Here is a 72,089-nt window from a genome sequence, read left to right on the forward strand (position 1 = left end):
AATGATTTGAAAGTGCTAATGTGCAAATTTCATTAAATAACACAATGTATAAAAATATGCTAAAAATCATTTCCACAGGACTGTCAAGTAATTACAATTTAAAACCACGTTGTTTCAAATCAACAAATTATTTGTGCAAGTATGTAATTGATTTTTCATTACGTGCACGAAAGACTGAAAGCAATAAAGTTTTGTGTAACAAACTCTAATACCTATGCATTCCTGCAAATGTTCAGCAAGCATCTATTGTAAACTATTGGGAAAAGGACCCAAGTGGGTATACTCCAACTGTTTACAATTAAGGTGCCCCCGGCAGTTTAAAACATTGGTCCATCAGCCAGGGTAAATTACACTATTACTTCTGCCTGTCTCACAAACGCAGTGCCACATATAATTAAAAATCCAATGTTCAGAAGCCATAGTTCCCTTGATAATCCATGCTTAAACCCAAATTTTTGACAAGTGCCAAAATATGTCTAGATGCTGAAAAAAATATATAATACTCCGTGTATATCTAAAAATGTGTCATCTATACTGTGTTTAAAACCTACAATGGGTAGAGGAGGTGTGACCTGCACGCATAGCAGCCTAACACATAGGGGATGGAAATTGATGTAACCAAATTCACAGACAAGTGAAGAAATCTTCACTGGCATTGAGACCCTGCGGTGACTTTGTGTCTAACTCAAGGATGTATCTCGTTTCTAAGGCACGGAGTAATGCTTCTCTGTTTCCACCACGTCTTAATGGGAGCACTGCATCAATAACAAAGAACTTTAATAGTTCACTTTTGTTATTGTGTTGTTCTTTAAAGTGGCGTGCCACCGGGTAAGACGCATCACTGCCACTGATTGCCCGCAGATGCTGGAGTATCCGTTTGTGGACCTGCAACTTGGTGCTACCCACATATTGCAGGCCACAAGGACACTCCAGCACGTAAACCGCGTACTCAGTTTTGCATGTGAGTGGTTTTGTGATGAAACGAGGCATGTCGCAGAACGGAATTGTGTACTGCGTCTTATTGACTCCCTGTCTACACGCTTTGCAGTTCGGGCATCTTTTGAAACCTTTGCAAAACTGCATCCAGGTTGTGTTAGAAGTTACTTCAGGACTGGATTTAACTAAAGCATCGCTCATAGAGCGAGCTTTCCTGAAAGTAATATTTGGACTGGCTGCCATTAGGTCCCCAATGACAGGGTCATTACAAACCAAGCTCCAGTTTTTCCTCAGAATTTTTCTGAGTGCTTGGTGTTGACGATTGTATGTCCAAATCAGTCTAACTGGTTCCCTGGTACAAGGTGGTGTGACAGTTGATCCCTTGTTGATTAGAGTCTCCTCTCTAGTTAAACAATTAGCTTTACGAATGGCATTATCAATCGTTGAAGCAGAGTAGCCCCTAGCTAGGAAACGAACTTTGCTTGAATTCTGTGCCGTCAGGCATTCAGACTCCGTGCTGCAAATGCGTCTGATGCGCAGCATCTCCCCGTAGGGAATGCTGCGAATGAGATGCACAGGGTGGTGACTGGCAGCATGGAGAACCGTATTGCCGGCGGTCGGTTTCCTAAAGAGGCGAGTGTGAAGTTTGCCAAAATCGATAAAGACTTCAACATCCAAAAAGAACACCCTGTCTTGGCTAATGTCTGAGGTGAAACTGAGATTGAGGGAGTTTGAATTAATTACCTCGATAAAATCAAGGATCTGCTGTTTGGTGCCTCGCCAAACCATAAAGATATCATCTATAAAACGATACCAATGGATTACATGATCTGACAAAATATCCCGATGTTGGCCATAGAGGACCAGCTTCTCCCAGTAGCCCATATGGAGACAGGCATAGCTGGGAGAAAAACTGGCCCCCATGGCCACACCTCTGACTTGCTGATAGAATTGATTGCCAAACATGAAGAAATTATTGTGCAGGCAATAGGAAAGCATAGCTAGCAACATCTTGTTGTGGTTGACCATATGAAGAGGTCGGCTTCCCAAATAATGCTGGACTGCTCTTACACCGTCAGAATGGTAAATGCTGGTGTAGAGGGAGGTTACGTCTAATGTAACCAACCAGAAAGATGGATCCCAATCAATCCCTGCTATTTTCCTTAAGAAATCACTTGTGTCCTGCACATAGGATGGCAACATCTTAACATGATCCTGCAAGAAGGCATCAATATATACAGAGGTATTTTCACATAGTCCACCTCGCGCCGAGATGATTGGCCTGCCTGGAGGCTTCTCAGAGTTCTTATGTATCTTCGGAATAAAATACATAACAGGAGTTACTGGAAAGTCATTTTTCAAATATTTCAGCTCGTCTTGACTAAGTAATCCTGTGCTCCGCCAGGCAACAAGGTGGGAGTAAAATTCAGTTCTAGCAGCCTTCACTGAAATTGCATCACAGCGTTTATAACAAAGTGGGTCATTGAGTTGACTGTGGGCTTCCTCCAAATATAGTTCTTTAGGCCAGAGCACCACATTGCCCCCCTTGTCAGATTGACGAACAATGATATTGTTGTCAGCTTGTAGTTTGCTGACCAGTTGGAAATAGCAATTGTTGCGTGCTGTGTATTTGAATTTTTCACGAAGGGTAGATGAGTAGAGTTTTTTAATCCCTGCAATTGATAGTTCATGAAAAATATCGATGTTATCATGCAACATCAAAGGCGTGTAGGTAGATTTGGGTTTGAATTTTGTGTGACCCGGCACATTCAAGCTTAAATGTTCTTCCATTATATCCGCATTGGAACCCTCATGTCTCAGTTCCTGGAGGTCTTGCATTAAGGCCAGGTCGTTAGCCTCCAATCCTTGTTGAGAGTCTGATATAGGTGTAAGGCTCGGTCTCCGTGTGTTGGGATTGAGACGAAAATGCTTTTGCAGCTTCAGCTTGCGGATAAATTTATACAAATCGATCCTGGTCTTAGAGTAGTTGAAGTTACTTCCTGGGCTGAAAGAGAGACCAAGATGTAAAGTATTGATCTCAGCCGGACTTAATTGCATGCTAGTAAGGTTAACAACAGATGGAGAATCTATAGACTCAGTAATTTGATGTGGCGCTAAGATCACTTGTTCCACCTCTTGTTGTATTTCCTTTTTGGCTTGGTGTTTGCGGTGGGCTTGTCGTCGCCATCTGCGCTTTTGGTTGCGCCTTTGGCGCTGTTGGGATTTTGCCTTCTGGGTCTCAAAGTTTCGCGGCGATCTTGTCGCAAACAGTCCACCTCTTGTGCCAAGGAGAACCGGGTAAACCCCAATTGTGCCGCATTCCTGCTGCGCTCGGTGTCGGAATCGCTGTCAGGTATTGAACTGAGGTCAGATACTGACGATGCCAGTTGGGAGATAGGCATGGCAGCCTGGGCTTGACCAGAGGAGGGTTGTAGAATTGGCACTTGAGACGCTTTAATGGCATCAAATTTTCTCACAAAAGTAAAAATGCGACCTTGCTGATAGTCAATTTTGTCGCGCTGAAACTTGAATGCCTTGCGCTTTTTTATTACCTCTTCCTCCTTACGAAGACGCAGAGTCATTTCCTCTCTTAGTTTGGTACAGTCTATCGTACAGGTTAATGCCTGAATTTCCTTATTGACATCATCGATTCTGACTTGAAGCGCAGCGCGATCACTTTCGGCATATTTAACCAAAATAGTAACTAGCTTGCGTGACGAATCCAAATTGCATTCAGCCCACTCTCTGAGCATGTTGGGATCTGGTTGCTCATAACTTGGGGCAAGCATTATCCTGAGCCCACGTGGAATACGACCCACCTCCAGATAACGACTTAAGGAGCGATGCTCCCACCATTTGGATTGTTCTGCTTTCATAAGCTTCTCCAAAGATTTGAAAAGCTCACGATGGTTAGGTGCCCCTGTAGCTGTGATAGCTGCTTGCGTGGTCGACACGGATTCACCGGCCGGTGAATCGTCGAACAGGTCAATAGCCGCCTCCTCCCTACTCCTCATGGCGTCAGCAGACATGGCGCTGTTAATGTTGGAACCACTAATGTGGACTCACTGAATTGAAGGGCAAGTTTCGTTCAGATCCACGAAACAGAGGTAAGACTATTTAATTCATACAATGCATCTTTGTAGACAAGCGCCATCTTAGAATGGTTCATGAACTAAGAATCAATAGCATTTGTAATTATTTGTTTAACGATTTCACAACACTCAAACTTATTAAGTAATTTGATGATTCATAAACACAATACCATTACTATCATTACTCCATAACGGTAGATTCCATTAATGTCATGAATGATGTAATATGTGACGTCATCAGCAGTGCATTGCGGGGGTGCGAGTTATAGTTAGCTGAACTAATTATAACGCCGGAATTTCTATGGTTTTGTACGAGTGAAATGTCCAACTAATTATAACGTTCCTGAAACCTATGGTTTTTTCAGTTAATTTCTATGGTTTTTAAATGCTAATTTCTAACTATAACGTGCCTGAAACCTATGTTTTTTTCAGTGATTTTCTATGGTTTTTTAAATGCTAATTTCCAACTACAACGTGCCTGAAACCTATGGTTTTTCCAGTGAATTTCAAAGGTTTTTTAAATGAAAATGTGTAAGTCTAATGTACCTCAATCCTATGTTTATATATTTTATATATATATTATATATATATATATATATATATATATATATATATATATTCGACTCTTCCTTTCCTCGGTACAGCCGCCGCTCACCAAACCAACGGGTGCGTCGTCTCAGGGGACCACCAAGGTAAGGTCCGTAGTATTGCCTTTTTTCTCCTTCTCGAACCGACAAAGATTGACGACGCGATGTTCTGACCAAAAAGTTTATTTGAACAACTTAGGAGGACGCGTTTCGCCTGCCAAGCAGGCTTGTTCACCAATAGTTCAACCATTTTGGAATCAGACAATTTAAATCACAATGCATGAGTCACTAGTCACATGATTAAACTACAGATTGAGTGTATTGGAAGACAGACTGGTAGTTCATAGAAATTAACAATTACTGTTTTTTGCCGCTAAATTCATATTTCGGCACGCAAAAACCTGTCATTCTATTATTAAAATAACGCTGATTTTGCAAATAAGTTGATTTAAGCCTTGAGCAGATATACGATTGCATCAAACATTTTCATCAACGATTTCAATAAAACTTTATCCAAATTGTTGTTTGGCATTTTGTTCATAAAGTTAATGTGGGATTGTCTTAAAATAAGTACGCCCCAGACATGGAAATACTTGATCTTATGAGTTAAATGTCTTTGTATGAAGTTTAATGGTAATAAACTTAATACGGCTAAATTTAGCCTGACGGGTTGTGTTCCCGTTAGTAAATATAATTACATGTATGAATATGCGCTGTATTCGCTTGATTACGGTGCAACCCAAGTGGGTGAAAAATTACTCATTAGGTCAAGTATAATGCTGAGTTTGGTTTGTGCCCAAGTGGGCAAACATTCATTTTCGACAATCCTTAGAATAATGCTCCTAATACAAGTGACAGAGTTGTTACATTGCATGGACAGTCACATTAAACTGCTTAATTGTATAAACACCCCTAGTGTGTGAATTTTTCAAGATTGTCTCCCACTCTATAGCCATTCATGTGCTAAAAGAATACTCCCTAAAGATAAAGACAAAGAAATAAAAAGAAACAAAAGAAAAATGGTTAAAACTTGAAATTGAGAGAGGTGTAACAGGCATGACTTGCATCTTTGTTTTCATCTTAAAGTAATACTAAGCTTTACAGATGTGTTAGTAAATCCTCTTCCATATTAAGACCCATAGGTGTTTTAGTATTTAACTCGATAATGTAGCGCGATTCTAGTCTTCTAAGCTTTTTCTCTCGATTGCCGCCTCTAATACTGGGAGGCACGCAGTCGATGACGAAATAGCTTAGTTCCTGCGTATTCTTATCGTGATATGTGTCAAAGTGTCGTGCAACGGGGTACGCTTTGTCCCCATTCTTTATGGCTCTCAGATGTTGAAGGATTCTTACATGCACTGGATGAATAGTGCTGCCCACGTATCGCAGGCCACAAGGGCACTGCAAAACGTAGACTGCAAATTCTGTTTTACATGATAGAAAACCTTTAATCTTTTTTTCTCTTTTGGAAAGTCCTGATTTATAGGATAAAGTATTCTTCCCATGATTGCAGGCTTTACATTTTGTGCACTTTAAAAACCCCTCTTTCCTTTTTAGCCATGTTGATGACTTAGTTGCTTGCTGGTTAGAGATCATGTTGCTGACTAGCATTTGTTTAAAAGATCTGGCTTTCCTGAATGTAATTGCAGGCCTTTTTTGTACTAGCTTCCCCAGGATTGCATCGTTTTTAATAAGGTGCCAGCGTTTGTTTAGAATACTCCTCACCTGGCCATGCTGTCGATTGAAGGATGTGATCATCCTAACTTGGTTATTCTCTGTACTCAATCGTTTAGTTTTGCTCTTACTTTCAAGAAATAAAATGTCTTCTCGTGTTCTTTTTTTGGCTCGTTTAATCGATGCCTGAATATGTTCTTGTTTGTAACCCCGAGATTTGAATCGTTGTTCCATTTGTGCTAATTCAGAATCCAAAACCTGTTGTTCGCTACAGTTTCGGATGGTTCTAAGACTCTCCCCATAGGGGATGCTTCTGATTAAATTCTGCGGGTGAAAGCTCGTTGCGTGCAGTAGCGTGTTCCCTGCTGTGGGTTTGCGGTACAATTTTGTGTGGACTTTGGAATTTTGTATATAGACAGTTAAGTCAAGGAAGTTGACTGAGCTGTTACTAATACTGCTGGTGAATTTTAAGTTTAAAGAGTTGTCCTGGATTTTTTCAATAAAACTCTTTATGGATTTCTCCGTCCCTTTCCAAATAATAAATAGATCGTCGATAAATCGACTCCAGTGTAGAATATTATTCTCCCATTCTTGACTGAACTGGACTCTGACCACCTGCTCCTCCCACCAGCCCATATGCAAATTCGCATAGCTGGGGGCGAAGCAGGTGCCCATCGCCGTGCCGCAGATCTGATGATATAAATCATTCTTGAAAAGAAAGAAATTATTTTTCAAACAGAACCAAGTCATTTTGATTAGCATTTGAGTGTGGGCCCAAAGATTTATTGGGCGTGCACTCAAAAAATGTTTGATGGCCCTCAGTCCATCTTCATGTCTAATGCTGGTGTACAGCGTGGTCACATCAATAGTGACCAATAACATGTCATCTTCCCAGGGTATATCATAAATTCTTTTTAAGAAGTCGCCTGTATCTTGGATATAAGAAGGCAAAGACTTTGTTAACGGACAGAGAAAAGAATCTACGTATTTCGAGGTGTTTTCTAATGCTCCCCCAATTGCGGATATAATTGGTCGCCCTGGGGGATTGTCTGCATTCTTGTGGACTTTTGGTATCAGATAAAATACCGGTGTAGTTGGGTTAGAAACCTTCAAGAATTGTTTCTCTTCTCTAGATATTAAACATTTGGTGTACCATTCATCAAGTTGTGAATTAAACATGTCAAAGCTATTTTGCATTTCTGCCTGAGTTATTTTCACATAATTGGTACAGTTGTTAAGGTGAGTATATGCTTCATTCATGTATTTAGTTTTATCCCAGAGGACAACGTTCCCGCCTTTATCTGCATTTCTCACAATGCAATTATCTTTACGCTTTAACTTTGAAATTAATGCAGAGTAATCTTTTTCATGCTTGGTGAATTTTTTATACTTCACACTAGTACATTTTTCAAGATTTTTTAAGTCATTAATGACTAACTCGTTAAATACGTCAATTGCATCTTTTGCAGAGGTGGGGATAAATTTTGAGCTCGGCCGGAAACAGGTGGATACAGTTCCCTCAATGTTAAGATCTTGGTCTTTTGCCAATTGTATTGCTTGACTGTTAGATAGCAGGCCAGCATGTTCAAAGTCCATATTCATTGTGTCCTCCGGTGTTACTCTAGTTGTCACTGATTCATTATCCATAGTTTCTAGTTCATACATGAGTTCCATGTCTGCTACTAGAAGATTACTCGCTTGTTCAGACGTGTTTGGTTGTGTCTTTAGATGTTTTCTATTTTGGCTTTGTGCGAAGAATTTTTTTAATTTCAGTGCTCTCACAAACTTGAAAGTATCAACCCTAGTTGCCACATAATTGAAATCTTCTGGAGGGCAGTATGACAGTCCCAATTGCAGAATGCCTTCTTCTTTAGGTGTTAAGTTGACATCTGTTAAGTTGATGATGGTACTCTTATTGATGGATGCGGTACTGCTGACTACTTGTTCCCTTTGTTCTTGGGCAAAATGGCGTTGTTTGGCCGCTTTGCGCCTCTGCTGCCTCTGCCTCTTCCTCTTGGTCTGTTTTCGTGTGGAAGATTGGGTCTCGGTCGTAGATTGAATTTTCTTTCTTGCTCTAAAAAACTGAACTCTTCGATAACGGAAGGTGCAGATTGTACTGTCTGGCGACTCGATCCTTCATCAAGATCTGTGTCCACTTCAGAGCTCTGAATACTACTTAACTCTGATTGCGCTTCCACTCTGACTTGTGACGTGGGATTCATTCGCTGTTTTCTTAGAGTATCAAATTTTCTTGCAAAAGTATATATTTGCCCTCGATCGTAATCATTTTTGTCTCTGATGAACTTGGTCGCCTTTCTTTCCTTGATTGTTGTTTCTAACTTCTTAAGACGCTCAGACATTTCTTTCGTGAATTTAGCGATTGGTTCTTGATCTGCTTCTTTGGACAGCATGTCCAGGATTTGAGAAATTTCTTCCAGAATTTTTTGTCGATCAATGTCAGCATATTTGATCAAAATTGCCAGCATTTTACGCGAAGCTTCTTGGTTGTTCTCTGCCCACTCTAACAGCATATTGGGGTTTGGGTCTTCGTATGTCGGTGCGACCAAAATACGCAGCCCTCGTGGGATTCGTTTTACTTCCAAATACCGTTGGAGGGATTTGGCTTCCCACCATTTTGAAAGTTCGCTGCGCTTGAGCTTTTCTAGGCGATTCAGTCGCGTGAAGGTGTCGGATACTACTTCAGTAGTTTTGTGGCTACCTGCTTGCTTGTTGGACACACTCGCGTCGTCAAAGATAGCAAGTGCCGCCTCCTCTCTCTCTTTCAATTCCGCCGCTGACATTATTGATACAATCTTAGGCAATGTTGCCTATGGTCAGAAACCGCCAGTCTCCAAAGAGCTAATTGCTAGTATAGAGCCGCAAATGCTTCTGGCTTCCCCGTTTCCTGCTCTGTGCTTTTCGGCTCGCTCCTACCTGGTACTGCCGTCTCGTCCCGTACTGGTCCTCCGACTCGTGCGTGGACGCTGCGGGTTCTCAGGAGTTCGTGCGCCGTTTCGCTGGATGCCGCTCAGCAGCTTCTCCTTACATCCACAGTGCAGCACAAACCAAACTCAGCATTATACTTGACCTAATGAGTAATTTTTCACCCACTTGGGTTGCACCGTAATCAAGCGAATACAGCGCATATTCATACATGTAATTATATTTACTAACGGGAACACAACCCGTCAGGCTAAATTTAGCCGTATTAAGTTTATTACCATTAAACTTCATACAAAGACATTTAACTCATAAGATCAAGTATTTCCATGTCTGGGGCGTACTTATTTTAAGACAATCCCACATTAACTTTATGAACAAAATGCCAAACAACAATTTGGATAAAGTTTTATTGAAATCGTTGATGAAAATGTTTGATGCAATCGTATATCTGCTCAAGGCTTAAATCAACTTATTTGCAAAATCAGCGTTATTTTAATAATAGAATGACAGGTTTTTGCGTGCCGAAATATGAATTTAGCGGCAAAAAACAGTAATTGTTAATTTCTATGAACTACCAGTCTGTCTTCCAATACACTCAATCTGTAGTTTAATCATGTGACTAGTGACTCATGCATTGTGATTTAAATTGTCTGATTCCAAAATGGTTGAACTATTGGTGAACAAGCCTGCTTGGCAGGCGAAACGCGTCCTCCTAAGTTGTTCAAATAAACTTTTTGGTCAGAACATCGCGTCGTCAATCTTTGTCGGTTCGAGAAGGAGAAAAAAGGCAATACTACGGACCTTACCTTGGTGGTCCCCTGAGACGACGCACCCGTTGGTTTGGTGAGCGGCGGCTGTACCGAGGAAAGGAAGAGTCGAATCTTTATGTCCGCCGCCCCCCTGCACTGTGGATGTAAGGAGAAGCTGCTGAGCGGCATCCAGCGAAACGGCGCACGAACTCCTGAGATCCCGCAGCGTCCACGCACGAGTCGGAGGACCAGTACGGGACGAGACGAGACGGCAGTACCAGGTAGGAGCGAGCCGAAAAGCACAGAGCAGGAAACGGGGAAGCCAGAAGCATTTGCGGCTCTATACTAGCAATTAGCTCTTTGGAGACTGGCGGTTTCTGACCATAGGCAACATTGCCTAAGATTGTATCAATAATGTCAGCGGCGGAATTGAAAGAGAGAGAGGAGGCGGCACTTGCTATCTTTGACGACGCGAGTGTGTCCAACAAGCAAGCAGGTAGCCACAAAACTACTGAAGTAGTATCCGACACCTTCACGCGACTGAATCGCCTAGAAAAGCTCAAGCGCAGCGAACTTTCAAAATGGTGGGAAGCCAAATCCCTCCAACGGTATTTGGAAGTAAAACGAATCCCACGAGGGCTGCGTATTTTGGTCGCACCGACATACGAAGACCCAAACCCCAATATGCTGTTAGAGTGGGCAGAGAACAACCAAGAAGCTTCGCGTAAAATGCTGGCAATTTTGATCAAATATGCTGACATTGATCGACAAAAAATTCTGGAAGAAATTTCTCAAATCCTGGACATGCTGTCCAAAGAAGCAGATCAAGAACCAATCGCTAAATTCACGAAAGAAATGTCTGAGCGTCTTAAGAAGTTAGAAACAACAATCAAGGAAAGAAAGGCGACCAAGTTCATCAGAGACAAAAATGATTACGATCGAGGGCAAATATATACTTTTGCAAGAAAATTTGATACTCTAAGAAAACAGCGAATGAATCCCACGTCACAAGTCAGAGTGGAAGCGCAATCAGAGTTAAGTAGTATTCAGAGCTCTGAAGTGGACACAGATCTTGATGAAGGATCGAGTCGCCAGACAGTACAATCTGCACCTTCCGTTATCGAAGAGTTCAGTTTTTTAGAGCAAGAAAGAAAATTCAATCTACGACCGAGACCCAATCTTCCACACGAAAACAGACCAAGAGGAAGAGGCAGAGGCAGCAGAGGCGCAAAGCGGCCAAACAACGCCATTTTGCCCAAGAACAAAGGGAACAAGTAGTCAGCAGTACCGCATCCATCAATAAGAGTACCATCATCAACTTAACAGATGTCAACTTAACACCTAAAGAAGAAGGCATCCTGCAATTGGGACTGTCATACTGCCCTCCAGAAGATTTCAATTATGTGGCAACTAGGGTTGATACTTTCAAGTTTGTGAGAGCACTGAAATTAAAAAAATTCTTCGCACAAAGCCAAAATAGAAAACATCTAAAGACACAACCAAACACGTCTGAACAAGCGAGTAATCTTCTAGTAGCAGACATGGAACTCATGTATGAACTAGAAACTATGGATAATGAATCAGTGACAACTAGAGTAACACCGGAGGACACAATGAATATGGACTTTGAACATGCTGGCCTGCTATCTAACAGTCAAGCAATACAATTGGCAAAAGACCAAGATCTTAACATTGAGGGAACTGTATCCACCTGTTTCCGGCCGAGCTCAAAATTTATCCCCACCTCTGCAAAAGATGCAATTGACGTATTTAACGAGTTAGTCATTAATGACTTAAAAAATCTTGAAAAATGTACTAGTGTGAAGTATAAAAAATTCACCAAGCATGAAAAAGATTACTCTGCATTAATTTCAAAGTTAAAGCGTAAAGATAATTGCATTGTGAGAAATGCAGATAAAGGCGGGAACGTTGTCCTCTGGGATAAAACTAAATACATGAATGAAGCATATACTCACCTTAACAACTGTACCAATTATGTGAAAATAACTCAGGCAGAAATGCAAAATAGCTTTGACATGTTTAATTCACAACTTGATGAATGGTACACCAAATGTTTAATATCTAGAGAAGAGAAACAATTCTTGAAGGTTTCTAACCCAACTACACCGGTATTTTATCTGATACCAAAAGTCCACAAGAATGCAGACAATCCCCCAGGGCGACCAATTATATCCGCAATTGGGGGAGCATTAGAAAACACCTCGAAATACGTAGATTCTTTTCTCTGTCCGTTAACAAAGTCTTTGCCTTCTTATATCCAAGATACAGGCGACTTCTTAAAAAGAATTTATGATATACCCTGGGAAGACGACATGTTATTGGTCACTATTGATGTGACCACGCTGTACACCAGCATTAGACATGAAGATGGACTGAGGGCCATCAAACATTTTTTGAGTGCACGCCCAATAAATCTTTGGGCCCACACTCAAATGCTAATCAAAATGACTTGGTTCTGTTTGAAAAATAATTTCTTTCTTTTCAAGAATGATTTATATCATCAGATCTGCGGCACGGCGATGGGCACCTGCTTCGCCCCCAGCTATGCGAATTTGCATATGGGCTGGTGGGAGGAGCAGGTGGTCAGAGTCCAGTTCAGTCAAGAATGGGAGAATAATATTCTACACTGGAGTCGATTTATCGACGATCTATTTATTATTTGGAAAGGGACGGAGAAATCCATAAAGAGTTTTATTGAAAAAATCCAGGACAACTCTTTAAACTTAAAATTCACCAGCAGTATTAGTAACAGCTCAGTCAACTTCCTTGACTTAACTGTCTATATACAAAATTCCAAAGTCCACACAAAATTGTACCGCAAACCCACAGCAGGGAACACGCTACTGCACGCAACGAGCTTTCACCCGCAGAATTTAATCAGAAGCATCCCCTATGGGGAGAGTCTTAGAACCATCCGAAACTGTAGCGAACAACAGGTTTTGGATTCTGAATTAGCACAAATGGAACAACGATTCAAATCTCGGGGTTACAAACAAGAACATATTCAGGCATCGATTAAACGAGCCAAAAAAAGAACACGAGAAGACATTTTATTTCTTGAAAGTAAGAGCAAAACTAAACGATTGAGTACAGAGAATAACCAAGTTAGGATGATCACATCCTTCAATCGACAGCATGGCCAGGTGAGGAGTATTCTAAACAAACACTGGCACCTTATTAAAAACGATGCAATCCTGGGGAAGCTAGTACAAAAAAGGCCTGCAATTACATTCAGGAAAGCCAGATCTTTTAAACAAATGCTAGTCAGCAACATGATCTCTAACCAGCAAGCAACTAAGTCATCAACATGGCTAAAAAGGAAAGAGGGGTTTTTAAAGTGCACAAAATGTAAAGCCTGCAATCATGGGAAGAATACTTTATCCTATAAATCAGGACTTTCCAAAAGAGAAAAAAAGATTAAAGGTTTTCTATCATGTAAAACAGAATTTGCAGTCTACGTTTTGCAGTGCCCTTGTGGCCTGCGATACGTGGGCAGCACTATTCATCCAGTGCATGTAAGAATCCTTCAACATCTGAGAGCCATAAAGAATGGGGACAAAGCGTACCCCGTTGCACGACACTTTGACACATATCACGATAAGAATACGCAGGAACTAAGCTATTTCGTCATCGACTGCGTGCCTCCCAGTATTAGAGGCGGCAATCGAGAGAAAAAGCTTAGAAGACTAGAATCGCGCTACATTATCGAGTTAAATACTAAAACACCTATGGGTCTTAATATGGAAGAGGATTTACTAACACATCTGTAAAGCTTAGTATTACTTTAAGATGAAAACAAAGATGCAAGTCATGCCTGTTACACCTCTCTCAATTTCAAGTTTTAACCATTTTTCTTTTGTTTCTTTTTATTTCTTTGTCTTTATCTTTAGGGAGTATTCTTTTAGCACATGAATGGCTATAGAGTGGGAGACAATCTTGAAAAATTCACACACTAGGGGTGTTTATACAATTAAGCAGTTTAATGTGACTGTCCATGCAATGTAACAACTCTGTCACTTGTATTAGGAGCATTATTCTAAGGATTGTCGAAAATGAATGTTTGCCCACTTGGGCACAAACCAAACTCAGCATTATACTTGACCTAATGAGTAATTTTTCACCCACTTGGGTTGCACCGTAATCAAGCGAATACAGCGCATATTCATACATGTAATTATATTTACTAACGGGAACACAACCCGTCAGGCTAAATTTAGCCGTATTAAGTTTATTACCATTAAACTTCATACAAAGACATTTAACTCATAAGATCAAGTATTTCCATGTCTGGGGCGTACTTATTTTAAGACAATCCCACATTAACTTTATGAACAAAATGCCAAACAACAATTTGGATAAAGTTTTATTGAAATCGTTGATGAAAATGTTTGATGCAATCGTATATCTGCTCAAGGCTTAAATCAACTTATTTGCAAAATCAGCGTTATTTTAATAATAGAATGACAGTTTTTTGCGTGCCGAAATATGAATTTAGCGGCAAAAAACAGTAATTGTTATTTTCTATGAACTACCAGTCTGTCTTCCAATACACTCAATCTGTAGTTTAATCATGTGACTAGTGACTCATGCATTGTGATTTAAATTGTCTGATTCCAAAATGGTTGAACTATTGGTGAACAAGCCTGCTTGGCAGGCGAAACGCGTCCTCCTAAGTTGTTCAAATAAACTTTTTGGTCAGAACATCGCGTCGTCAATCTTTGTCGGTTCGAGAAGGAGAAAAAAGGCAATATATATATATATATATTGCAAATGTTCCTCCGCTGCTTCTTCCCAGACGGCTCTCCCGAAGGATGGACACAGACCCGATTTTTGTGCAAAGTTTCCTTTATTCCATAGTCGCCATTACGCGTTTCGGCTCAGCAGAGCCTTGATCACATGATCAATGTATATATATATATATATATGTATATCCTGGGAAGCGATTTCCCTGCAAGATTATGTAGATAAATCAATGGTTCCGCGGGGTCTGAGAATATATATAACCCCCTCCCATGAATCGCCAAATCCACGTATGTTGGATGACTGGGCAGAAAATTCAGCAGAAAGTTCACGAAGAATGCTAAGCATATTAATCAAATATGCGTGGGAGGATAGAGAAAATATTTTGAAAGAAATCTTGGAGCTTGAAGAAGATTTGAAGAAAAATGAAGATCAACAAAATATTATTAAATTCAAGGAAGATCTAAAAGTCAGACTATTGAAGCATGAAGAAGAAATAAAGCTTCGGAAACAAAGGAAGCTCCATAGAGATTGTATAGACTATGAGACGGGCCGCATTCTTACATATAGTCACAAGTATGACCATCTATATAACCAAACATCTTTGCAAGTGGAACCAACGATCATTAAGGAAACAACAGCAACACAAAATGAAGCAACTGATTCCGATACGGATGTATCAATACGGACAGCAAGTTCATCCTCGGAAGTGGAAGTAATTACACGACAGGCCACTTTTTTAGACGAGTTCCGCGTGATCAAAAAAAGTCGACAACCTGGAAAGACAACTCCCACCCCAACTCCACCAGCTCGGGGCCGAGGAAGGGGCCGCGGAAGAAGAAGAGGAAGAGGCAGGGGAGGAGTAAACAGAGACGACTTAAACGCAAGCATCGAACAAAGAAACAGCGAGCCAGTGGGAACAAGAAGAAGAGGTTCCAACAAAATTCAGTAATGATGGATCCGGAAACGGTAAATCAAACTATTATTAATCTTTCATCACGTACTTTGATGTTTTTTGATAAAACAACATTATGTTTGGGACTATCTTTTTGTCCCACAGAACTTTTCAACTATACCAATACACGTATAGACATTTTTAAATTTGTGCGGAAGATAAAACTAAAAAAATGGCACATGCTCAGGAACAATGCAACCTGTTCTGCGAACAGAATAACATCCACTAATCCAAGTGACAGTAATCTCACAGTTGGTGACGCAGATATACTGTATACAGTCTTTGATCTTGGAACTAACATAGATGAATCACCAACCCAGGAATGGTCTGATTCTGAGTTTGTGACTGACAAAGCTGCTTGTACCTCTTTCAAACCACGCTCAGTGTTTTATCCTAATTTACCTTACGATTCAATTGATACTTTTCAGGACGTGGTAACTAAAGAACTGAGGAAACAGAAACATAGGCTAAATGATAAACATGATATTAACTACAACTTATCTCCCAAACAGCGCAATGTAATCTTGTCTTTGGCTAAAGATGACAGTCTGGTGATACGTCCCTCGGATAAGGGAGGAAATGTAGTATTGTGGGATAGAAAAATGTATATTGAAGAGGCTGAAAAACAACTTAACAATGCTGAATTTTATTGCACCTGTGACACAAGTACATACAATGCTAGCATAACCACCACATGGGGGAAACTTGCTGAGTGGCAAGAACAGGGCATCATTACCTGGCAGGAATATTGTTTTCTAAAGAGGGATTACCCTAAATTACCAGTGTTGTATCTTCTACCAAAGATCCATAAACATCCCACCATCCCCCCAGGAAGGCCTACAGTATCCTCGGTAGGAAATGTACTGGAGAACATTTTCAAGTATGTTGACCAGTTCCTTAAAGAGTATGTCACTGAATTACCATCGTATGTTAGGGATACTAAAGATTTCCTTAACAAAATCGAAGGGTTTATGTGGAAGAAGGAATACTCATTGATTACTCTGGACGTAAATACTTTATATACGATCATAGATCATGACCAGGGTATCGAAGTATGTCTACATTTTCTCAATGCACGTAGCATCGTATATTTGGAACACACTAATATGCTCACTGACATGATATCAATATGTTTGAAGAATAACATCTTTCTCTTCAACGGTGCCTTGTACAAACAGGTTCGAGGCACCGCAATGGGTACATGTTTCGCGCCAAGTTTTGCGAATCTGTTCCTAGGGAAGTGGGAAGAGGAAATTCGTTGTGATCCCAATATGGCAGATGATTTCAAGTCAGTAGTGAAATGGCTTAGGTACATCGATGATTTGCTGATTATATGGGAAGGTAGCGAATCAGAAGCTTTAAATTTTATTGAGAAACTCAACAACAACAAATACAATATTGCTCTGACACATAATTTTAGTAAAACATATGCTGAATTCTTGGACATTAAGATTGAAGTCTTACAGGATAAAATCATTACCAGTTTGTACAGGAAAGAGACAGCTGGTAACAGTCTTCTTCATGCCCTCAGTGAACACCCAGAAGCCCTCAAATGGAGTATCCCATATGGGGAATTAATGAGGGCAAGAAGAAACTGTAATAACGATGAAAAATACATTCTTGAACAAGGAGTCCTACTCAAAAGATTCAGAGAACGCGGTTACCCCGAATGGGTACTTAAAAAAGCATTAGCGAAGATCGCTAAAGTCAGCAGAGAGGAGTCACTAGGCCAGACATCTGAAGTAGACACCAATAGTCCGGTCACAAGAGTGATAACAACATTTAATAGTCACTCGAAGAAAATACACAAAATCCTATGCGACAATTGGAACATCCTACAGACAGACAATATTGTGGGCTCAGACATAGGGGAAAGACCTAAAGTCACCTACAGAAAAGGGAGAAATTTTAGAGATATTCTTGTTAAAAGTGATATCACTATGACGAAAAAAAGTACATTTTATGACCTCAAGGGTTTCTTCCCATGTGGTCACTGTAGATCATGTAAATTCAGTCCTTCAATTCAGGAATTTAGCATTCCTGGTAGAGTACAGAAATGGAAAATAAATCAGTTCCTCACATGCAGTAGTACGTACATAGTGTATATATTGGAGTGTCCCTGCAAACTCAGGTACGTGGGGAGTACCACATGTATGATCAAAAAAAGAGTAATGGAACATTTGAGAGCGATCATCAATGTAGATACACATTATCCCATTGCCAGACATTTTAAAAGATTCCATAATTCTAACAGTGCCCTATTGCGCTTTTATGCGATTGAACAAATCGTTCTTGGCAACAGGGGTGGCAACAGGGAATTGGCTCTTCGTAAGAAAGAATCAAAATGGATACTAGAGCTGGAAACCAAATTCCCTGGAGGCCATAATATGGATGATGAAATGGCAACGCATTTGTATGAGGAATAACTGTCTAATATAGAGAAACTGTGTTGTTTATCTTTATTTAGTTATAATCATTGACATTTTTGCCTTGATTCTATATTGGTATAGATTATTTTCCTAAATCTGATAAATTTTAAAATCTCTCTTGTCTGTTTCACTTTCACAGGAAGAAAGGAAGGGACCCACCGTTTAGTATGGTCACTGCACGGGCACCCTACCCTTTTCTTCCCCGGGCTCGGAAACACATGAGAAACAAGATAAGAGACTTTTTAACCATCTTCTTATTCCTTTATGTTTGAAAGTCTGATCAATAATTCTTTTCACCATATCACTGTTCACGATATTATAGGGATATTATTGGTAGGAAGGGGACTATACCTCGAGTGTAGTAGGCATTTGCCCTTGCTTCATCAGTTTTGTCACTAATGCTGATAGATATGTAAGGCCTTGATTCTAGATGGGTAGGATTAAGTATTAACTTGACCGTCCTTTTGGATATAAAGTTGGACATTTGTGTATATATTTAACTCATGTGCAGGTTCTATATATAGCATGATCCTCAGGCCACTAGTGCGCAGAAAATCAATCATTTACCTCATCTCACTATAATATGCACTTTAGTAGACAATTACCATGTTGTTCATTGCAAATATATTTTGTGATAAAAACTTTTTGTATAATGATGACATAAGCAAGAATACGATAGTATATACGTGTTATGAGGTATCGTATTTCCTTTTTCTTGTTTCTCTTTTCCTTTCTTTATTAAGATATTCAGCCACTAGTGCGAGAAGAATATACTTATGAAGTCTAGCACTGTACTTCACATACTTTATATTATTTGGTATTGAAACAGAAGAATTTCATTGGATATACGCTCTTATTTTTCCATTATGTATACTTGTATCCAAACCACTACAAGATGGCCGACATTTGTCAGTAACAGAACTCATGATGATGTTAAGGTAGTCCTTCCTCCATATCTCATGTTTATTTATGCACGTCATTGTTGTTTTCACGGTTCATGTGATCAAGACATTTAGTTGTCGAAACGCGTAACGAGCAATAAATTAGCTTCTTCATAAGTATTTTTCTTCGAGTGTGCGTCTTATTGGAGATTCGAATACGATATATATGTGTATATATATATATATATATATATATATATATATATATATATATATATAATCATCTTGATTATCATTATATACACACTGTGTAGTGATTAGTTTGTATGTATAGAAATAAGTCCTCTTTAAGTAACAGGTATTTGTACCAATGATGTTAATTATTCAATGATCATCTATTTGCACATTACACTTTATATAATTTACATAAATCATATAACCATTGTGGGATTTATCTAGTATATATTTTCAGAGCCATTTGATTCTAATTGTGTATATTGTTAACAAATTCAGAAGAATCACACATCAATTAGTATCTCTTCTATTTTCACTGCATCACGTGACGCAATGAGTGGTATTTGAAAAAGTGCTATATATACTGTGGGATGTGATCAAGCCCACTTGTTGGGCGAAACGCGCCATGCCGAAGCGTCTGCCTATCTAAATAAAGAAAAGGAAATTACGCACCACCTTGGAGTCTGTGTCCCTATCTTCGTTCCCGACTTGGGAAACATAGCAGTGGGAACTCTGGTTTTTACATCAATTTTACGGGATCAGGCTGTACCCGTCTTCACAGACCCACTCCCTCTCAAGGGTCAGCCACCACCAGCCAAATCGCGTGCCTTTCTCCAGAAGGATTTTACAGTGGTGACCCCCTGCTTTTTAGGTCTCGCTGAGCCCAGCGCATGCGCTGGCTCGAAGAGACATTTTATATGTGGGAATTTCAAAGTGCTGCTGGCTGGCCTAACGCTTGCGTTCACGCGATCGTGCACACGCGCAGCCGGCCACCAGCAGCACTTTGAAAACTTGTGCGTCATCGCGATTGCGATCACTTTCGCTTTCAGAGAGATCACGATCACGATGACGCACGCGCACACACAACTCCCGCTTCTCCCCCTCCCCCACCCATATACATTAATCGTAACTACAGTCCTGCACATTCCTACATCACGTTGACGTTTTCTTCCGATGAGCAGATTCTCCAGGCCCGTCCCGGATGCAGCAGTGAAATGACATGCACGCTTTAATATGACAGTGAAATACAGTGTGCACTTTCACTGCTGCACTTTCACTGCTGCACCCTTAGCCATCCATCTGCAGAATGCACCTCCCTGCTGTTTGAGTGAGTGAGGCACCGTCCATCCCAGCAGAGTGTGGATTTGTCTAACATCAAGGACTCCCTCACATTTCAGACTCCAGCGTCTCTGTCGCCTGAACTGTGATGTGGCGATCACCTCTGACTGCTGGGAAGGTGCCGCACACGCTCGTGTAAACCTGAGCACAGTCTCTGCTAAAGCTGCTGCCTTCAGTACACGCGGCATCTAAAACTGCTGCAGCTTCTGTACAAGCTGTATTGCTTACAATCGAAAAAATACGTTTATTAATTCCGCATAAAAAAGAAATATAAAACACAAATTTATTGCGGAAATATTTTCCTACTCTGTCTTCTTAGAGGGACCCGCGTATTTAAAAACAAGACAGAGTTCCCCTATCCTTATAAATATGCTTCCCAGCAGAATAACATATCATTCATTCACTCCACCAGAGTAATATGGGGGTGCAGGGTCAAACCAAGCCTTGGTTAGACACAGTCAACAGCCGCACTGATACATTTAAAGTAAGTGCAGGTATTATGAGAGATCAGGTGGCACGAGGCAAGTCATTATGATTTTAGTCCCCGGAAAGCAGGGATACAGGGCAAACACGCCAATTAAAACCAAATATGAGCCGAAAAGGTAGTAAACAAGTGAATGTCACCCACATACTCTCGTATGCAGCGAGTCATTAGGCAATACAACTTGCAGAGCCTCTTTGGAGTGTCCTCGAAGTGTCATAATATTTACATAAAGTTGCAGCATTTTGCAAAATCGGGGTATTTCACGCTCAATCTTTATACTTAGCACTTTTGATATCTGTTTTACAGGGCAGACAATAGAATAGAAACAGCTTAGCATAAGGATACAAATCATATTTTTAAAACATCATCAACAACAAAACTATGCGCAAAATCATTTAAAAAAGACACTAGAGCCGACTACGACTTTGGCGATACAGCACCGGGCCGGCTCCTAGGAAGATAAACAAACTTTATTGTGTTTCATTTGCAAGATACTTTTAACAGTTTTATTTAAACATATGTGGGGTGTAATTATGGTTTTTGTATTCAATATTGTATACTGTGACCTTCTTTCAGTCCTTCTTTCAAATTTGTTTGCCTTTCCTTTTACGTCTTTCTGTTCTCCTTTCCTTCTTTTTTGCATTCTTGCTTTTTTCCTTCTTTATTGCTCTTGCCTTTCTTTCTTTATTCCTACTTTCATACTTCGTCTTTCTTGTTTGCCTTCTTTCCTTTTTAGGTCTCGCTGAGCCCAGCGCATGCGCTGGCTCGAAGAGACATTTTATATGTGGGAATTTCAAAGTGCTGCTGGCTGGCCTAACGCTTGCGTTCACGCGATCGTGCACACGCGCAGCCGGCCACCAGCAGCACTTTGAAAACTTGTGTGTCATCGCGATTGCGATCACTTTCGCTTTCAGAGCGATCGCTATCACGATGACGCACGTGCACACACAACTCCTGCTTCTCCCCCTCCCCCACCACATATTGCGTCTCCAGCCGCTCGCGCGCGGCAAACGCTTGTTGTTCTTGGGTTTGTCCCTCCTCTGCAGCATGGACCCATTACTTGTGTTTCTTCTGTTGTCTCCTTCGTACGTCTCCTCCGTTTGCTGTGCTTGCTACCCATGTGCTTTCCCTTTGCCTTCACGTGTTTATCTGACCCCTGCGCTACTTTTTCGACTGCATTCGCCTCCACTTCTGTGTTGCCCTCTTGTTTGTTTGCTCCCTCCACGTACCTGCTTCTCCATTTGCCCCCCTCCGTGTACCTTTCATGCTTCCTTTGTGTTCCTTCCCCACCCATGACCCTCCTTCTGTTTATTCCACCTACGTCACCCTTGCTGCCTCCCCTTACCTCAGCATTGTTTTGCCCTTCCCCTACTGTTTCTTCCCTCTCATTGCTTTCCATCACGCTGTGCGTTCCATACTCCTCATTGTTTCCGCCTACCCCATGTTGCTTTTTTTTGGCCAATTAATATGAATAATTGTGCTGTAAAATGAATCCTTTGGTCCCATTAAAAAATATCGGAGCTTATTTAAAAGCCCCTTGCGCCGCTGGTGCGTCACTTTTAACAGGGAAAAAGTGGCGGCGCAAGGAGCTTGTAAATAAGCCCCATCATGGAAGGTGAGCCCTCCCAAGCCCGTAGGGCTGTGCGTGTTGCCTTTGTACGGGAAATACGGGGCAGCCTGGAATTAAATATTTTCCAGGGCTACTTTTAGATTCTAGTCCATTCCTGCCAGCTGGCCATGAGTTTGTCACCAGTGTGTGAACTGAGCTTAGCGCCCAAGGCCAGCGCAGTGATTGGCCCACGCGCTTGCTGATGTGAGGTGTGTGTGTGTGCGCGTGAAGTATGCACGCCTGCAGGGGGTATGCAGGCACCGGGGACAGTGATCTGCGGCTTGCCTTTCAGGAGGCGCCAACGAGGTTACATAACTTGAGCAGACTTGCATAGGCTCTGAATCGGTATGTGTTTGTGTATATCGTGCAGCAGTTAATAAAAAAATATCTTATACACCTTTAAAAAGCTGTGCTGAATCACCTGCGGGGTCGAGAGTTGTTTTGACTACTTTCCACTGTGTTATCTCAGCAAAAGGTAAAATCGCCACGAAGAGCTGAATTCTCACACATGTAAGTAGCTTTTTATAAATTACACATTAAACACTGGGAGTTAAATACTGTTAGAAGGTTTTAGGCATGAGTAGTAGAAGGGTTTTTACAGTGTCACGGCGAAGGACGGGTCTCATCTGTGAGCAAACGTTCCCCATCTCGGTCCAAAATGTCTCTGTATGAATGGTTATGTCTCAGTCGGACGCGGTCTCTCTAATTACACTGTTCGCTTCTCCTTCTCTCTCTGTCTAGCCCTGTCTCTCTAGTTGTTTCGCTGTTTTAAGGCATCTTTCTTTCTCCATATCTCTGGGGCTGATCTAAAAAATCATTTATGAGTATTGGAAATAGTACCACAGGAGTACACTTTTAGGCACTTGTCTTTGTGAATTTGATAATTATCGAATGGTTAAATAACCCAACATTCATAAAATTTTGACAGGTCAAATCTTCTGAAATTTAACAGGGGCAAACATACGGTATTTACTGTATCATGCAGATTTTGATGTGTTAAACATAAAAATCCACACGTTATTCCCCATTCATAATAGGTGTTATTTATCACACCCGATAAATACCATACCCCATGGTATAATTATTTATTGGGACAATAAATAGCGCCTCAATTCATAATCAGGCCCTCTACGTACTCATTGTATATGAAGATCTATTGAATATTGGCATTTTACTCCCATTTTAGATGTTTCTGGGCCAATCCAAACAAGCATTTGCAATGCAATAGGTCTCGCAGTTACGAGAGTTTCAGCTATTGGCATTGTACATAACAATGCCTTTTATTTATGTTTTTAAAAGAAAAACAAAAATAAAAAGTATTATTATTTGCAATGTCAATAGCTCAAACACGTGTAAATGCGAGACCTATTGCATTGCAAATGCTTGTTGAAGTGGTATCGGCGATTGCAGCAAAGAGCGTAGCCGGCCGCGGTAACCAGGAGCCGCCCATCGGAGGACTGACGATTCCAGGATTCACGCTGACCGATAAACCAATACGCTGCAGCCCCAATTTTTACTGACACACACAGGTTGGGAGGTGTGCGGGAGTAACGGACAATCAGCCAAGCGCAGTACACGGATAAAGGAACACGGGAACAGTGCACGGGGCTCCGTACACTGCCATCGCATCAATCCCTGTTATGCTCTATGATTTCTTTGCCAAGTCCTATGCTCTTAGAATTCCTCTGTGATTTGCACAAAACATTAAGAATTTTAGTAATAACCAGACGCAGGCATGGCTGACGAAACCATTAAAGAACGGGAAGCAGCAGCTGCTGACCTATTTGAAAATTTGCCCACAATTCAAAACAATGGGCGCACTAAACCTACATCAATTAATCAACCTGAAAGTGAGGTGAAGTCACTTTTAAAAAAACTGGAGAAATTAATGAAGTCTGAAATGACAGAGGTGGGAGCAGAAATCTTTGGAAAAATACGCAGATGTTAATAGGGTGCCACGAGGACTGCGGATTCTACTTGCCCCTAGTTTTGAAAATCCCAATCCTGAGATGTTAAAAGAATGGGCCAGCAGCAACTTGGAGGCTTCCATGCGAATGGTCCATATTCTCATTAAATATGCTAGAATATACCAGGAGCTGGTAATTAAAGAAATCGGCGAAATTAATGAATGTCTGGCGAAACTGGATTACAGAGATTTGATTGAAAAGAAAAAATTAGAGATACAGGCACGTTTAAGAAAGCAAGAAGATGTAATAAAAACTAGAAAAGCGTTTAAATACACACAGGATAAACAGGACTATGAAACCGGGCAAATCTTCACTTTTTCAAAAAAATATGAAGGTTTAAAAATGAAAGCACCTCCCTCAGGTACATCAAGTGGAATACAAAACACTTCTCATCAGGAACAAGTGAGTGAGTCCCCTTCGGAATCCAAGTCAACAATAAGTGACATCGACTCAGATGGAAGTGGTACCACTAGAATCCAAGGGAGAGAAGACATGGGTGCCCTCACCCCAGGAGAGGAACTGGATTTTGTACAGCGGGCGCGGCGTCAAACGCTAAGACCACGGAAGCCTGCGTCAAATCCACAACAAGAGCAAGCAAAAGAAGGAAAGCTAGAAGGAAAGCCCGGCTATGCAAAAAACAATCAGCAGCGCAAAAAGAAATGGAACAACAAAAAATAAGAGTCCAATCCCAATACCGTGGTGAAATTATCTTCCATTCAACTCAATCAGGCGGAAACCCAATTACTGGCATTGGGGCTTTCTTTCTGCCCTGAGAGCAGTTTTAATTATGTCCAAACACGTTTTGACATTTATAAGTTCATCCGCAAAATGGAATTAAAAAAATACTTTGAAATAAAAAACTCTAAAAAAAAAGTGCAGAACCTTTGATAGCCAACGACAATGAGCCAGTATCCAATTTTTCAACTTCAGACATATCTACTCTTTTAACTATGGTCAATCTGATGGATAATGACCAAGAGAACCCTGTTGGATCAACACAGGAGCAAGTGGCAGAATTGGGTGCCAATGTTTGTGGTAAAGTAAAGTCCCCCTTCAAACCCAAGTCCACCTTTATCCCTATCATGCCGCGTGATGCGATAGATATCTATCAGGACATCATCATTGACGAAATCAAAAAACTTTGTCTAACCACCAAGAAACGCAAAATGGGAACCAATTTTAAATTCAAACAATATCAGGATTTAATTACAAAATTGCAGAAACATAATGAGGTGATTATCAAACAATCGGACAAAGGGGTCAACATAGTTTTGTGTCCCAGGGAAGACTATATTTTAGGGCAGAGAAACATCTAAGTGACACCCTTTGCTATGCGAAATCCAATGCACAACAATTAACAGTGCTCAAGACATGTTCAAAACAACTCTTCAAATGGAAAAGAGACAACCTTATCACCAATGAGGAATTGAATTACTTGCGAACAGAGTTTTCAATAACCCCAGTGATGTATTTTATACCTAAAATACATAAGAAAACTGAGCCGGTACCGGGGAGACCTATCATAAATGCAAGAGGAGGAATCCTGGAGAGGATCTCTGAATACGTCGATTTCCATCTACAGGAACTGGTAGTTACTTTACCTTCGTATATCAAAGACACTACTCACTTCCTGGAGAGACTTAAGGTCATTACTTGGTCATCTGAATATTTATTGGTATCTCTTGATGTATGTGCTTTATATACTAGCATCAATCATTTAGATGGTATCAATGCAGTTAATTCCTTCTTGGGTAGCAGACCAATAGAACTTTATCAACACGGAAAAATGCTTATTGAAATGATAAGGTTATGTCTCTACAACAATTATTTTCTATTTAATAAGGATGTCTACCATCAGATTAGAGGAGTTGCCATGGGGGTCTGTTTTCCCCCCAGTTATGCGTGTTTACACGTGGGATGGTGGGAGGAACAGGTCCTCAAGGTGGAACATAAGGAAATATGGGAAGAGCGCATCATAGGATGGATGCGCTTTATAGATGACATATTCTTTATATGGAAAGGTCCTGAGACATTGGTCAGAGAGTTCATTCAGACACTCAATAATAACAAACTTAAACTCCAGTTTACGGCAGTAATTAGCAACAAATCTATTGACTTTTTAGATGTTCAAGTGTGTGTTGGTGAAGACAGTATCGAAACTACATTGCACAGAAAAAGTACCACCGGAAACTCTACACTACATGCATCGAGCTTCCACCCCTCACATTTGATTAAAAGCATCCCTTATGGGGAATTTGAGACTTCGTAGAATCTGTAGCACTGATTATTATTTTGAAAAATGTATCAAAGAGAGCAAGATCAGATTCTCAGCGAGGGGATACAGTGACCAAGTGATTAATACGGCTTTGGCCAAAGTCTGTACTAAATTTAGAAATTATCTATTGACATGCACCACCACCACTGGACACAAGAGAAAGGGAAATATTGCCATTGAAGATACTGATACCAATTCAATGAGATTCATAACAACATATAGTAGTCAACATAGGAAAATCAGGACTATTATAAATAAGCATGGGCCTATAATTGAAACAGACATGGTACTTAGTCAGTTATTTCCGGCCCCTTCAACCCTGACATTCAGAAAATCTAAATCTATGTATGATGCCTTAGTTAGATCTAGCCCTGAGTTGACGATTCCAGCCAGCAAACCCAGTTAACTGTTTTGTTAAATGTAATACATGCAGAGCATGTAAGTTTGGAATTAATACCTCTCAATATACTACCGTATTTGGTGCAACTAATAATTTAATCAAGGCCAGATACAATTGCCGCACGGAGTTTGCAGTCTACGTGCTAAGCTGCACATGCAACTTGCAATACATGGGCAGCACCAAGCTCCAGGTGCATGTACGTATTTTACAACACCTGAGAGCAATAGTCAATTCTGACATGACTTATCCAGTGGCTAGACATTTTAAGGCAGTTCATATGAATAAATTAGAAGATCTCAAATATTTCGTCATTTCTGCAGTCCCACCCATGAGAAGGGGGGGTAATAGGGAAAAAGTTCTTAGACAACTAGAATCGAAGTTTATACTCAAATTAAACACCCGTACCCCGAATGGACTGAATAATTGGGAAGAGCTATATAACTTTCTATGATACCTTATCTCTTGGTTTGGTTTTCTTTGAAAGAATGTTTCATATTTTTATAGGAAGGGACCATTTTATATTCCGTTTTAGATGGGTTTTGAAAAAGTCTTTTATATATTTATGCATTGCATTTTTACAAGTGTATTTTTATATGGATCTTTTTAAAGGCTATTTATGTCAAAATAATTCAATCTAGTTTTGTCGATACCAGCAATTTTCGATAGAATAGAGGAAATATATGCATTTTGCACTTGGATCCCCCTTCATATATGACATGTCTTTTTAATAAACTTCAAAGCCATTGACTGTGTAATCTTCTTATACCTGATTATGCTTACATGACACTAATATTTTTGATGATCATATATCTTGTCATTATATTCTTAGCTATTTTCCCTACTCCCTCACTCTCTATTTTTAAGTAATAATCAACATAACTGATGTCTACGATGTAGAACCTAGTGTGTGTTTTTGTTAGATTTCTCTCTTAAATAAGTATTTTTTTCTTTTTAGTTGAGAATGTATTTATTCGATTTTTGAATGGGCTACTGAGTTTTTTTTATTTGCCTCCTAACTCCCTTACAAAAATCCGGATTATTAAGTTAATTCTGATTTTTTAAATTGTTTTTAATCACAATAAATATAATTGTGATTATTTAATTCTTATTTTTAAGCACTTTAATACACCTTTTTTGACACTATTTTTCTGAAATCTTTTTGTAAGGTGTCGATTCTTCATGGTTCATGGTTGTAAACAAAATGATAATAGTTATATTCCACCCTTTCAATTATTGATCAAGAACCAGTGCAAATGAATGCCCCGTATAGTGTAGTGATCAACTGCCTGTCTCCTTGGAAACATATATGTCTCAGGACAGTTCTATTATAACAATGCAGGTGGTCACCACGATTATTGATACGGAAATTCTTCTTCAGGACAGTAAATTAAACAATCAATCAAAGATTTATCTTGATTGTCATCATATACACTCTGTGTAGTGATTAGTTTGTATGTATAGAAATGAGTCCTCTTTAAATAACAGGTATTTGTACCAATAATGTTAACTATTCAATGATCATCTATTTGCACATTGCACTTTATAATTTATATAATTTACATAAATCATATAACCATTGTGGGATTTATCTAGTATATATTTTCAGAGCCATTTGATTCCAATTGTATATATTGTTAACAAATTCAGAAGAATCACACATCAATTAGTATCTCTTCTATTTTCACTGCATCACGTGACGCAATGAGTGGTATTTGAAAAAGTACTATATATACTGTGGGAGTCTCGTTATGTGATCAATCCCACCTGTTGGGCGAAACGCGTCATGCCGCCATGCCGAAGCGTCTGCCTACCTAAATAAAGAAAAGGAAATTACGCACCAACTTGGAGTCCATGTCCCTATCTTCGTTCCCGACTTGGGAAACATAGCAGTGGGAACTCTGGTGTTTTTTTCATATATATATATATATATATATATATATATATATATATATATATATATATATATATATATATATATATATATATATATATATATATATATATATATATATCAAACAAAACAACAACCTCTGCTCCGGTTTCGGAAAAGAGCACGCACACGAGGACTATTTGGGTTAAGGCCTTTTAATTAGATAAAGCCTCCTCCGACCAAGCACAAAGATACGCGTTTCAGCTGACGCAGCCGCCGTCCTCAAATATATATTTTAAAAAATAGTGAATAATTTTTAGTTAGGAAAACTATATTCATTTTTTTTTTTTTTTTTTTTTAAATATTATACAGAAGTCGCGCACCCTACACGATGGCTGCGCGCATTCCGGTAGCCATTTTGAAGAGTCGCGCTGGGGTCGCGACTTCGGAATAATTTGTAAAGTAGGAAATATCTTTAAATTAATTATAAATAAAAGTTTTCCTTTAAGTGTTTGTCTAAATTTATTAATAAAAGTATTTTTAAAGTATTATTTTCAATTTAATTTCAACTAAAAATTATTCGATTATTATTGGATTCGGAGGTTAGGAGGGATGGCCATTTTGCTCGATCTGTTTTGCAAGATTTTTTGGTCTAGTCAGATGGACACCCTCCTCCGGGTGAGGTATGGCTTGAGGATTCTATTCAAAAGGTGAGGAATCAACAGGCCAAAGTATCCATTAGAAGAGCAAGTTACTTTCCTTCGGTAACGCTTTTTCAGGTGGATACAGTATCTGCCTGTGAATTCCTCGCTGTCCTACCCGCCTCCCCGTTGTCCACCTGTTTCTACTAAAAAGATGCTTTTACTGTTTGGCATGAATGTTTTTTAATATGTCTTAATCATGCTCATGTTTTAATAGTGAGAAATGCTTAATCTGTTGCTTTTTCTTTATGCCTTTATTGGTTATGCATTTATATACATATATATATATATAGTTACAACCTAGTTTCCATAGGAAATCTCAAAATTCTATTTTGAATAACTTTGGCGCCGGTTGACGAATCCTCGCGAAATTTTCAAAACTAATGGGCCGCTCCGCTCAACTCCTACCCTGAAAGTCTCGGGGTGATTTGTCAAGCGGGGGCCGAGAAAAAAGGGGGGTCCCAAAACGCGTTTTGCCCATGTTATTTTCCATAGGACCTTTAGACACAGCTACAGCCCGAACGGCTGAACAGAATTACGTGAAATTTGGCAGAGAGGTAGCCATAAGGTCAAGGAAGTGCCTTTTGCAGGTCTGGTGTAAATCTGTTCAGTATTTCCTGAGAAAATAGCATTTAAAAGCATATCAATATCTATACGCGCGCACCGTGCGCGCACTGTGCGCGCACCCTGCCGTGCGTGAGCGCAATTCTGATTGGTTGTTAGATGTCGGTAAACATTCGAATCGGTCGAAACCAGGAAGTGTCGGCCGGCATTTTGTCTCTCTGAGGGGGTGAAAAAAAAGGTGGAGAACGTGAAAAGGGGGCAGAGTGGACAGTTCCTGACCCCCTAGCCTTGGTCAGGGGGTCACAGAAGGACCCCCAAGGGAGAAAAAAACAATTTTTTTTTATTTAAAAAATCGCGAGGTGCGCGCACCCTGCGCGCACGGCACGCACTGCGAACCGTGGGTGCACGCTGCGCGAAGCGCACCGTGCGCGCAGGGTGCGCGCACCTCGCGATTTAAAAAAGAATAAAAAATTTCACGGTGAAAAACCTGAAAAAAAAAACATTAATAAATACATAACTTAGCATTTAAAAAAATTTACAAATTCACTGAAAAAACCATAGGTTTCACACACGTTATAGTTACGAATTAGCATTTAAAAAACCTTGCAAATTCACTTAAAAAACCATAGGTTTCACACATGTTATAGTTAGCTGGACATTTCACTCGTAAAAAACCAATGAAATTCCCCCGTTATAGTTACTGCAGGCAACTATAACTCACGCGACCGCAATCCTCTGCTGATGACGTCAGATATTACATCACTGATCACATATGTGTCTTTATGAAAAATAAATATTTGTAATATATGTATAGCTAAAGATTAATGGAAGAAGACATGGGTAAATAAGTGTCTAAATACAGTGATGTAATATCTGACGTCATCAGCAGAGCATTGCGGTCGCTTGAGTTATAGTTGCCTGCAGTAACTATAACGGGGGAATTTCATTGGTTTTTTACGAGTGAAATGTCCAGCTAACTATAACATGTGTGAAACCTATGGTTTATTAAGTGAATATATATATATATATATATTCACAGAAAAAACCATAGGTTTCAGGCACGTTATAGTTAGGAATTAGCATTTAAAAAACCTCAGAAATTCACTGAAAAAACCATAGGTTTCAGGCGTGTTATAGTTAGGTGGACTTTTCACTTGTACAAAACCATTGAAATTACCCCGTTATAGTTAGTTCAGCTAACTATAACTCGCGCGCCCGCAATGCACTGCTGATGACGTCACATATTACATCACTCATGACATGGTCAGTGACATCACTCATGACATCACTGATGACATCTCAAATGACATCACTGATGACATCATCCAGTGAATGTGTGTTTTTCTGAAAATTAAATATGTTTTATATATGTATAGCTCAAGGTCGATGGAAGAATAAATGGGTATATAAGTGTCTAAATGGATGATTTGTTTTTGAAAAATTGATTGTGTAACTGACTGATTAAGTGTATCATAGTGAATACATGGCTTGGTGAGTAATGTTTAAATGTTTAAATATGTAAATATCTGTATCAGTCTCTCACTTTGTGTATAAGTGGCTGCATGGGTTGGTGAGTAGCTACATGGGTGTCTATATAGGTTATTAGTAGGTTTTTTGAGTATCAGTCTGAGTGTCTGCATGGTTCGGTGGGGGTATTACGTAGTGCATAGGTGCATGAATGAGTGACTCACTCTTTGTATGTGTTGAAGACAGCATGTGTGCAGGACTGTATGGGTGGATGAGTGTGTGTATGGGTGTGTTAGTGAGTGAATGACTGTCTCAATAGTGTCTTTATGAGTAACTACATATGTTTTAAACTAGTATATGTGACTATTGGTGTATATAAGTGAGTATATGTGAGAGTGAGAGATTGAAAGAGTTCCTGTATGAATAAGTATGTGTTTCTATAAGTGATTGTTTAAAAGACTAAGTATGTGTAAGTTTCCGTAGAAGTAAGTGTGGTGGTGTGTGTATAACTGTATATGCAAATAAATGTATGTTTGATTCTTTATTAGCATGAGTGACTATGTGTGTGAGTAACTCTATTGATGAGTGGCATTGTGTAACAAGATGTATAGGTGTATGAGTACATATGATGAGTGAATACATGTATGAGTGACTGTATAGGACTGTTGGTGAATGAGTGGATGTGTATGTGGATCTTAGAATTACTGAAGAGGTTGTTGTAACTGGTATTGGTATGTCCATTGTTTTGAAAAGTTTAGTCTCTATTTTTGAATGTGTGTATAAAAGGTTATATTAGGGTGAGATGAGGTCTGCCACTCTATCACAAGGATGATGTCATCAGTGATGTCATCAGTGATGTCATTTGAGATGTCATCAGTGATGTCATGAGTGATGTCACTGACCATGTCATGAGTGATGTAATATGTGACGTCATCAGCAGTGCATTGCGGGCGCGCGAGTTATAGTTAGCTGAACTAACTATAACGGGGGAATTTCAATGGTTTTGTACAAGTGAAAAGTCCAGCTAACTATAACACCCCTGAAACCTATGGTTTTTTCAGTGAATTTCTGAGGTTTTTTTAAATGCTAATTCCTAACTATAACGTGCCTGAAACCTATGGTTTTTTCTGTGAATTTCAAAGATTTTTTTAATGCTAATTTCTAACTATGCCTACAGAGATAGGACGTGTGAAGAAAGAAGAAAAAATGCACAGAAAGAAAAAAAAGAAGTGCAGAAAGAAGCAACAGAAGTCCTCAAATACGAAGAAAAGTGCAGGAAGAAGGATAACGTGCAGAAAGAACAAAAAGAAGAGCAGAAAGAAGCCTTGTTGCAGAATGATCCTGTACCCTCAACTTTTTCAGATGGATACTAGTGGTAACTGAGTCTGAACCAGTCCTAGAGCCAGTGCTATGTTAAAAGACACTTAGAATACAGTGAAAACACCTACATACACTAGGGAACATTATGCGTTGGGGTCCCCCTGTGATTAGCATGACCTCCTCTGTAAGCCCCTAGTATATAATAGGGCAGGGGGATTAAAATTACCTCTTAAAACAGGCCACAGGGCATTTTTGCACACGTTAACTCAGGCCCCGTCCCCTCCGTTCACCACTGTGTAAACACGCCCTGTGTCCGTTTTTAGTTGGGAGATTAAGTTCATTTGAATCCTGAGGGTCCCGAGGGTCCAACTAGCCCACTAGGTACCTCCAGAAAGTGCCACAGAGCTGCGTTGCAGAGAGGTGTAAAAAGTGGCACGGCCTGGACCACCTCTCTGCAATGCAGCTCAGTGGCGCTTACTGGAAGCACTTGGTGGGCTAGTTAGCCCCCAGGGGCCCTCAGTATTGAAGGAAAATTATATCTCCAATTTAAAACGTGCCATAGTGCGTGTTTGCACACGTCACCTCAGGCCCCATCCCCTCCCTTCACCACTGTGTAAACGCGCCCTGTGGCTGTTCTAAGTTGAGAGATTAAGTCCCCTTGAATCCTAAGGGTCCCTAGGGTCAAACTAGACCACTAGGTACCTCCAGTAAGCGCCACAGAGCTGCGTTGCAGAGAGGTGTAAAAAGGGGCTTGGCCTCAGAACACCTGTCTGCAGCGCAGCTCCCTGGTGCATACTGGAGATGCCTGTTGGGCTAGCTGGCCCTCAGGGACCCTCAGTATTGAAGAGGAATTAATTCCCCAACTTACAACTCGCCAGGGGGCGCGTTTGCAGAGTGCTGCAAGGAGGGGGCGTGGCCTCCGGCACGATGCCAGTCTTTTATTTATTTTAATTTTTTAAGAAGGGGGGCTGTGTGGTTCCCCTTCTTATTCTAATTTATTGGCCCTGATGACCCCATCCCCCAGGGCCTGTCTCCTAATTATATTTTTTTGACCCCAATCCCCAGGGCCGGCCACTGTTTTTTATTATTTTTACAAAAAAATATATATTTAAAGACACACCTAGGACATGCTGGACAAACCGTACGTACCTATCACCATTATGATTTGCGTGATATTCATTAAAAGGTGACTATGCACACAATGAATCCACGTGGAATGTATTTACACCACTAGTGAAGCTCTGACATGTCTGATGCCCTACTGTGCCTAATCCCGGTAGACACCCTTGTCGTTTATTTATACAAACATGGGTAGCTATTGACAGGCACATTTAATACACATGCACACTGTTGGAAAGGCGCCCGCCGGAAGGGGGTTCGATACTCGTCTTGCCCACCCCTTCGACCCACCTCTCCCAAGTAAGCCGAACCAGGCGCGCACACCCTGATCTGCACTGTGAACAGAGGGACACCACACGTATTCCTTGTAGGACGATAAGTTCTTTTATCGATGATTTCAGGGATCTTTATGACCCAAAAGGCAAATAGGACAGCAGTGGCACAACGTACCACAAATCAGTCGTGGGGAATGGGGGTAGCGGGACAGTCTTTCAAGATAGTGTCTCTGCGAAATACCCTGCGGAAGCTCACAATCCTCGAGCTGGAGGGTGTCGTGTCTCTGGGCGATCTCTTAACGAGTCGTTCTCAAGGGGAGCGCCGCGAGTCTCTCAGCAGGCACAGGTGGTCGGAGTTCAGGAGCCGCGATTCCGTCCGCAGGGCTCAGATGGTTCAATAGCTGGGGGGCCGCGAGTCACTCAGCAGGCCTAGGTGGATCAGTGTTCGGGAGCCGCGACCTCGTCCGCAGGGCTCAGATGGTTCAATAGCAAGAGGCCGCGAGTCACTCAGCAGGCCCAGGTGACTTCAGCGTTCAGGAGCCGCGACAGCGTCAGCAGGCTCAGATGGTTCCAGGACTTCTCTCCCCTTGTTCCTCCGGCACCCCTTGTTATACTCCGCTGGTTCTTTGAAGTCCGGAGTGCTCGCAGGGGGGGGACTGGGGTGACGGAGGGGGGTCGGCGGGATTTCCTGCCGCTCACTTCTTTGGTCTTTTCAGGTGGGTCTGGGAGGGACCCCAGACGCTCGGTAGGGGAGGCGCCTGCTCCCCAGGGGCCTGGTGGCCGATTGAGTCCTCCCGGGGAAGGCGACCCGAAGTGTGACTGGGCTGGCGCCTCTGGGTCTGGCTCGAGGGTTCCCGCTCCCTCGGTTGGGCATGCGTGGTAGGGTGTTGAGTCTGTCAGGTCTCTGGCCGGCCCGTGGATCGGGGGTGGCTGGGGCGGCCGGAGTCGGGGATGTCGTGTCTTGAGGGTGGTTGCAGGTTGGCGGGATGATGGAGAGGGCAACGCCGTGAGGCCGGTCTCACACACACCAAGCCATTCAAAGGGGATTCGACAAAAATTCGACCAAAACTATGCAAGAAACCCCCCTCACGGTTAATAAAACACACATCCACTGCCGGATGTGTAATACTTTTTATTTTACTCTCTGGAAAGGGGACGAACATCACTTGAGAGTCACAGTGCGCTCCTGGCAGAGCCCAATGCTGTGTTACACCCACCATTGCCTGCTGAGTGCCACACACCTCTGTGTTGTATTCCACTAGCTAGTGCATATGCTATGACACTCTCTAGCCCATGTGCACTGTAACACCACCCCGTGAATGTGTCATGCCACACTTGTCTTCGCACGGGTTATATTGCCCCATCTAACGTGCCTTCCTCGATGCCTATGTTATAACGCACAGTGCTATGCCATACATATTACAATCTGGGATCCATATCTTTGTCACAGTGCATATGCAACGTTACACTCCCCAGCACAAATTTTATATTACAACTTTAGAGACTAGTTAGGTTACACAACACTGCCCTGTGCATATTACACTCCAAGGCGCATATCGCATAGCACGCGCTAGTGCCTGTGCTATCTCGCGCTCTCCAATGAATCTGTCACTGCACACAATGTATTGCATATTATATTTCACGCCCGGTTCATCTTATATCACACTTTTTGGTGCATAGTTGATACCATACACAATATCTAGTTTTCATTTTCAATCGTGCTCTCAGGACTATGTTCTATATAACACTGTGTTCACCTACCCTTTTCACGGGCATTACATTTTGCGATAGGGGGTGGGGGGTCAGGGGGTGTTTCTGCCAAGTGAGCCCGGAGTCACAGTCACAAACGTCCTCTTCTTCCTGAATAAAAGTGAGATTATGCTGCATACTTGTTCATATTTTAAGTAGTTCGCACAGACACACGTTTTAAAAACAATAAAGTTCCTAATACCCGCCTTCTCTGAACAGTTAGCTTGCTGCCCCCCCCCCCCCCTCCTCCCTATCCTCTGTTGTGTGAATCCATGGACTAGCCTCCTCCCTCCTGCCATGCATGGTCTGATGTGCTGCCACTGCCCTCAATTTAGTATGATGTACCAGTCCACTCCTCCTGCCCTCCATTGCCCAATTCTATGCCCCATCATTGACCTCCTGCTTAAACTCTGTGCTTAGCTTGCTGCCCCTATTCTCCTTCCCCCTGCCCTCCGATGTCTTTGTGTATGCCCCTGCTCCATCCTTTTGCCCACCATGTTCCATGGACCTGCCACTCCTATCTACTCTGAGTGTTCTGTTGAGCTGCCACTCCCCTCCCACCTGCCTAGCATTGTCAGATGACTGTAACCTGTCCCTGCCACCTCCACCCTGCCTGTCCACATGCCATGCCCCTATCCTCTTCCTCCTGTCCTACATGGTCCATTGTACTGCCACACCCTTCTGCCCTCCCTGGTCTGTTGTGCTGCAACTGCTCCTCCTGCCTGCCCCGTGCGGTCTGTTGTGAGGCCCCTTCCCCTGAACTTTCATGTCTGTGCACAGGTCCTGACCCTCTCTTCTATCCTCCATCGTCCTTTGTGCATGCCCCTGCACCCTCCTTCTTGCCCATCATAGCCATTGTGCTACCACTAACCCTCCCACTTGCCATGTATGGTCTTCTGTGCTGCCATGGCCCCTCCCACCTTCCCTGTGTGGTCAGTTAGCTGCCCCTGAACCCCTCCCACCTTCCCTCCATGGTCTGTGTGTATGCCATCACAGTGTCACTGTTGCTCTTCATGGTGTGTCTTGCTTCTAGTGCCCATCCTGCCTGACCTCCATGGCTATCTTGCTGCTCCTGCCCTGCCCCCTTGCCCCCAGCCCTCTGTTTACATGTGCAGACCCCTACTCCCTCCCTCCTGGCTTGTCTGTTCCATTGTAATGCCCCTGATCCATCCCTCCTGCCCTTTATGGTCTGTTATGCTGCAGCTTTCTCTCCTGTCTGTCCATTATGGTCCTGCCTCTTGCCCCTCTGTTCTCTGTTGTCCATGTGCATGGTCCTGTCCCCTCCCTCTTGCTTTCTATGGATTGTTGTGCTGCACTCCCGTCCCGCATGCCCTGTGTGGTGTATTGTGCTGCTGCAAACCCTGATGCCTGCCCTGCAGGGTCAGTTTGGTGCACCTCTCCATGTCCCTCCTGTCCTCTGTTATCCAAGTCCATGTCCCTACCCCATTTCCTTCCATGATCCAATGTACCATACTTGCGAACATTTTGAACTTGGTAAGAGGGAGATTTTGAAAAAAAACTGGGGTATTGATTTTCCCCTTTGAGTTACATTGAAAAAGAGGAGATTGTAGACAGGAGACAGATAAAATAAAGCCCATTTGAGCTTAAAAACATTGGACGTTTCCTGGCTGAATCGGGTCTGTTGGCATGTATGGTTGTACTACCATTGCCTCTTCCTTCTGCCCACAATGGTCTATTACATTGCCACAGCCTCTCTTGCAAGTCCTGTATTGTTGGTTTGTTGCCCCTGCCCCCCTTTCCACTGCCCTCCATAGTCTGTTGTGCTGCCACGGCCCTTCCTGCCTGCTCAGTGTGGTTAAATTGTTGCCTTTGCACCCTCCTACCTGCCTTCAATTTTCAGAGTCCGTGCCCCTGGCCTCTGCCTCTCAACAGTATCCTAATGAACAACTAGATTGCTAACATTCTATATTTATTACAAAAGTGTGGAACGCCTGACGTCATCTTGATGTAATCAAAACTGTAATGCCTAGAGCATTTCCTTTAGAAATTACATATATGAGAGGGTCTTATTGGCATCAAAATTATGGTTAGTGCTCTAAAAGACTAAAATAAGGACATATTTTCTGAGTTTTCAAATAGCGAGAAAGCACTTTTAAATTATTTGTTAACTTTATGTTTTTTTATCCAGTTGACCACTTGATTAAATGTTGCACTTAGGGGAGAGGATGTGGTGTTACTTCCAGAACTGCAGACTTTGCAACTGGGGAACCAGGTTGGAGTTTCTGCTTCAGCTCGACATTCTGTGATTCTGGTCAAATCACTTAGTCTCCCCATGTCTACAACCAAAATGAATTTGTTCTTGTGTGATGTAACCAATGCTCATGTAAAGCACTCCAATACCTGACAAGTCTGCACTATATAACACTGCAAAAACACAAAATAATAAGTGTTTTGCACACTTCTGTCATTGGGCTATATTTGGGCTCCATCTGGGTGATTTTGGGCTACATTTGGGCTCTTTTGTCTCCGGTGGCCATCTTGGGAGATTTCTTTGTTATGAAGTTTCCTAATTTTCTCATGTACTGCAGTCTCCTCAGTAGGAAATGCTTTCAGTTTTTTACTTTGATTCCATCATGAAGGTATTCAGATATGTCACACATTTGCCATAAATTCTGAATGTTAGCACTCTAGTTGCTCATTAGATCACTGTAGTAAAACTACTGTTCACCATGGAAGTCTGCTCCTGGTATTAAAAGTGCATGTTTCAGTCTGCATGTCAGAATTTTTTAATGAAATAGAAGAGGATTTGAGAAGTCACTCAAAATGTGCCCTCATTTTCTTTCTTCAGCATTAATCATAATTTCTATGGCAAAATGAACCCCCTCATTGTGTTCCTTTTTAAATTAAATGTTTTAAGTGTTACCAGTTTATTCCAATCAAGATGGCTTCAGGTGTGCCATACTTTTGTCATAATGAAGACAGTAAGCGCTCTAGTTGTTTTTAAGAACACTCTGGGACATTCTGTCATTGGGCTATACTTGGGCTACATCGGGGTGATATTTGGGCTACATTTGGGCTCTTTTGTCTCTGGTGGCCATCTTGGCAGACTTATTTGTTATGAAGTTTCCTAATTTCCTCATTTACTGCAGTCTCCTCAGTAGGAAATACTTTCAGTTTTTTACTTTGATTCCAAAGGCATTCAGATGTGTCACACATTTGCCATAAATCCAGAATGTTAGCACTCTTTTTGCTCATTAGATCACTGTAGTAAAGCTACTGCTCACCAGGGAAAACTGCTGCTGGTATTGAAAGTGCATGTTTTAGTCTGCATGTCAGAATTTTTTAATGAAATAGAAGAGGATTTGAGAAGTCACTCAAAATGTGCCCTAATTTTTCTTTCTGCAGCACTAATCATACTTTTTATGGAAATTGTGTTCCTTTTTAAATTAAATGTTTTAAGAGTTACCACTTTAATCCAAGCAAGATGGCTTCAGGTGTGCCATACGTTTATCATAAGTAGGACTGTTAGCGCCCTAGTTGTTCTTTGGAACACTCTGGGAAGCTGCAGTAGAACACAAAGGAATCAACTGACAGTCTCTGCCCTTGTTGGATGTACATGTTTTACTGAGAATGTCAGACTTCATTCTCACATGACTGAGAAAGATAATGTGAATTTACAGAAAATAAGCTCTCAGTTTAGCTTATAGATCACCTTCCAAACCTCTGTGGGAAAAGCATGAGAAAATATTTTTCTCTCAATCATGATATCCCAGCAGAAGGCTTTTTCACCTTAGAACATACCACAATTCCTAAAATGAGTATGGTACCATCAACAAATGATTTATAATGTAACTAAAGTCTTAAAACCTTCTATTAACTGCAATGCTTTTTAATGAGGTGCTATCATGTATATTGGTCCCAAGATGGCTGCCGACACTTCTTGGATGAAGTGCTGACAGCCAATCAGATCTCAGGATGAGATGTGTGGTTAGGCTCCGCCCACATATATATATGATTTTACTTTTTATTTTATCAGGAACTACGGAACAGATTGACACCAGACCTGCAAAAGGCACATCCCTGACCTGAGGACTACCTCTCTGCCAAATTTCAAGTAATTCTGTTCAGCCGTTCGGGCTGTACCTTGGACTAAAGGTCCCTATGGAAAATTGCATGGGGAAAACACGTTTTGGGACCCCCCTTTTTTCTCAGCCCCCGCTTGACGAATCCCCCCGAGACTTTCAGGGTAGGAGCGGAGCGGAGCGCCCCACCTATTTTGAAAATTTCGCGAGGATTCGTCAACCGGCGCCAAAGTTATTCCAAATAGAATGTTGCGGATTACCTATGGAAACACGGTCCTAACTATAACTATCTACTGGCGGTCTTCTTATGGCTCCTATGACGTCATACGGTGTCGCGAGCGGAGCCGTGCTATTATGACATAGTTGTCGACGTGGGAGAGCTAGGAAAGAATTTCCGCGGAATGCTGGCGCAGGGGATATTCATCTAAGTGTTCAGGCTAGTCCTTTGGGAGCAACTGTTTATGTTGTCACTTTAGAAACCGAAACCAGTGATCCGAGGGCAGAGGCCCTGCAGATGGCGCACGAGGTGGGGAACCCAGTCGTGTGCACTGACGGGGCAGCAAAGTGACAAGCACCACTACCCACAGAAAAGGTAACGAGGGCATTGACACAGGATCTTCTCTTTGTATCCGGCAGGAACAACAAGGTTAAAATGCCCTAGTTCCAAAATGTAGAATTAGTGATACAACGGTCTTCAAGAGGACCTGCGATGGATGCCGCTTCTGCCTTCCGTACACTGGAGGCGGCACATGGGTCACGTGGTACTGTCATACTGCGGTGAGACGCACACTCGTTGACCTCTCATGGCACTGCTCCACACTTCGGGGACAACGCTTTCCATTAGCTGTGTTTTCTGATGACGTGTCGCGCCGGCCCCGTCCAACAGCAGAACCCATTTAGATCCAAACAGATTCTTCCACTCTCTCACCGTAAGTGAAACCAGGCCACGTGGACACTTTCACAATACATCAGCCGGGAATGCACTTTTCGGTAAAAACACATTCCTTCCTCCTAATTTATCAAATAAACAACTCACTGAAGAACAGGGGCCAGCTTCGATCGTTACAACAACTTTTTTACTTTGCGATACCATTACAACGCATGCATTACCACGCATGCGTTGTACATCGCAAAGTCATTACTATGCATTTTTTTAGGGCATGGTCATTTACCACGCTTGCCTTTACAACAAATTTTGTTGTAAAGGTATGTATCGTAAATGACCATGAGTTCTAAAAATATGTAGACGAGCCACGTCGTGGTAAGGAAACAGGCTGTTCCATTTCCTCACAACAACGTGTACCGCCCCTCAGAGACGACATGAAGCAGGAACCATGAGTGGAGAGGAACCACGAGGAGTTAGAGGTAAGGGGTATTGTGCATGGGGTGGTGGTTACTTATCTAGAGTTTAGGGTAGTGCAGTGGTGTTTGGGTAGTATAGGGGGTCGTGCTGAGGGTAGTGTTTTAGGGTTCAGGGTAGTGCAGTGCTGTTTGTGTAGTGTAGGGGGTCATGCTGATGGTAGTGTTTTAGGGTTTAGGGTAGTGCAGTGAGTTTTGTGTAGTGTAGGGGGTCGTACTGGGGGTATGGGTAGTGTAGGGGGTCATGCTGGGGGTGGTGTTTCAGGGTTTAGGGCAGTACAGTGGTGTTCGGGGAGTGTAGGGGGTCGTGCTGGGGCTGGTGTTTCAGGGTTCAGTGCAGTGGTGTTCGGGCAGTGTAGGGGGTCGTGCTGGGGCTGGTGTTTCAGGGTTTAGGGCAGTGCAGTGGTGTTTGGGCAGTGTAGGGGGTCGTGCTGGGGTGGTGTTTCAGGGTTTAGGGCAGTGCAGTGGTGTTCGGGTAGTGTAGGGGGTCGTGCTGGGGGTGGTGATTCAGGGTTTAGGGCAGTGAAGTGGTGTTTGGGCAGTGTAGGGGGTCTTGCTGGGGCTGGTGTTTCAGGGTTTAGGGCAGTGCAGTGGTGTTTGGGCAGTGTAGGGGGTCTTGCTGGGGGTGGTGATTTAGGGTTTAGGGTTTAGGGCAGTGCAGTGGTGTTCGAGCAGTGTAGGGGGTCGTGCTGGGGCTGGTGTTTTAGGGTTTAGGGCAGTGCAGTGGTGTTCGGGCAGTGTAGGGGGTCATGCTGGGTTTTTTTTCAGGGTTTAGGACAGTGCAGGGGGATCGGGCCGTGTAGGGGGTCGTGCAGGGGTGGTGTTTCAGGGTTTAGGGCAGTTCAGTAGTGTTGGGGCAATGAAGGGGGTCGTGCTGGGGTGGTGTTACAGGGTTTAGGGCAGTGCAGTGGTGTTCAGGCAGTGTTGGGGGTCTTGCTGGGGGTGATGTTTCAGAGTTTAGGGCAGTGGTGTTCGGGCAGTGTAGGGGGTCTTGCTGGGGGTGGCGTTTCAGGGTTTAGGGCAGTGCAGTGGTGTTCGGGCAGTGCAGGGGGTCATGCGGGGGCTGGTGTTTCAGGGTTTAGGGCAGTGCAGTGGTGTTCGGGCAGTGTAGGGGGTCGTGCGAGGGCTGGTGTTTCAGGGTTTAGGGCAGTGCAGTGGTGTTCGAGCAGTGCAGGGGGTCATGCGGGGGCTGGTGTTTCAGGGTTTAGGGCAGTGCAGTGGTGTTCGGGCAGTGTAGGGGGTCGTGCGGGGGCTGGTGTTTCAGGGTTTAGGGCAGTGCAGTGGTGTTCGAGCAGTGTAGGGGGTCGTGCGGGGGCTGGTGCTTCAGGGTTTAGGGTACTGCATCTCTGGGACAGCAGCCTACTTGTTAGGTAACCGCTCCCACCCCTGCCTGCCTACTTTCGCTATTAGGGTGAGAAGGATATACTTAACATTTGCACAGTCCTTTTGCTTTCTAAATCATGACGCACATGAATGTTAATAACTAGAAGTATGTGACAATGCGCAAGGTTGCCTTCCTGCCCTTGCCATGCATCCCTAATTCCTTATGGGAATTTCGCCAGTGCAGCTCCCTCTGTGGTGAAACCCCCTAGGCATACCAGCTTAGAGAATCTGTCTGATTTAATACAGTGTGCACTATCTGCAAAATGGTGCCTAACATTAAGGATTGACCAAGTCCTACTTTTACCTCCATCCTAGAATATTCCCAAATAGGGTGGGGCGCGGGGGGTTCACACTGCTCACCCTGAGCACCCCCAGCGGTGGAAAATGACCTGCTCTGTAAAGAAATTTGAACACTGGACGTGCCAAATGTTCTTTTACATGGTAGCCTTTTGTGCTTGACACCTTGTTTCCCCATTTCTTGGGACGGCAGTACACTAGGTTGGCTGACAGTGTCCCCACCCAGCGGGGCTAATATAGCTAACCGGGCGGGGCATTTGAGCTTAACTGCAGGAACATGTCACCTACCCTTGGTTCTGGGGTGCACTTACTACGCCCTGTTGACCAGACGCTTGAGTTTGAACACACATCCTATTTAATGGTATGCCTGCCTAATTCCCAGGGCTGACTAATTTAATGCTTTACAAATGAAATTGCCCAACCAAATGAGGCCTTCCATTGAAACTCTACTGGGTTGTCTCAACTTTCTTTCAAAAGCTAGAATGCCCCCAAGTGTACATGGTACCCGTTTTTATACGGTGCCAGCAGATCTTCCTCATCAATGGCCCTTGTACCCAATTGCAAAATGCAGTCTCAACAACCTTTCGCAGCACCTCTATTTGCGTAGTAATGGCCCAAAGTGAGTGTAAATTGATATGTTCCCACCATTGGGCTGGTAACCGGTGGCAAAGAAAGACAGAACCTGGGCAGAAGATCCCAGTTTCCTAGAGTAAAACAATAATTATCCGGCACCCTTATCAAATGTGCCAATCTGACCTGGATCATACTGGTTTGCACAGTCTCGGTTAGCCCAGGTGAATGTTCCCTCTCAGCCCTGTATGGGGCCTAATTCACTCTTAAAGCAATGCCTATTCTCTTGAATTTCGAGCGACGCAAAGTTAAACTGGCGGCTACCATTTTTACTCACGCCTGCATATATTAGGCTCAGAACACGGAACACTTGTTCTACAATCCCTTGGATTCTAGCCTAGCAATCCTATGTCCAGCTGTACCAATCGATATTGCTCTACTTGTTCATAATGACCCAAAAGACACATCATCCCCACGGAGACATGCTGGGGATGCTAACCTGCCCCAAACTCTGCGGAAACAACAGTATGTGCAAGCTTGCGACAACGTCTACAACGATGCCACCAACAAACCATCCCCAGCACCCAGGGGGCATGCAGCCATTCCTTAGCCTGTACACTGCGAGTTTATGAGTAATAATGATGTCGAAAGACCCATCTCTGAGTGCAATGCTTGCAACCCACGATCCACTGCCTCACTCTAGTTAGTAAAGCCACTGCAGGGTGGCATGACTAAGCTAAGTCACGCACAAAACACCTGCCAATGGGATCAGACCAAGCATTGGCCGCTCGCTAAGCCATCAGAACTTGTCGATAATAGGCACTTTATCTCCCTTATCATATATAAGAGGGCCTCATAATACATCCAGAGCTTTTTAACGGACATAGTTGGGCTTTGCTGGACGAACACAGGGGGGACTTTGATGTCCTTAGTTACTCTTCTGTTATTGAAAAAGTCAACACCACCCCATGACCACCTAACACTCGCATTGAAGCTACACACCTCTTATCCCTACTTTTCCTCCACCAACTGCACTAACACATCTCCATGCTCACAACATGAAGAGTGTATGGAGCTAAACTGCTTATCGACGCAACTGCGGCTAATTAATCAGTCTGCTATAATTGAAATTAGAGGTGTGTCTATCTATGGAACTCCACTGGATCGACCATCACTGCATACACTTCATCTTCAGGAAGCCCACCACGCACCACCGCACCCAACAGATGCCTCGCCGCTGCTGGAGCAAAGTCACCGAAAACCCGCTAACCACCACCCTCGCCCAGAGCCCACCGGCCGACCCCACCAACCCAGACACCGCCGCCCGCAACTTCAGACAGTGGATCAACGACTGCGCCAACACCCTCCAACAGCCACACCAGCAAGAAAGCCACCTGGTTCACCGAACACCTCTAGGCCTCCAAACAAACATGTCGAAAACTGCAGAAGAACTGGATCCACGAACGAACACCGGACAGCTACATAGCCCACAAGAACGCCACCCGCAGACACCATCACCTCATCAGATCCGCCAAAAGGGCCTCACTCAAAGACCGCCTAGATAACGCACAACAGAAAAGAGCTCTTCAACATCGTGAAAGAACTCTCCAACCCCAACTCCAACACCAACGACATACCACCTTCGCAAGACCTGTGCCACTCGCTGGCCACCTTGTTCCACCGCAAGATTGCCGACATCCACAACATCTTCAACGCCACGACCGCCCCGACAACCACTGAGACCTCCACCCCCACCAACCGCTTGCTTTCCTGGACCAACATAAACGACTAGGACACCAGCAAGATTATAAGCACCATCCACTCACCATTAGACCCATGCCCACACCACATCTTCAACAAAGCCAGCACAGCCATCGCACCCCATCTCCGGAAAGTAACCAACATCTCCTTCGAGACAGCAACCTTCCCGGAAAGCTGGAAGCATGCTGAGATCAACACCCTACTCAAGAAACCCAAGGCGGACCCCAAGGACCTCAAGAACTTCCGGCCCTGCTCCCGTTCCCGGCGAAGGTCATCGAGAATACAGTCAACAAACAACTGACTCGCTACCTCGAGGAGAACAGCATCCTGGACCCATCCCAGTCCGGGTTCCGCAGCAGTCACAGCACTGAAACAACCCTCATCGCTGCCACCGATGACATCAGGACCCTGCCAGACAACGGAGAAACCGTGGCCCTCATCCTCCTGGACCTGTCAGCCGCCTTCGACACGGTCTGCAACCGCACACTGCGAACATGCCTACACGACGCCGGGATCCAAGAGAAGGCCCTGGACTGGACCACATCCTTCCTCTCTGGCAGAACACAGAGCGTCCGCCTCCCCGCCTTATGCTCCAATGCCACCGAGATAATCTGCGGCGTACCCCAGGGCTTATCCCTCAGCCCAACGCTGTTCAACAACTACATGGCACCTCTCCCCCATGTCGCCCGACAGCACGACCTCAACATCATCTCCTACGGCGATGACACCCAGCTGATCCTCTCCCTCACCAAAGACCCTCACACCGCCAAAACCAACCTCCATGAAGGAATGAAGGCAACCGCCGAATGGATGAGGAACAGCCGACTGAAGCTGAACTCGGACAAGACGGAGGTCCTCATCCTCGGTTCCACCCCTTCGGCCTGGGACGACTCCTGGTGGCCGACCACACTGGGAACAGCTCCACCGACCACGCACGCAACCTAGGGTTCATCCTCGACTCCACCCTCTCCATGACTAAGCAGGCCAACACCGTCTCCTCCTTCTGCTTGAACACCCTCCGCATGCTCCGCAGGATCTACAAGCGGATCCCCACCAAAACGAGAAGAGCGGTCACACAGGCCCTCGTCAGCAGCAGGTTGGACTACGGAAACGCCCTCTACGAAGGAACTTCGGCCAAACTCCTGAGACGGATGCAACCTATCCAGAACGCCTATGCACGTCTGATCCTCGACATCCCCTGCCGCAGCCACATCCCACCCCACCTGAGACCTGCACTGGGTCCCAGTCAACAAGAGGATAACCTTCAAGCTCCTCACCCACGCACACAAAGCACTCCACAACACCGGACTAGCATACCTCAACAGACGACCCAGCTTCTACACCCCCACCCGCCAGCTCCACTCCACCAGCCTCGCCGCAGTCCCCCGCATCAAAAGAACGACTGCCGGCGGCAAATCTTTCTCCCACCTTGCCGCCAAGACCTGGAACACCCTCCCCACCCACCTTTGGCAGACCCAAGACATACTGACCTTCAGAAGACTCCTCAAGTCCTGGCTCTTCGAGCAGTAGCAGCACCCCCCCCCCCCCCCACCCCCAGCACCTTGAGACCCTCACAGGTAAGTAGTGCGCTTTACAAGTGATATGACTGATTGATATGGTTGCCAAACATCTTATAATGGAAGGTGAAGAACGGTTTGGCATAGCGTGCCGCATGGTTCCGCATCTTTTGTCCTTGTGTCCATCTATTTAATCAATCCGCCACATGGGACGTATCGCCAGCCCGAGCCAATGCCTTATCCATGGTTAATAGCTGCATAATTTGACTAAGCAACGATTCTTGCTTCCTTGAAGAATGTTGAAAATTCTTATGTTCTGCAATGAAGGGGCTGCAAGAGCTATGATGAGTTTCTTGTAAGTTACAACCTTCTTCAACACTCCACAAAATTACAACTTTATCGCCGTGTTGCATGAATAGGGACAACCTGTCAAAGTATCCAAACGCAACTAGGAATTCGAACCTTACCCTGAAAAGTAACCATCACTGGCCCCGAAACGAGGCAAACAATGCTAGGGCAACTCAGCAGCCTCCCTCAAACTTTCATGCTGGTTATTTGCTCAAAAGACTAGGCTGCTAATAGCTCGTTCTCCCGTGTAACCTCTGCTTGCCATCCTTGCAAGAGGTAGGCCTTAAGGACTACTTAGCATGCACCATTTTTCACCAGTGCCTTTAAAAGACATTTGTCGTGCTGCAGTCGCCTAATGATTCTGGCCCTGCACTAGAAGCTCTCACTACGGCGTTGGATTAAAACAATTCACCAGGAACGTTGCTTAGCATAGTGTGCTGCATGGTTCTGCCTACTCAGTCATCGCATCCAGTTATGTAATCAACACGCATCATTCCACCTACAGCAAGCAGGACTATGGACTCAAAAAGTCACATCAGGAGTCACAGCCCCTACGCCGGGAACGGACGGGCTCACCCCAAACCTACTGATGCTTAAACTGCTTGCTTAACGTTCACTTTTTAATCAAATAAATGCAAGTGCCATTGGTTGTCTCTTCACAGTTCTATCTAGCATATACTCAAACTGAAGGTATCGAGGCGCCTTACATGAGCACCCGTCACGTTATACCATAACTTACGCCACATTACAGGCACAGATAGAACTACGTGGCAGTAGGCCCTGCTAATTATTACACAATCTACAAGGCCGCAATGACAATCATCAAGGGAGATTCACCACAGGGGAACTAGCAAACTGCAATGCACTCCCTGCTCCATAAACATACATAGAAGGGCAGTCTAGACGCCAGAGTGTGAATTACTCTTGTGCAACTTACTGCTTTTAAATTAATCCCCTGCTCGCAAACACCCCCCCATCCATACAGACACTCAGCGACGCATACAGATACTCAGACAACAAATCAATAACCCATATAGATACTCATGTAGCTATTCAGCAACCCATGCAGTTGCTTACACACCAACTGAGAGACTAATACAGACTTTCACAAAGTGTAGTCACTAACCCATGCAGTCAGTAGGACACGTTCAATCACTAACTTATACAGTCAGTCACGCACCTACTAAATAATACCTTCAGGCACTTGTAAATGCATTCATTCTTCAATACACCTTGGCATAGATATATATGAAAAATATTTAAACTTTACAGAAACACATTCACTGCATGATGTCATCAGTGATGTCATTTGAGATGTCATCAGTGATGTCACTGACCATGTCATGAGTGATGTAATATGTGACCTCATCAGCAGTGCATTGCGGGCGCATGAGTTATAGTTAGCTCAACTAACTATAACAGGCAAATTTCTCTGGTTTTATGAGTCAAATGTCCAACTAACTATAACGTCCCTGAAACCTATGTTTTTTTAGTGACTTTCAAAGGTTTTGTTAAATGCTAATTCCTAACTATAATGTCTGTAAAACCTATGGTTTTTTCAGTGAAAAAAAAAAAAAATTATATATCAAGGTGTATTTAAGTATGAGTGGGTGTATAAGTGTCTGAATGGATGATTGATTAAACGTCTTACTGAATGCATGGGTTAGTGACTAAACTGTGTGAATGTCTATATCAGTCTGTCAGTTGGTGTGTAAGTGGCTGTAGAGTTGGCGAGTGGCTAAATGAGTGTCTATATGGGTTATTGATTGGTCGTCTAAGTATCGGTATGGGTGCCTGAGTGACTGTGTGGGTGGGTAGGAGGTGTGTGACTCTGTACATAGATGTGTGAGTGGGTGATTCACTGGGTGTTTGGGTTCAAGAGTGCATCTGTGAAATGCTGTATGAGTGGGTGAGTGTGTGTATAGGTATGTTGGTGAGTGAATGGATGTCTCAGTGGTACATGAGTGAGTAACTACATATGTGAAAGGCAGTATATGTGAGTTATGGAGTATATAAAGGACTATATGTGAAAGTGAGTGATTGTGAGAGTGGCTGTATGGATGAGTGTGTGCTTGTATCAGTGATTGTATAAGAGAGTAAGTATGTGTTAGTATCTGTATTAATACGTGGGGTAGTGTGTGCATAACTGTATAGGTGAGTAAATGGGAGTGTGATTGATTCTTTGCATGACTGACTAGGTTTGTGTGTAACTCTATGGATGAGTGGCGGTGTGTGAGTGTATGTATAGGTGTATGAGTGCATATGATAGTGCTGTATTGATGAGTGACTGCATGTATGAGTGACTGTATGGGTGAATGAGTAGAAGTGTGTGTAGACCTAGGAATCAGTGAGTGGATATTAAGTAACTGGTATTGGTGTGTCTATGGTTTCAAAAATGGTTGTCTGGCCGGTTTTGGTTCCCAGTCCGGCCCTGCTAGCGTTCCCCTCCCTGGCCGCAGTGAACGCAGGGCCAAACTCGAGGTTCGCGCTCTGAACCGCGTGCCTCGCGGACAGCAGCTCACACGCCAGCAATTGATGACCGAGGCCTACGCTGCCCCTGCGCAACCCAACATTCTTCAATACATTACAGCGCTCACCCTGAACATACCCCTGCGCAACAAAGTCGGGCCAAAGCCCACCGAACAACCCAAAGCCCCTCCCCCAGGCCGTCACTGCCAGAACCTGACTTGCATGGAGCCCGCTGCAAACTGAAGGAGCCCTGGGCAATGCCGGCCCCAGTCGAGTAAACATGGGGTGGAGCTGGCCTAGGCCCGCATGCGTGATGGCGACCATGGCGCCACAACGCCCCACTGGCTCAGAATGCTCCAAATACCCAAAAACGAGAGGCACAAGCACACTGCACTGTTCCGCCCCGTCTCCGGTAGAAATCTAAGAAAGGCACTCAGACCCACGCCGGTGTGCCAGCTCTCCGGCAGCTGCTGTTGGGCTGCCAGATTGATGATGCACTAGCCACGCCTTGGCCGGTCATTCAGGAGTCGGTGATGAGAAAAATGTTCCACCCGCTCCCTCGCTTAGCCTTGGCTCATATGCCTGGCCCACATCCTCTCCTTAAATTAATTTATGTCAATTTCCATTTCATTTAGGTCAAGGCACATACTGGGGGTCTCGTAGGAGCCACCGATCACATAACTAGTCCCACAACCACTACAGACTAAATTAGTCACCGAATGTTACATCTGCGTAAATTCGCGTTGCAGGACCTCCAAAACAGCAATTATTGCAGGCAACTGCTACGCGCAGGGTAATTGATATCCTTGTTGAAATAAAGGCTGGTCCAAAAGCACGGGCAATGTAGCACATTATTTTCAGTATCATATTGTTTTCAGCTATTAGAGCCTCAAAGCCTGCACCTCCTAAGCGCTTTACATAACGACTTTTATGGGGCACTGTTGGACTTGGCCCTTCTGACAGGTTCACCCCTGGACTTTTTGGCTTTTTATTGGTGACTTGGTGTGGTAATTGTTTGGTCTCTGCGCACTTTCCCTGTGTCCCAGGGTAAAGTGCGTGCGTGCTCTGAGTGCATGTGGTGAGATAGGCCTGCCCTCCCATAGGAATGCATGGGGAATGTATGTGTCCCTAGTAGTTCCTGATGCGTGGGGTGTGCAGGCCCGAGTTTGGTATGTGCGGACTCGTGGGAGTGAATGCTGCGCGATGATGTGTGCGGCGTGCATGTACCTAGTGTGGAAGTGCCACTTCTAGAAGTGGGCACTTCTGTGTGCAGTGTGTCTGTCGCGTGATTGGCTGGTCATGTCATGTGACGGGCTAGGGATTCCCCAGAGTCAGGATGAGTCACCCAGTGGTGAATGGGGAGATCAGCAGCTAGATGGGTGGGAGGAGTACACCTGGGTCCTGAATAGGACAGGGTTTTCCACACACAATGCTGGCCCCGCCCCCTGTGGTGCGACTGACGACCCTAGCCCTGCCAGTGAATAGAGTGAGGGGCTGAGCACATCAAGGGTGCTCCCCAACCAGCTGCGACTGGTTTTCCCCCTCACCCTGAACCCAGAACAAAGGGTTTGACTGTATAAAAATGGGGCTGTGTCCCCACAGAAATGGTTCTCTGCCAGGATCCTACCTGAGGGGGGCTGCTGCTGCTGCTGGACCAGAGGACCGCCACTTGGACTACCTCCCTGCCTGGAGGCCCAGTGAGCTGGCTCTGGGTCCAGCCTTGCCCCCCACCCCTGCTTTGCTGTGTGCAGGGGAGACTTTTGCTGGATTTTGTGGTTCTTTTGTCCTTTAAGCGCTGGGAGCGCCTTATTTTTGCCCATAAGCGCCTGGAAGCGCTTTTATCTCCCTTCAGCGCTCAGGAGCGCTTTGTTGCTGCAAGCCGGTGCCCACCCGGCATTTGCCCCGTTCTGGGCCGATCCTGAGGTCCCCTGGCAGGTGCCCACCCTGCCCGGGACATTGCCGCCCTATCGAGTGCCCACCTCGATTTATAGCATTTTAAAAAGCGCCGGTGCCCACCCGGCATTTGTCCGCGAATCGCCCTCCGGCGCCCGACCAGGAAGTCAGGCGGGCCGGGGGCGGGTCTCCGGGACAACCGGAAACGGAAATAGGAGGGCGGGAGCCTACCCCGCCTCCCACGAACACTCGCGGCTAATTTGAGCCCCGGAGCAGGCAGGAGCCTACCCTGCGCCCCGGGGCACTCCGGAGGAGAAGCGCCGTGTCCCCCACCCAGGCGGGAGCCCACCCCGCACTGGGACGTGTGGCCTTCGTGTTCGGAGCCCGTAGGCTCCGCCTTCCAGTCAAGTCCGCGAGGAACAAGCCCCGCAGACCGAGTCCTGCCTTCGCCACCTCTCCCCTAGCCGGTAAGTGAAAAAGGGAGTCCGGGTGGGGAGAGGCAGAAGCAGAGCGGCCCGCTCCACAGCGGACCGCTCCAACGGGGGGCATTGTTTGATTTAGAGCCTGTTAGGCTCCAACGTCTGGGGACATTTGTCTCTCGAGTCCCTGAGAGGGACTCCAACGGCGGGGCACATTTGCATAGAGTCCCGAGGGACTCCGACCACGAGGCCCGCAATATTTTCTTTGAGCGCTGGTGCGCTCCAACGGCCCACATTGTTTTTGAAGAGCCCAGGGAGGCTCTAAACCTAACGGGGGGCATTTTGTTCATCAGCAGAGCGGCCCCGGAAGGCAGCGGGCCGCTCCTACGTTATCTAGGGGCATTCTTGATTTCGAGCCCACGAGGCTCTAACAGGGCACATTTGTTTATTGAGCCCACGAGGCTCCAACGAAGGCGCACAGTATTATTTAGAGCCTGCGAGGCTCTAGGGGGCATTTCATTTGTTTCAGAGCCCTGGGAGGCTCCAGTGTTGGCCCCATCCTTGTCCTACAGCTGCCCAGCACTTAGTGGGCAGCTGCAACGTTTAGGTTGTGGCCTCTGTGTGTTGGCTGGCGCAGCTTGCGCAGCCTTGCCCTAACATTTGGACACCGGGCGTCCTTGCCCCTTCACGGCCAGTTGGCCTAGGGACTGCCACAGATAGTGGCTAATGTGAGTTTTTGCGCCATTGTTCCTTTCCTGCACCTCTGAATGTGTTTATGCGTCATGTGCTTTGCTTTACACCTCTGAATGTTATGCATCATGTGTTTATGTGCTTAGACCCCTACAGGTATTGTGATACTTAGGTGGTTGTTTCCTCCCTAGTACAGGTGGTGCTAGTGAGGTCCTGATTCCCTGCGCAATATTTTCCTAAAGTGGTTAGGGTTGCGTAGGTGGTACTTACCTGATACCAGTAGTGACTGGTTGTGTGCTAGGTGTAATTTTGTGCAACAGTAATTTTATTTCCAATGTTCTAAGAGTGCTAATTCCGGACAGTGGTCCATGTGGCCCTGTCCCCTGTATATATAATCCCTTGTAAATTCTGCCCGTGCCTGTTGGCACATTGTAGAGTGTGTGTTTTTATCTAATGTGTTGTGTATAATACAAAGGCTATTTTTATAGAATACCTTTTGTGGAGTTTCCTTTGTGGTGGGCCTTGGGTGTTGTTGCTGGGTGCGCGCGCAAACGCTTTACACATCGCCTCCGAGATAAGCCTGACTGCTCGTGCCAAGCTACCAAGGGGGTGAGCAGGGGTTATCTTTGGCGTGTAACTTCCTTGCCCTGACTAGAGTGGTGGTTTCTGCCTGACTTTGGCGCAAGCCTTGGCCAGCCAGAAATCCCATTTCTAACATTGGTGGCAGCGGTGGGATTTGGACTTGCGTTTGCGCTGTACCGCAGCGGCAACTGGCCGCACTACAAAACTCTGCATTTAGATAAATCACATGGTATAGGGATTATTGTTTTAAAATTGTTTTTAATTGTCATTTCTTTGGAAATGTGTTTTTGTGCACTGTGAGTTAGGTGTCCCTAGCTCGGGAGGGTAGATCATCCCCCTTAGTGCATTGTGTTTCTGGATTCACCAGAGGGTGGGATCCAGTGGTGGCAGCGTAATAGTGTCCTGTACATTTGTCCCCCGCCCTGCGCCCAGAGTTGGTACCTGTGTCACGTGGTGGTCAGGTTGAGGAATCAGGGGTGGTAGAAACTGCCTTACCAGTCCGAGGGGAGGGTTGTGTGTGTGGATGAATGGTGTGTGGCACTAGGCAAGTGAGTGTGAGTTCTCTGGGTTAGAGAGCTTGCTGAATCTTTCTGTGAATTGTGCTCCTGTGTGAAACTCAGACCCCTAGGTTCCCTGTATAATTGTTACCATAACGTCCGCCAGAATGGAGCCTGCTTGTGATCCCTATGAGCTAGCTTGGCGCCAGAGGCAGGAGTTAGAAAGGTACTGTACAGAGGAAGAGTCAGAAGAGGAGGTAGAGGATGACAATACCTGGACGCCAGTAGAGAGTGAGGACCCCATAGGTAGGACGTCCCTTGCTGGGTCCAGCGTAGGAGGCAGCGCCTCATCCCTTTCCCTGTCCCCAGAGGAGTGGGAAGATAGGAGGAAAGAAAGGGAGCACCAGCTGGCGTTAGAGAAGCTCAGGTTAGAGCATGCTCAGGCTATGGCGCAGCTGGAGGCCAGGAAGCAACAGCGAGAGACTGAGTGGGTCTTGGCGCGGGAGAGGGTAGAGGAGGCTGAGAGGGCCTCCACCAGAGGCAAAGTAGCTCTGGAGGGTAGACTATCCCCTGCGCGCAGTTTTAATTTTCTGGGCTCCCCAGGGAGGGTTGAATCCAGTGGTAGTAGCGATGTAGATTCCAGTGTAGGAAATCCCAGTCCCAGTTCCCCCAGTCTGGTACCTGTTCCCCAGGAGGAGGAGTTAAGGTTGAAATTCAGGGGCAGTAGGAAACTGTCTCACCAGACTTGGGAGGAGTTTGTGGATGGATGTGAGGATGCAATGTTTGATTGGATTTCCACAGCAAGTGATTTTGATATACTGTGTAATCTGGTTCTCAAAGAACACCTGCTCAGTTGTTGTGTGCCGGGGCTGCGCCAACACCTGTTGGGGTGTGGATTGTCTGAGCCATTTGACCTGGCGGAGGAAGCAGAGCGCTGGGAAAGGGCTAGAGGTTCTCTAGAGTCATTAGGGAGTGACTCCAAAAGTAGTGGGTCAGGTATCTTCCAGCCCAACGTGGTGGAAGAGGCTCAGTGTAGCCCAGCTAGGTCCCAGGATAGCGAGGAGGGTGTAGGGGCTCACTGCCTGGCTCAGTGGAGCAGGAGTGAGAGGGTGACCGAGGGTCCCCGGACGTACGAAACCCTGCCTCAGGACTTGGATGGTTCCATGAGGGAACACCAAGTTGGGGACCTAGGCTGTCCTGTTAGCCCATTTGAGGAAGATCTCCTGGTGAGTAGAGGACCTGGAGCACCTGTAACCAGGGCTCCTGTGGTTCTAGAGTCTGGCAGTACCGCTCCGGTAGGGAGGGTACAGGAGTCCAGTGTGAGGAGTGATTGGGGGATGAGTTCCCCAGTGGAAGAGCCTGTGGGTCAGGGACTACCCAGTTGGGCTAGGATCCCGGGTAGTGACCAGGGTGGCACCACTTCTGTTCTGGGGGATCTCCGCGCACTGTCAGGTGGACAGGGGACGGGAGATCAGCGCCAGACAGACAGTCGCTCGACATATGTGTCCTTTGATAGCCTCAGGGGGATGGAGTGGAAATCCCCAGAAGTCCTGGAGTGCCAGGCAATTATTCCACCAAAGGTTCTAGGCCGGAGGTTGGGAGGCCAGGTTCAGGATCAGCCTGACCTGAAGGGTGGGACGTCTGTAACCAGCGTCCCGACCAGTTCTTCTTCCAGAGGTACCGCCCCAGTTGGTAGGGAGCAGGGCTCTGGAAGGGGGTGCAGAGGGTGGGAGAGCCCACCTCTGCCCCCGGTACAACCTGAGGGGTTAAACCCTGGGTTGGAATGGCGTTCTAGGTGTACCCCTCGCCAGAGGAGGAGGAACCCTAGGAGAAGAGGTAGGGGGAGGAGAGCCTTCCCTGAGACTCCTGGTCCGCCTGAGGGTGTAGACCCTAGGCTGGAGAACCAGTGGCAGTCTAGTCCTGTCTTTCAGAGAGGAAGAGTGGAGAATGGCCGCTATGTGCCAGGGGTTACTACCCCCCACTCTGTGGTTAGGCAAAGACCAGTGGCACCTGGGTGGCCTAGGGCCTGGTCTTGGCCGCGGACAGCTTGGGAGTACCAGTGGGGTAGCCCAGTTGGTCCAGACAGTGGTGTTAAAAAGAATTCCATGGGTTCACCGTGGCGTAGAACCGGAGGGTGTCCATGCAGTTGCGGGCCCGCGTCCGTGTTCTATCGCCCCAAGCAGGGAAGTCCATCACGGTGGTGATTGGTCTGCCCTGCGTTTTGGCTGGAAGGGGGTTGTGTTGGACTTGGCCCTTCTGACAGGTTCACCCCTGGACTTTTTGGCTTTTTATTGGTGACTTGGTGTGGTAATTGTTTGGTCTCTGCGCACTTTCCCTGTGTCCCAGGGTAAAGTGCGTGCGTGCTCTGAGTGCATGTGGTGAGATAGGCCTGCCCTCCCATAGGAATGCATGGGGAATGTATGTGTCCCTAGTAGTTCCTGATGCGTGGGGTGTGCAGGCCCGAGTTTGGTATGTGCGGACTCGTGGGAGTGAATGCTGCGCGATGATGTGTGCGGCGTGCATGTACCTAGTGTGGAAGTGCCACTTCTAGAAGTGGGCACTTCTGTGTGCAGTGTGTCTGTCGCGTGATTGGCTGGTCATGTCATGTGACGGGCTAGGGATTCCCCAGAGTCAGGATGAGTCACCCAGTGGTGAATGGGGAGATCAGCAGCTAGATGGGTGGGAGGAGTACACCTGGGTCCTGAATAGGACAGGGTTTTCCACACACAATGCTGGCCCCGCCCCCTGTGGTGCGACTGACGACCCTAGCCCTGCCAGTGAATAGAGTGAGGGGCTGAGCACATCAAGGGTGCTCCCCAACCAGCTGCGACTGGTTTTCCCCCTCACCCTGAACCCAGAACAAAGGGTTTGACTGTATAAAAATGGGGCTGTGTCCCCACAGAAATGGTTCTCTGCCAGGATCCTACCTGAGGGGGGCTGCTGCTGCTGCTGGACCAGAGGACCGCCACTTGGACTACCTCCCTGCCTGGAGGCCCAGTGAGCTGGCTCTGGGTCCAGCCTTGCCCCCACCCCTGCTTTGCTGTGTGCAGGGGAGACTTTTGCTGGATTTTGTGGTTCTTTTGTCCTTTAAGCGCTGGGAGCGCCTTATTTTGCCCATAAGCGCCTGGAAGCGCTTTTATCTCCCTTCAGCGCTCAGGAGCGCTTTGTTGCTGCAAGCCGGTGCCCACCCGGCATTTGCCCCGTTCTGGGCCGATCCTGAGGTCCCCTGGCAGGTGCCCACTCTGCCCGAGACATTGCCGCCCTATCGAGTGCCCACCTCGATTTATAGCATTTTAAAAAGCGCCGGTGCCCACCCGGCATTTGTCCGCGAATCGCCCTCCGGCGCCCGACCAGGAAGTCAGGCGGGCCGGGGGCGGGTCTCCGGGACAACCGGAAACGGAAATAGGAGGGCGGGAGCCTACCCCGCCTCCCACGAACACTCGCGGCTAATTTGAGCCCCGGAGCAGGCAGGAGCCTACCCTGCGCCCCGGGGCACTCCGGAGGAGAAGCGCCGTGTCCCCCACCCAGGCGGGAGCCCACCCCGCACTGGGACGTGTGGCCTTCGTGTTCGGAGCCCGTAGGCTCCGCCTTCCAGTCAAGTCCGCGAGGAACAAGCCCCGCAGACCGAGTCCTGCCTTCGCCACCTCTCCCCTAGCCGGTAAGTGAAAAAGGGAGTCCGGGTGGGGAGAGGCAGAAGCAGAGCGGCCCGCTCCACAGCGGACGGCTCCAACGGGGGGCATTGTTTGATTTAGAGCCTGTTAGGCTCCAACGTCTGGGGACATTTGTCTCTCGAGTCCCTGAGAGGGACTCCAACGGCGGGGCACATTTGCATAGAGTCCCGAGGGACTCCGACCACGAGGCCCGCAATATTTTCTTTGAGCGCTGGTGCGCTCCAACGGCCCACATTGTTTTTGAAGAGCCCAGGGAGGCTCTAAACCTAACGGGGGGCATTTTGTTCATCAGCAGAGCGGCCCCGGAAGGCAGCGGGCCGCTCCTACGTTATCTAGGGGCATTCTTGATTTCGAGCCCACGAGGCTCTAACAGGGCACATTTGTTTATTGAGCCCACGAGGCTCCAACGAAGGCGCACAGTATTATTTAGAGCCTGCGAGGCTCTAGGGGGCATTTCATTTGTTTCAGAGCCCTGGGAGGCTCCAGTGTTGGCCCCATCCTTGTCCTACAGCTGCCCAGCACTTAGTGGGCAGCTGCAACGTTTAGGTTGTGGCCTCTGTGTGTTGGCTGGCGCAGCTTGCGCAGCCTTGCCCTAACATTTGGACACCGGGCGTCCTTGCCCCTTCACGGCCAGTTGGCCTAGGGACTGCCACAGATAGTGGCTAATGTGAGTTTTTGCGCCATTGTTCCTTTCCTGCACCTCTGAATGTGTTTATGCGTCATGTGCTTTGCTTTACACCTCTGAATGTTATGCATCATGTGTTTATGTGCTTAGACCCCTACAGGTATTGTGATACTTAGGTGGTTGTTTCCTCCCTAGTACAGGTGGTGCTAGTGAGGTCCTGATTCCCTGCGCAATATTTTCCTAAAGTGGTTAGGGTTGCGTAGGTGGTACTTACCTGATACCAGTAGTGACTGGTTGTGTGCTAGGTGTAATTTTGTGCAACAGTAATTTTATTTCCAATGTTCTAAGAGTGCTAATTCCGGACAGTGGTCCATGTGGCCCTGTCCCCTGTATATATAATCCCTTGTAAATTCTGCCCGTGCCTGTTGGCACATTGTAGAGTGTGTGTTTTTATCTAATGTGTTGTGTATAATACAAAGGCTATTTTTATAGAATACCTTGTGTGGAGTTTCCTTTGTGGTGGGCCTTGGGTGTTGTTGATGGGTGCGCGCACAAACGCTTTACACATCGCCTCCGAGATAAGCCTGACTGCTCGTGCCAAGCTACCAAGGGGGTGAGCAGGGGTTATCTTTGGCGTGTAACTTCCTTGCCCTGACTAGAGTGGTGGTTTCTGCCTGACTTTGGCGCAAGCCTTGGCCAGCCAGAAATCCCATTTCTAACAGGCACCATTTAAGCGAACTCTAACCTCATGCTGCTTGTATCCAATGCAATTAAGTCTCTTACTTTACCATCCTTGGAATGATGTACTGCTGAGTACCCTTGCATCAGTCACTGCAGATGAGGCGGCAAACGCATCAAAGCCCCTGCCGAAACCCGGGGTTCGAACCAGGTGACCCACTCCTAGGCTGGAGGCATTACTCCAGGGGAGTGGGCAACTGTGAGCACTGCTACAGCCGGACTCCAGCGCCCCCTCTCACCTGTGCCGCACCTTGCCCACAGGGCCTTCCACCAATCCCGGACGCTCAGACCCACCACTCACCTCGCCACCCGCCGATGCCGCCCCAGAGTAGCTACCTGCGACAGCCTAGTGGGCCCGTCCCATCCCTGGGCCGACATATCCATGTGATCTAGAGCCCCAGGGATGAAGACCTTCTCGACGAGAAGGGTGCCCGGTGCGGTGTAGGTGGGGAGTGTTAGTCACTATGAATGGATGCCTTCAGTCCACAGGGTCCTAAGGTCATTAATGAGCTGGCTTAATGATTCACATCCCATGGCCAGCAGTTGGCAGTGTCCGGAGGTAACGGAGCAGCCACATGGGTACAGAGTACACGCTCTCCAGCCAGTGGAGGATGGAAGGGGATGGGGCTGACTCCCCTGTTGCCCGCCACCGGAAACAGACCCGAACGGCGTGCCCTATCTGACCCGGCCCCCCATGCTCCTTTCAGACCAAGTGCGCGGCTGGCCACAAGCCTGACTGGGCAGCCCTTGTGCCCTAGCACAGCTCAGCCAGCCTGGGACCCCACATGCGGGTCAGAGCCTGGACCAGGCATGTGATGCGCTAGGTAACATGGCACAACTTATGTAGATACTGGGAATTGAACCCGGCCCCCATGGCCACGTATATGCAAAGCGCTATACCACATACATGATGAGTGCTTACCACTGAGCTACCTCCCCACCAATGAAACACGGGGGGGGCGTCAAGGGGCACAGACGGACGCCATGATACCTCCCTGAAAACGCACTGCCTTGCCGTCAAACACATGCTGGTGAAGAGGGGGGGTGCAGGGCTGGCCCGCGGCACCCCCTCCTATGCGACCCAGGGTGGCCCAATCGTTGGCATGGCCCTGGAGGGCTGCCGGCGAAGGAAATTGTTTGGGGGGGCTTGACCCCCCCCCTAGCAGGAAACCCTGGAGCGTGAGAGGGCGAAGGCCACCTGGGTCGACCTCGGTGTGCAATCTCCGCATCGGTGGACCCCACCAAGGCACCACCAAACTGTGCACGCAGTCACCATGCTCGTCAGGGAAGCCGAGTAAAGCCCCTTTAACTTGCTTGAGGCTATTCGGTCTGGCATAAGCCGGCGCGCTGCAGCGCCCCTGCAGCCCACAGTGCCACTTATACGGGGGAAAACGGAAGTGGCAGCCAAGTGCCACTGTCTTCTGAGCGCCGGGTATGCCACCGCGGAACGCGGCGGAGTTAGTGATCCCCCCCCCGCCCAGGTGCCGACTACAACAGCCCCCAGTGGGACCAAGGCCCGGGACGTGCAACTGGGGCGGGGTCCCACACTGCTCATGGCAGCATGGTGAGCTCCAGAGAGGGGGTGTTAGACATTAGAGGTGTCGGGCTCACCTCAACTCGCTGTCCTCACAACCTCCGAAACTCGGAGAAGTAACCCGCTGCAGCTGGTCCACATGGCCCCTTAAACGGCGTGGCTGGTGCAACAGAGGACGCCAGGAGGGGCGGGGGAGGCATTTATACCCTACCCCCCACCTCGGCACACTGGATGTGACGCCCTTATGGCGCCCTGGCGAGCGGACTCCTACAGGAGCCCAACCACTAGAGAGGGGTGAGCTGGTGCCCAAATGGCACTTAAGGGCCGCCCTTTTGGAATGGCCCCTGCGGGGGCCAAGGACAGCCTCATTCTCTGTGGCGGGTGTGCACTTCAGGATTGGCATAAGGTTACATCTCCTCTCTAGTTCTTGTAGTGTAGCGTTCTAGTCTTCGCGTGTACGCGATGACGTAGAACGCGGCGGCCATCTTAGATCTCGGCAGAGAGCGCGGAGCTGCGGTGCGGATCGGACGTCTCCCGGCGCTCTCCTTTGCTAATTGTAATAAGTGCAATAAATATAGTATAATCACTCTACCTCTTGTGCTGGAGTCTATACCACCTAGAGGGGCAAATATAATCATTACAACTGGCGACGAGACTGGGACCTGGAGCACAGATCGCTACCAGGCTGAGACCAGAACCCACGCGGGCGGCGAACCAGTACCAGAAGAAGCACAGACCACCAAGCAGGCACAATCAGTAAGGAGAGCGCGACAGAGGGGAAGGCAGCAAGAAATAGGCACAAGGCATAGTGCATACTGCAGAAAGAGAAAGCGAACAGTGCACTAACAAGTGTGGAAGAACAGTGATCCACGCGCCCACATCCCAAAGCAAGGGACAACAGGTAGAACAACCATGCAGAAAGGACAAGGCCACAAAGGATACTGGAGGCCAAAACAGCGACAGGGTAGCGCTTAGGCCTGTTCCCCAGTTCGAAGACAGCAGACAAACCACCGTAGGCCCTGGCGGAGCAAGCAGGACATAGGCAGGCAGGCGGAGCAGAGGGGCAACAGAGTCCCCCACGCACGCTAAGGCAAAGCGCGCCAGGTAGCCCAAGGGGTGAAGAACGGTCACCTGGAAGAAGAGCAGACATGTGTGCCCAACCGTCCTCGCTTCCGACGCCCATCCCATTCCTGCCGAAACCAGGAGACCTGTCGATGAAGTGGGAAGACTGGAGAGAATACTTTATGAACTACCTGGAAGCCCTAGAAGATGAAAATGGAGAAGCATTTCCAAGTAAGAGGAAGAAGAGGATATTGCTTCACAACCTAGGCCCAGAAGGCATCAGAGTATTCCAGAACATAGTCCCGACGCCAAGACAAGCGGCGGATGATGATGTGTTCCAACACGCCATCGATGATCTGAATAAGCATTATAGACCGGCAGTGTGCACGTCCATAGACCGATACAACTTCCAACAAAGGAAACAGGCAGCGGGAGAATCGGTATAAGAGTATGTGGCCGCGCTGAGGAAGTTAGCGGCCACGTGTAAATTTGGAGTGCTACACGACGAATTCATAAAGGATCAGATAGTAATACACACGACGAACGCGACGATCCAAGACAAGCTGTGGGTAAATGGAGAGGCGACCTTGAAGGAAGGGATAGCCATGGTAAAGAAGGCGGAGCTGTCAAAAAGGTGCGCAGAAGCGGCGAAAAGGGAGACAACAATCAGACCCATGGTGAACAAGGTCACCGAAGTGGAACCACTGGAAAAGAACAAAGGATCGATAGGAGACACGAGGAGCCAGGAAAAATGGACGCCCAAGGCGGCACCAGTGAAGAAGTCGAACAACGATGGCAAAAACACGTGCTACAGGTGTGGCAGTCAGTTTCATCCAGCCTACGACAAACGGTGTCCTGCGTTCCGAGCTAAATGCATGTTTTTTGGTATAATAGGACATTACGAAAAAGTGTGTCGCAAGAAACAGAGAAGGACAGCAGTCAAGTACGTAGCGCAGGAAACTGAAGAGGACGGGGATGAAGAAGAGGAAGACGACGGAGTGCTGTGCGTTGAAGAACACATACTGGGGATAGACTGCAATCGCCCTAAGAAACCCCAGTGTGATTTGGTAATAGGAGGAATACCGATAAAGATGGTGGCGGACTCAGGATCTCCGTACACCATTATACAAAAAACGGTATGGGAAGAACACTTCAAAGGCCACTTAGGGAAGTGCCTGGAACCTCCAGACATCCGTCCTGTCACCTTTACGGGAGATCCTATCCCCATGGTAGGGTACAGAAGATTGAAGTTCGAATTCAAAGAACGGACCGCGATCTGCAAACTGTATGTAGCAGAGAAAGGCCCTTCGGTGCTAGGGTGGATCGACCAAGGAGACCTAGGAATACAATTGAACCCGGGAGGCATCACGCAAGTCTTGACGACAGGTGAAGAACAACGACCAGTTACAGGAGAACTGAAAGATGAATTCCCCAATGTGTTCGGGGGCAAGGTTGGGAAGTTAACTAAGTTCACTCACAAGATAGAACTCCGAGCAGAAGCAAAACCGGTGTGTCACAAAGTAAGGAACATCCCGATGGCAATACATAATAGTAGAGAAATTTCCACTACCGAGGATAGACGAAATGCTGGCAATGACCAAAGGAGTGAAATGGTTCTTGACCATTGACCTCACATCAGCATACCACCAGATAGCTTTAAAACACACAAGCAGAAAACTTACATCATTCATAACCCCATTCGGATGCTACCAATTCCGCAGGATGCCGTTTGGGCTAGCTTCAGCAGCGGCGGTATTCCAGAAACTCATGCACAGACTCTTCAAAGATGTGGAAGGAGTACCGTACTTCCAAGATGACATCTTGGTAATGGGGAAGAGTAAAGCAGATCATGATGCCAAACTGTCAATGGTCTTACGTGTCTTGGAACGAAATGGACTTACAGCAGAGTGGGACAAATGCCGGTTTGGGATGACGACAGTTACATACCTGGGGCATGAGATCAGCGACCAGGGTATCGCACCCAAACAATCCAATATCAAGGCTATATGGGATGCGTCATCCCCCAGGACCAAGGAAGAAGTCAGATCATTCCTAGGCATGGCTGAATTCTACAGCAAATTTGTCCCCCACTTTGCTACCAAGACGCACCACTTACGTCAACTCCTACGGGATAAAACAACCTTCAAATGGACTGCTGAGACTCAGGGTGAGTTCCAGAAGATCAAGACAGACATCAGCACAGCTGTCCCCTTGAGTGGTTATGACCAACGAGCCAAGTCAGTGTTGACCACAGATGTGAGCGAAAGGGGCCTGGGTGCAGTCTTGATGCAAGAAACCAAGGAAGGAGAACTGAACACCCTCAGCTTTGCATCCAGAGCCTTATCCACCACAGAACAAAAGTACAGCGTGATAGAAAAGGAAATGTTGGCAGCTGAATGGGCTATGGAAAAGTTCCGACAATTCTAATGGGGCACAAGATTCAGGATCAGGACCGACCACAAACCCCTGGTCAAAGTGCTCACATCTTCAGGACATGCCCATGCAACGCCCGCATAGCGAAAATGACTTTGAAATTGCTGGATTACAGGTACGATGTAGAACACATTCCAGGGACCCGAAACAAAGTGGCCGACTATCTCAGTCGTGTCGCAGCCATGGAGGAAGCTCCGAGGGATGCGGAGGAAGACAATCTCAGAGTGGCATTCACGGAGGAACATGAAAGGGTGATAAGCGAACAGGAGTGGAATGAAGCGTACAAGGCGGACACGGACATCGAGAAGGTCAAAAGGTACACCCTGGAGGGTTGGCCTGAGAAGAGACACCTAGGAACCCTGCTCAGAAAATTCTTCGAAGTAAGGGAGGAGTTATCAGTGGGAGACCGCAGGATCTTCCTGCGAAGAGGCGAAAAGGTAGTTCTGCCCCATGAGTGGGTACCCCGTCTACTAGCCATAATACATGAAGGACACCTAGGCATCGTGAAAACTAAACTTAGGGCGAAGCAGATGTATTGGTGGCCAGCGATGGACAACCAGGTAGAGAGGCATGTGCGGGAATGTGAGCAATGCCAAAGAGGGGACAAGTCGCAGAGCATGATGCGTCCTTCCTTAGGTAGAATTTACAACCCTTGCAACCCGTGGGAAGATTTGTCGATTGATATTTTAGGGCCGATATTGGATAACCAAGGGGTCCAGAAATATGTGGCAGTAATGGTGGACAGGTACTCAAAGTGGCCTGAAGTGGACATACAGGAAGACATGGACACCGACAAAATATTAAAATTTCTAACGACTGTGTTCCTCCGAGAAGGGATTCCTCGCTCTCTTCTAAGCGAAAATGGGCCTCAATTCACATCCGATAAATGGGAATGCGTACATGGGGAGGAATGGGATAAAAATCAAACATACCTCCAAATACCATCCAGCGGGTAACGGACTGGCCGAGAGGTTTAACAGGGTCAACATGGGCTCCATCCAATCCGCGATTGGATCAGGGAAGGATTGGGAGAAAGAACTCATGTGTATGTTGTGGGCGTATAGAATCGCTCCGACAAGCACAGGATACAGCCCCTTCCAAATTCTCAGGGGCCGAGACCCGTTCACGAGGGACAATGTGGTCTGGAAGGAGCGAACGATAACAAGCAAGTGGTCTCCCACGGTTGTTCAACATTATCTGGAAAAGGCTCAGAGAATATATACCGAACATTACAACAGGAGGAGAAATGTCAAGGAAGCTGAGCTGGAGAAAGGTGAATGGGTGCGGGTCAAACTAGCCCAGTTGAGGAGGAAGGGCGACAGCAAGTTCAGTGCGCCCATGCAAGTGGAAGAAGTCTACAATCGTGCAGCTTTATTAAGCGATGGAAAAGTCTGGTCCCAAGACAGGATGTCCAAATGCAACAAGATCTTAGGATGGAGTGTGAAAGAGAAGGGACAAACGGGAACCCCCCCAAATACCAGGAGTAGAGAACAATCTGGAGAAGGTTGGTTCGGGGGCAATCCGAGAAAGAGGAGAAGGAGAAGAAGAAATAGAGGAAGCGAGCGATCCAAGAATGGAGGAACAGGCTGGAATCACTCTCAGCTCGCCGGGAAGTGAAGTTCCCTGGAGTGGGGAAAGAAGGGGAACCAGGAACACCCAAGAGAGAGAGGTGCACCCGCCTGTGACTCCGGTGAGGCGGACCCGCATGGGGAGAGCGGTCATAAGGCCTTTGAAGTACAAGGACTTCGAGATTGGAGAAGGGAATACCATGAACTGCAAGTAACCCTGAGACATTGGTTTAATTGAAAAGTGTTGTGACTGTAAAGAACGGAGATATGTAGTGTAGCGTTCTAGTCTTCGCGTGTACGCGATGACGTAGAACGCGGCGGCCATCTTAGAACTCGGCAGAGAGCGCGGAGCCGCGGTGCGGATAGGACGTCTCCCGGCGCTCTCCTTTGCTAATTGTAATAAGTGCAATAAATATAGTATAATCACTCTACCTCTTGTGCTGGAGTCTTTACCACCTAGAGGGGCAAATATAATCATTACAGTTCTTTGCACTCCGATTCAGTAGTGGCTTTATGCCTCTCCCAGCCTCACCGGTTATAATGGCTGCCCCAAACTGTGCTTGTTGACTGCACTGTCGTGGCCTGGCTGTCCTGAGTTGTGGAGCTGAAGATAGCCATCCCCCGGGTCTGTACACACGCAATGTTCCTCCCTTCCCTTGCTCCTCTCTCTTTCTGCTGTCTGTGTCCCCAAGGTCACTTCCTGTCCCCAGACCTACTCTGTACCGTACGGTGTCCTCGGGGTCCTAGCCCCACTTTGAACTCCACAGAAGGCTGTTTCAGTGATTAGCTCTCCCTATAGCACTGTACGTTTCCAGACTAAAATCCGTGCGGGCCCGCTAGCTGCCTACTCTCACCTAGGACATTCAATGGTGTGGGTTCTGCGTTACAGCCTAGTGCTCCCCGCACAGACTGCTTTCAGGGCTATCGTCGTCTCAACATGAAGAGTGTAGCATAGGCTTCCACGGGCCTCAGTCATGAGATCGGGTACATGCCTACTGCAACATGGGCATTTTGTACTGTCTGGTGCGCACCGCTATGGTTTTAGGACTTGGTCTAGGCATGAGGCCTCCACTACGGCGTCAGACTGTCCTGTCAGCAGCTCCTTTCACTTCCTCCATCATAGCTCCCACCACCTGGGTGCCTCAGTCTCTTCGCATCTGTATCGCTCTACTGTGACCGAGCTAACAGTTGTGGCATCCCATGAAGCTTCAAAAGGGAGTGTCCGTCGTGGGAGCATTTTAGATATGCCTTCATACTATATACCTCAAACATTGAACAGATTTGCTATATAGTTGTTCAGGAGTGTTAAAATAGCACTACATACCAAAATAAGCCACACAGTAACCATAACCAAACACGTTAGACGGGAGTTTTAACATACATTTTACACTGTCCAAATATGCAAACAGACTGGTATTACAGTGAAACATTTGCTAGCAACCATTATCATACACACATATCCCCTTACAGGGCAATGCGGTGTCTGCGTACATACAAACATGTGTAAATAAATGGCGCCGTATTTCTGTAGCTCAGGGCCACTGAAATGATGAAGCAAGTTTTACTAAATGATGCGGAAAGAAAACGCAAACTATGTGGCATAAAGCAGCACTGATTGGGCTTACCTGGTTGCTCCAGACGTGCCCCGACTTACCCTTGCTAGGTGAGTCCCTCAGACTTTGCTGGTCTGCACCGCAGTCCTTTCTCTGAATTCCAGTGACTTGCCGTTGACAAGGCTTGTTGGGTCCAATCTGGTTGCCGACACTGCAGCACTCGACAGACTTCGTGGGACAGCTCGAATCCGGCTCATGGACTTTGTTGACGCCTCCTGGACCTCTTGGCTGAAGAGTCAAGACACCCATCAACTCACCTGAAGCACCCGACATCTGTGGGCATTGGTCCATCCTACCCTCAGTCACTGGCAAGTGACCCAGACTCTGTCCCCTCTGCTTTCAGGTTCCTTACATCCTAGATCCAGGCTTGGATCTCTTCGGACACTTCTCCTCTTCACGACAGCAGCAGTTCTTTGCAGGCTTCCAATGAAATCGACAACGCGACCCGACACCAAAAGACACCTATGCACCCGGCTTCCCTGGGTGAGGTAACTTGAGTACTCCGGTGCTCACATGGGTGCTAGCCCTAGAACTTCTAAAGTCCAAAAGGGTTTGGTCCAGACTCGATTAGAAGTGTCCCTAATCTTTAAATTTCCAACCGCGACATTGCCCATAGAAGATAATAGGAACCCGCGGTTGTGTTTACACACTGCATACAGTCCCCGTGGGTCCCCTGTGTCACTACCTTGGGTGGTTGCTTGGGGTCCCAGCGATTCTAGAGGCAATAGGCCTAGTGCCAGTTCCAGTCGTGGTTCTTATACCACTTTTTTGGGATATGGTTTGGCACGCCCCTAGGGCCCAAACGTGTATTTGTGCTTTTACTGATGATCGCTATCTTGTAACTTAAGTACTTTGAACTCCAGTCTCATAAAAAGACTAGAGGGGTGTGTTTTATCCTAAATACATATATTTTAAATATATACCTGGTGTGGTTGTCCTTTCATTTGATTATTCAAGAGATTATAGACTGGTAAAACAAGCTGCTTTACATTCCTTCAAGACTTAGCCTGAAGGCTGCTCTCCATAGCTACCACTAGGATAGCTTTCAATAAAGGTTGTCTTTAACCTATCACCATAAGGGGTTGTTTGTGCCAAATAGGTGTGGCCTCAACTACTGATACAAGGTGCCCACTAGAACTAGTGGACAGCATATATCAGGCCACCTTCTCACACCTGTGACTAGATAGTCTCTAACAGATAAGACATTACTGAAGATAAGTAACTTTTTCATATGAATGAGACTTCTAGCCACAGATTCCTTACCTTAGAATAGATACCCAAGCAATACCTCCCCAGAGGTGGGACTGCAGAAAGATTAGACCAAAAAATCCTGCATGACCGAAAGGGCGAAATGACCGTCATGATGGACCTGACCACCAAGACAATAATGTTTAGTGAACATGTGCAAAAATGCCCACGTTGCTGGTGAGGGGGTTGACCTTACAGGACAACAGCAAAAAGTACTTAGTGCTGCTAGCTCTGGTACTGGACAGGGTCGGGAGGAGTCAGAAGAGACTCTTCTGGACAAGCCTATATCTTTAAAGGGGGTTACTGATGGTACTGGAGGGGGTCATGACAGTAGGCCCACTTTCACTCCCCCTGGGTTGGTACACAGGGTTCCAAGGAGGAGGATGTCTCCTTCTTCCTCATCCTCACTGTCCTTAGGGTCAGTTGCTGGCTCCATTCACTCAAATTTAGATGAGGCCATCCTAGCTAGGAAGTACAACCTGCTCAAACATGAGAGGGCCAAACTCAAGTAGAAGAGGAAGCAGTTGGCCCTTGAAAGGAAGTCCTAGAAGTGCAATCGGAGAGGAAGAACTTGACAAAGGCTTGTCCCACACTTTCACTGGCCCCTCATGTTCGAAGGTTCCAAGGAGTTTTGTCGCACCTGTATCACCTGCCAAGCCAGTGGTTAGTCAGGTGGCACAACAAAAGGCTCCCTTAATACCACTACCAGTGGTTGGGGTTCCCTTTGAGAGGGTAGGGATTGACATTGTTGGTCCCCTAGACCATCCTACAGCATCTGGGAACAGTTATAATTTGGTGGTGGTGGACCATGCTGCCAGAGACCCAGAGGCTATTCACTATAGATTCTGCAGTATCCAAAGCCCTCTTACAACTTTTTTACATAGTGGGTTTTCTTAAGGAGGTTGTGTCAGACCGAGGTGCAAACTTCATGTCTGGCTACCTGAAAGAAATATGGAAAGAGTGTGGTGTCAACTATAAGTTCACTCCACCCTACCATCCATAGGGTAACAGGTTTGTTGAAAGATTCAACAAAACCCTTAAAGGTATGATTATGGGACTATCTGACAAGCTCTAGAGGAGATGGGATATCCTATTACTTTGCCTTCTTTTTGCCAACAGAAAGGTTCCACAGAAGGGGGTGGGCCACAGCCCATTTGAACTCCTGTTTAGACATCCAGTTAGGGGTCCACTTTGTCTAGTAAAGGAGCTATGGTAGCAGCCTCTCAAACCTCCTAAGCAAGACATTGTAGACTATGTGCTAGGCCTGCGTTTACGCATGGCTGAGTACATAAAGAAGGCCAGTAAAAACCTGGAGGCCAGCCAACAACGTAAGCATTTATGGCATGACCAAAAGGCTGTTCTGATTGGTTAACAGCCAGGGCAGAAGGTGTGGGTCTTGGAGCATGTGGCCCTAAGAGCACTCCAAGACAAGTGGAGTGGCCCCCATACTATCCTGGAGAAGAAAGATGAGGTCGCCTACCTGGTGGACCTGGGTACTCCTAGAAGACCCCACAGGGTGCTTCATGTGAACCGCCTAAAGCCTTACTTTGGCTGGCAGGAGGTAAAGAATGAACCCTCTCCCTGATCTTCTCTCACACAATCCAGTTGATGGCTCAGCTGATGGAGTAGTCTTGGTAAATAGCCTCACTAACAAGCAACAAGCTGACTGCAGACAGGTTCGCAGTCAGGTCCCAGAACTCTTTTCCCTGACACCCAGTCAGACTACGTGGGGTGCAAGTGAGGAGGACACAGGTGACAGTCTGCCTGTCAAGAGTAAAATCTGCAGGCAGCCTGACATGTCAGGGATTGCATCTGGACAGAGGTCCAGAAGATGCTGGAGTTGGGGATCATTGAGCCTTCAGATAGCCCTTAGGCTAGTACAGTAGTCCTTGTACCCAAGCCTCATTCCCAGGGTGGAAAGAGGGAAATAAGGTTTTGTGTAGACTACAGATGCCTCAATACAGATACTAAGGCTAATGCCTATCCTATCCATATGGTAGAGGAATTGACAGATAATCTGTCTTCCGCCAAGTACCTCAGCACCTTTGAGCTGACTGCAGGCTATTGACAGATCAGGCTCACAGATGCTGCAAACCCCAAAATAGCATTTCCAACCCCTGGAAGGCACTGCCAGTTCACAGTAATGCCCTTTTGTTTGAAAAATGCACCTGCCACATTCCAGAGGTTGGTGAATCAAGTTCCGTCAGCCCTGGAATATTTTAGTGCAGCATATATAGATGATAGAGCTGTATTTAGCTCCACCTGGCAGGATCACCTGGTCCATGTCAGAAGTGTACTTGAGGCCCAGCAGAAGTCAGACCTCACTATCAAGGCCAGTAAGTGTCAGATAGGGCAGAGTAAAGTTGTATACTTGGGCCACCTGGTAGCTGGAGGCCAAGTTTAACCTTTGGAGAGCAAAATCCAAACCATTGTGGTTTGTGTTGCTCCCACTACCCAGACTCAGGTAAGAGCCTTTCTGGGCCTGACTGGGTATTACAGAACATTTGTTAAGGGGTATGGGTCTAATGTGACTCTCTTTAATGATCTCACCTCAAAGAAGATGCCTAAGAAGGTGAATTGGACAGTTAGCTGTCAAAAGGCTTTTGAAGCCCTGAAGAAGGTCATGTGCCCAGCTCCCATTCTGTAAAGTCCTGACTTCTCCAAACAATTTACTGTCCAGACAGATGACTCTGAGATAGGAATAGGAGCAGTGTTGTCACAACTAAATGAAGAGGGTCAGGATCAACGAATAGCTTTTGTCAGCAGAACGTTGATCCCCAGAGAGAAACGTTGATCAGCTATTGAGAGAGGGGCATTTGCTGTGGTCTGGGCCTTGAAGTACTTGAGGCCACACCTATTTGGCACAAACATCATTGTTCAGACAGACCATAAGCCCCTCTTATGGCTAAAACATATGAAAGGTGAAAACCCAAAACCTTTAAGGGGGTCCAGTTCCATACAGGGGATGGACTCAGTGGAACATATAACTGGGAGTAACCATGCCAACACAGATGGACTTTCCAGATATTTTCACTTAGACTCAACTGGGAAAGGTTAATCTTATATTCTTTCATTTGGGAGGGGGTGATGTAGGAAAGTAGGATATTTCTGGCATAGATATCCCCACTTTGTGCCTGGTATTAGTGTGTTTTGACTGTAGTTCATCAGGATCCTACTAACCAGGACCCTAGTGGCATTGCTCTCCCCTCTGAATTTGATGGGCAGTATTTTGTACACCCCAAAATTGGCATATTTGGGTACCCCTGTGAGTCCCTAGTATATGGTACTGAGGTACCCCAGAATTGGTACACCAGGGGTCTCCCATGGGCTGCTGCATGCAGTGTGCTACCCATGGGAGTCCATGAAAACTGTGTTTGCAGAGCTGCTATTGAAGTCTGCTTGAAATGATGCGTGCACCTTTCACTTTAGATATAAGGATTCCCTTATATCCCGGTCACTGCACTTTAAACCTATAAGTCACCCACTTAGAACCGTGCACCTTACCCTTGGACTGAAGGTAAGCCCTTCAGTCCAAGGTCTGCCTGCCCTTCAGTCTACGGGCAGGGTGCATGGGAATTTGCTGCTCTAACCGTAAGCACTGACATGGCT

The sequence above is a fragment of the Triturus cristatus genome, chromosome 1_1, assembly GCF_964204655.1.
Source record: "Triturus cristatus chromosome 1_1, aTriCri1.1, whole genome shotgun sequence".
Classification (NCBI taxonomy): Eukaryota; Metazoa; Chordata; class Amphibia; order Caudata; family Salamandridae; genus Triturus; species Triturus cristatus.